This window comes from Bubalus kerabau, chromosome 14 (genome assembly GCF_029407905.1).
Source record: "Bubalus kerabau isolate K-KA32 ecotype Philippines breed swamp buffalo chromosome 14, PCC_UOA_SB_1v2, whole genome shotgun sequence".
NCBI classification, from domain to species: domain Eukaryota; kingdom Metazoa; phylum Chordata; class Mammalia; order Artiodactyla; family Bovidae; genus Bubalus; species Bubalus kerabau.
In genome coordinates, this window is record NC_073637.1 from 81,531,418 (window position 1) to 81,603,506 (window position 72,089).

Genomic DNA, 72,089 nt, shown 5'->3' on the forward strand with positions numbered 1-72,089 from the left:
CTGGCCCGGAGGCCTGTTAACATTTTAAGACCTTTCTTCAGAAAATTTATTTTTCTCTAAAGGTGATTAGTCAGGCGCCACCCTCCAAAAGCATTAGATAAAGTTGCATTCCTACAGGGCAAAGGTGTGGTGGGCTATAACAAGAAAAAGAATTAACTCAAGGGTCCAAGGTTATAAACATTAAAGCTACTCCTTACACCAATTATATTAATCAATACACTGCCAGGGACACAGTAGGTAAGGGATATGGAGACTTAGCAGCAAACATTGGCCCAACAAGTGAAAAACCCTTCACCAATACAATTTCTAATCAATCTTTTAACTGCTCAAAGGAATCTGTATTCAGACAGTTTAGAACATCTCATGCCTCTCACAGTTGGGAGGCTCTGAACAATCACATGTGGCCAGAAGAACCTGTTCAGGAGAGAGATGGTGGTGGGGGACAGCCCCCCGTAAAGTCAGAGGTGTAGGTGAGAGCACAAAGCAGAAAGTAGGCAGACTCTGGTTTTGGGGGTAGATGCCTGAGAATTTCCAGTGGGACTCCTGAGGCTCAATCCCACCTTTGCATATGCCGAGCCTCCTTCCTCATGACTTTTGCCATGGGCGGAGTTCCTCAGGCTGGCTCCCAGCATCTCCCCCTATTTTATTTTTTAAAACAGCCAGATGCAGCTCAGTCGCGAGCTTCTGAATGTTCTGCCAAAGAATCCTGACAATACAAGGAAGAATGCTTATGAGAAGCAGAATTAAAGCACCAGCAGTGACATAACCAAGGATATTAGACAGAATGTTCTTTCCTGAAATGAAGTAGAGAAAGTGTGAAAAAAGTCATTAGCTGCTCCAGCGGCAGTAAAATCCAGTCGAGTGTTGCAGGGTCTGTATTTGATTATGAAGTTTCCCTAAGTCCAGGCCAATGTCAGAGCTGTTAATTTTTTCCCATTCATAATCTGTCTCATTTACCTTTAAAGATGTCACGCATATCCACTGGTAATCAGCGTGGCAAGACAGAGCCATCTTCACTTTTAAAGCCTGTAACTCAGTCCCAATATGCATTATTGCCTCTTCCAAGGCATCTACCCTCATCTCCAACTTTCTATCTATAGCTTCCTGTGTTGCTAGAGTTAAAGAAACATTTTTAGACATGGTATCAACATATTGGGCAGTATGCACTTGTTGAGTCAATGATATTGCTGCCGCAGTAACAGAAGCAATTGCTTCTATTAAAGCTGCTATTCCCAGGATAAGCAAGCCCACAAACCATCGTGATCACATTAAATCCTGTAGTTATTGTAATACAGCAAGACCAAAATTATCATATCAATAAGTTGTTACATCATAAGATAAGGTGGACGTTGTAACACTACAAAGGAGCAAACATTATATTGAGGGTTTAAACAAGATGAGAGCATGCATTGTTCACAAGTCACTACATTGGGTCCACCAGTGAAAGTCATATGTACATTAAGTTTTCCAGAATCGTTGGTAAAGAGAAAAACATAAGGAGAGGGTAGACAAGCCAAAACAGAGTAAGTAGAATTATTTTCTGGTTGGAGTTCGCGCTGCAGCAGCCCCATCAGTCTCGCCGGGATCTCAATGTTTATCTTGCCTCCCCTTCCGGCGGGATCCGCTTTTGTGATCGAAGCAATGGGGGAACCAGATGTCTTGGGGACTGCAACATGGCGAATCAGCCTGTCCCGGATCTAAACTGGAAAATCTGCATCCTGTGGAAAAATACAAGCACATCCTCGACCGCTAGTTAATAATGGGTCAGGACCCTTCCATTGTCCTGAGAGGAGGTCCTTCCATTTGACTAATGGTTTTGCGTTCAATTGCTCCGGGCACCAATGGCGAAGCATTGCAGTAGTTCCGGCTGAATCAGTATTTAAAATATTTATTACGAAAAGAGCATGTTGCAAGATTTGATGGGGAGAACTAAACTTAAACTCCCTTTCTTTTAATTTTTGAATTTGGATTTTTAATGTTTGATGTGCTCTTTCCACAATGGCGTGTCCCTGTGAATTATAAGGGATGCCTGTATTATGTTTAATTTGAAACTTTATACAAAATTCCTGAAAAGACTTAGAAGTGTAAGCAGGAGCATTGTCAGTTTTCAAAGCTTTTGGCAGGCCCAAATATGAAAAACAAGTAAAGAGATGTTGTATTACATCTTTAACTGCCTCTCCGGTACGAGCAGTTGCAATAATAACGTGATAAAAGGTATCTACAGTTACATGAACAAAGGACAGATTTCCAAATGAAGAGGCATGAGTTACATCCATTTGCCAGAGTACATTAGGTTTGAGACCGCGAGGGTTAACTCCCATAGGTAGACTGTTATAAACAGTGGGGCAGTGTAAGCAAGAACGCACAATCTCTGGAGCAGTCTCTCTGGGAATTTGGAACTGATACCTTAAGGCAGTAGCATATTGATGATGAAGTGAGTGAGAGGCTCTGGCCTCCTCAATCACAGCAGCCACTGTATTTCTGGTTAACAAGTCAGCCAAGTCATTAAAGGCATTTAAAGGGCCGGGCAATCCAGAATGAGCCCGAATGTGTCCAATGAAAAATATCTTATTTCTTTTCCAAATTTGTTGCTGTAACTTAGTTAACAAATGAAATATGGTAGTTTTATTTTCAGGCAAAACCGCAGTTTCAATGTGTGGAAACCGCTTGACTACATATTGAGAATAAGAATAAAGGTTAAATTCCTCATCTGCAAACATAGCAAAAGCCTCTATGACTGCTGTTATTTCAGCTATTTGAGCTGAAGTTTCCTGTGTTTCTAAAACCTTTTGGTGATTTTTAGTAACTATGGAGGCTTTACCGTTTGCTGACCCGTCAGTAAAGGCTATCTGAGCATTTGGAATAGGAGACTGTTTACATCTGACAGGAAAAATAACTGGATGTCTGCATATAAAATTCAGCAAAACATGTGAAGGTAAATGATGCAAAAATTTGACCAAAATAGTTTCCTACAGCAATCTGCCAATTTTCAAACATTAGAAGAGCATCAAGTTGTTCCTTATTATATGGAATTACAATTTCTGATGCTCTTTACCAAATAATTCAATGCTCTGCTTTTTTCCTTTAATATCAAAATAGCTATCAATCCTGGATAAGAAGCCACTACTTTTTTAGTTTGGGCGGGAAGATGGACCTACTCTAGGGGGCCATTTTGCCATAAAACCAATTTTTTGTCTGGCTACCCTAGTTAAACCTATTGGGGTTTTATGGCAAAGGAATTGTCAAGCAGTTGTCAATTTAATTTTTTAAATTTTTAAAATTTACATTTTAACAACATAAATTTAGGAATATGTTAATTTAGGTCTAATGTTTAGTTTAGGTCTCTGTATAAATTTAAATAATAAATGTATAACCTCCTTATCTCATTTTGGTATACAGATATACCTAAATGCAAAATGTATTTATATATGTATTTATATATGGCAACAAGTATAAACTTATTGGCATATAATATATATAAATCAATATACTTGAATTAATCTTTATAATTAATATATTAATTAATATATATTACAGCAATACAACACCTACACAGCTAATACCAACCAACACAAACCAATGTACTGCAATAATACATGTCACACACATATAATTATACAGTATATAGAACATATATCATCACAGCACATCAATCCATACCAATTAATATCAGCCACACACACATTATATTACTGCAATACATGTTTAATTATACGGTATATATGTAATATGCATATATAGTATACATATTAATGTATATACAAATTAATTAAGTATAGATCTATAAATAGAATTAGGTATACCTTTATCATATTTTATTTATACCCATACCTAATTAGGCAAACTGTAATTAGCCAAATATATTTATATTATGTATTTATAACAATATATAAAGTATTGTTAATTGTACTGCCTGTTGATAACTAAGAAATTGAGAAAACCCTTCTCTGAGTATCTCCTATTTGAGACAGCACGTCCCTCCCCCATAGGGTAAAGGGGAGCGTAGGAACTACATAGGGTTGGAAAGTTTCACAGGTATCCTCAAACTGCCAATCTAACATTTTTGAACTTTTAACTACTGTGGGGGCTTGAGGGCAAATGAAACAAAATTTGACTCCTGAAATCTATCAGGGCAACTTGCCAATCATCACTATTTTGTAAAAGACTTGTAGTTGATCCTTATTGAATGGAATTATTATATTTGCTACTTCTTTTCTAAAAAGTTCCACACTTCTTTTTTCCTCCTTTTATAATTAATTGTGCCACCAAGCTGGGATAAGATAAAACTATTTTTCTTGGGGTCACTGGTAGATGGAACCAATGGGCCTTTTTGTCACAAGCATCCTGTAGGTGTATGTTTTGTGGCAAGAATAATTTAATCTCATCTTTTGGTAATATTAATCCTAATTAACTGATCATTTAAAGTCTCATCTACTTTAACAAGAGCCGACTCTGTCTCATTAGTCAACTTTCTCTTAGAACTGGAATTAGGATCGCTTTTTAAACAATCAAACAAAGGCTTTAAATCTGTAGTAGTCTGTTTTAAATGTAGGCGTATACAATTAATGTCCCCTAATAATTTTTGGAAATCATTTAAAGTTAGTAAACAATCTCTCTGCAGCTTCAAAGGGGCATTATCAGTTTTCAAAACTTTTGGCAGACCTAAATATGCTGCTGCTGTTGCTGCTAAGTCACTTCAGTCGTGTCCGACTCTGTGTGACCCCAGAGATGGCAGCCCACCAGGCTCCCTCAACCCTGGGATTCTCCAGGCAAGAACACTGGAGTGGGTTGCCATTTCCTTCTCCAATGCATGAAAGTGAATAGTGAAAGTGAAGTCACTCAGTCGTGTGCGATTCCTAGCAACCCCATGGACTGCAGCCTACCAGGCTCCTCCGTCCATGGGATTTTCCACGCAAGAGTACTGGAGTGGGGTGCCATTGCCTTCTCCGAGACCTAAATATGAGAAGCAAGTAAAGAGGTGTTGCACAACATCTTTATAAGCTTTTCCAGTTATCGTTTTGTAACCTAAATCTGGTCTATAGCTTTTTAGATGACAAGCAACCATCTAATCTTTGCTTGAATATTTCCAGCAATGGGGAACTCACTACTCTTCAAGGTTTTAAACTCTCCCTCACCTTTTTCTCTACAGCATTCCCACCCCACATACCACTTTCTCTAATCCCACCAACTCATTTTCAGTAGTATGTGTTGGCCAGGAAGAGAAGGCGATGGCACCCCACTCCAATGCTCTTGCCTGGAAAATCCCATGGACGGAGGAGCCTGGTGGGCTGCAGTCCGTGGGGTCGCTGAGTTGGACATGACTGAGAGACTTCACTTTCCCTTTTCCCTTTCATGCATTGGAGAAGGCAATGGCAACCCACTCCAGTGTTCTTGCCTGGAGAATCCCAGGGATGGGGGAGCCTGGTGGGCTGCCATCTATGGGGTCACACAGAGTCGGACATGACTGAAGTGACTCAGCAGCAGCAGCAGTTGGCCAGGAGCTAGGTCAGTCTTTCCCAGCAATGTTAAGAGACGTCTGTTCCTGTGTCTAATAGCCCTGACATTTTATCTTCTTGAATTAAAAGATCTTTTAAAGGCCTTGGAGCCATAATTTCCTGCACCCAAAAGGCTAGACAACTAGATCTAAATGCTCTGTGGCTCTTAGCTTGAGAAGTCAAGTTTTTTCCTGTCTGATAAGGTAAAAGCAAAAACTGTGCTATTCTTTGACCTTTATTAACTTGCACAGTTTTGGTAGGCGGCAAGATCAAAACTTTAATTTCTCCAATATAATCAGAATCTACTACACCATGCACCACCGAAATTCCTTGAAAAGAAAGCCAGCTACGCCCTAGCACAAGTCCTACAATGCCTCAGGCAGGGGGCCAGCCACTCCCGTAGGAATTGGAGTAACCAGCATGTCAGGGGTTAATATTGTTGCTAAATCCCCTTCAGATCAGATCAGATCAGATCAGTCCCTCAGTCGTGTCCGACTTTTTGCGACCCCATGAATCGCAGCATGCCAGGCCTCTATGTCCATCACCAACTCCCGGAGTTCACTCAGACTCACGTCCATCGAGTCAGTGATGCCATCCAGCCATCTCATCCTCTGTCGTCCCCTTCTCCTCTTGCCCCCAATCCCTCCCAGCATCAGAGTCTTTTCCAATGAGTCAACTCTTCTCATGAGGTGGCCAGAGTACTGGAGTTTCAGCTTTAGCATCATTACTTCCAAAGAACACCCAGGGCTGATCTCCTTCAGAATGGACTGGTTGGATCTCCTTGTAGTCCAAGGGACTCTCAAGAGTCTTCTCCAACACCACACTTCAAAAGCATCAATTCTTCTGCACTCAGCCTTCTTCACAGTCCAACTCTCACATCCATACATGACCACAGGAAAAACCATAGCCTTGACTAGACAAATCTTTGTTGGCAATGTAATGTCTCTGCTTTTGAATATGCTATCTAGGTTGGTCATAACTTTCCTTCCAAGGAGTAAGCTTCTTTTAATTTCATGGCTGCAGTCACCATCTGTAGTGATTTTGGAGCTCAGAAAAATAAAGTCTGACACTGTTTCCACTTTTTGCCATCTATTTCCCATGAAGTGATGGGACCAGATGCCATGATCTTCGTTTTCTGAATGTTGAGCTTTAAGCCAACTTTTTCACTCTCCACTTTCACTTTCATCAAGAGGCTTTTGAGTTCCTCTTCACTTTCTGCCATAAGGGTGGTGTCATGTGCATATCTGAGCTTATTGATATTTCTCCTGGCAATCTTGATTCCAGCTTGTGCTTCTTCTAACCCAGTGTTTCTCATGATGTACTCTGCATAGAAGTTAAATAAACAGGGTGACAATATACAGCCTTGACGTACTCCTTTTCCTATTTGGAAGCAGTCTGTTGTTCCATGTCCAGTTCTAACTGTTGCTTCCTGACCTGCATACAAATTTCTCAAGAGGCAGATCAGGTGGTCTGGTATTGCCATCTCTTTCAGAATTTTTCACAGTTTGTTGTGATCCACACAGTCAAAGGCTTTGGCATAGTCAATAAAGCAGAAACAGATGTTTTTCTGGAACTCTCTTGCTTTTTGCATGCTCCAGCGGATGTTGGCAATGTGATCTCTGGTTCCTCTGTCTTTTATAAAACCAGCTTGAACATCAGGAAGTTCACAGTTCACATATTGCTGAAGCCTGGCTTGGAGAATTTTGAGCATGACTTTCCTAGCATGTGAGATGAGTGCAATGGTGCGGTAGTTTGAGCATTCTTTGGCATTGCCTTTCTTTGGGATTGGAATGAAAACTGACCTTTTCCAGTCCTGTGGCCACTGCTGAGTTTTCCAAATTTGCTGGCATATTGAGTGCAGCACTTTCACAGCATCATCTTTCAGGATTTGGAATAGCTCCACTGGAATTCCATCACCTCCACTAGCTTTGTTCGTAGTGATGCTTTCTAAGGCCCACTTGACTTCACATTCCAGGATGTCTGGCTCTAGGTCAGTGATCACACCATCGTGATTATCTGGGTCTTGAAGATCTTTTTGTACAGTTCTTCTGTGTATTCTTGCCATCTCTTCTTAATATTTTCTGCTTCTGTTAGGTCCATACCATTTCTGTCCTTTATCGAGCTCATCTTTGCATGAAATGTTCTTTTGGTATCTCTGATTTTCTTGAAGAGATCTCTAGTCTTTCCCATTCTGTTATTTTCCTCTATTTCTTTGCATTGATCACTGAAGAAGGCTTTCTTATCTCTTTTTGCTATTCTTTGGAACTCTGCATTCAGATGTTTATATCTTTCCTTTTCTCCTTTGCTTTTCGCTTCTCTTCTTTTCACAGCTATTTGCAAGGCCTCCCCAGACAGCCATTTTGCTTTTTTGCATTTCTTTTCCATGGGGATGGTCTTGATCCCTGTCTCCTGTACAATGTCACGAACCTCATTCCATAGTTCATCAGGCACTCTATCTATCAGATCTAGGCCCTTAAATCTATTTCTCACTTCCACTGTATAATCATAAGGGATTTGATTTAGGTCATACCTGAATGGTCTAGTGGTTTTCCCTACTTTCTTCAATTTAAGTCTGAATTTGGCAATAAGGAGCTCATGATCTGAGCCACAGTCAGCTCCTGGTTTTGTTTTTGTTGACTGTATAGAGCTTCTCCATCTTTGGCTGCAAAGAATATAATCAATCTGATTTCAGTGTTGACCATCTGGTGATGTCCATGTATAGAGTCTTCTCTTGTGTTGTTGGAAGAGGGTGTTTGTTATGACCAGTGCCTTTTCTTGGTAAAACTCTATTAGTCTTTGCCCTGCTTCATTCCGTATTCCAAGGCTAAATTTGCCTGTTACTCCAGGTGTTTCTTGACTTCCTACTTTTGCATTCCAGTCCCCTATAATGAAAAGGACATCTTTTTTTGGGTGTTAGTTCTAAAAGGTCTTGTAGGTCTTCATAGAACCATTCAACTTCAGCTTCTTCAGAGTTACTGGTTGGGGCATAGACTTGGATTACTGTGATATTGAATGGTTTCCTTGGAAACAAATAGAGATCATTCTGTCGTTTTTGAGATTGCATCCAAGTACTGCATTTCAGACTCTTGTTGACCATGATGGCTACTCATTTCTTCTGAGGGATTCCTGCCCGCAATAGTAGATATAATGGTCATCTGAGTTAAATTCACCCATTCCAGTCCATTTCAGTTCGCTGATTCCTAGAATGTCGACATTCACTCTTGCCATCTCTTGTTTGACCACTTCCAATTTGCCTTGATTCATGGACCTGACATTCCAGGTTCCTATGCAATATTGCTCTTTATAGGATCAGACCTTGCTTCTATCACCAGTCACATCCACAACTGGGTATTCTTTTTGCTTTGGCTCCATCCTTTCATTCTCTCTGGAGTTATTTCTCCACTGATCTCCAGTAGTATGTTGGGCACCTACTGACCTGGGGAGTTTCTCTTTAAGTATCCTATCATTTTGCCTTTTCATACTGTTCATGGGGTTCTCAAGGCAAGAATACTGAAGTGGTTTGCCATTCCCTTCTCCAGTGGACCACATTCTGTCAGATCTCTCCACCATGACCCCCCCCTCTTGGGTTGCCCCAAGGGCATGGCTTAGTTTCAATGAGTTAGACAAGGCTGTGGTCCTAGTGTGATTAGGCCGGGAGGACCAACCCCATGTCCAAGGAGCCGTGGCTGCATGGGCGCAGGAGGGCCTAGAGGAACTATCCCATGTTGAAGATCAGGAAGGGCAGCAGTGAGGAGATACCCCTCGTCAAAGGTAAGGAGCAATGGCTACACTTTGCTGCAGCAGCCGTGAAGAGATACCCCACGCCCAAAGTAAGAGAAACCCAAGTAAGATGGTAGGTGTTGCAAGAGGGCATCAGAGGGCAAACACACTGAAACCATACTCACAGAAAACTAGTCAATCTAAATCCCCTTACCGTTCCTCTTTTCTCTTAGCCTGGGTGAGACCCCCCTGAGGGGGTTTTCTCCAAGAAGCACGCTCTGCATATTGTGCACGCAGTCTGTTTTAAAAGCTCCACTGTTCGAAAAACTTTTTATCTTCCTCAGGCTTAGGCAATACTTTGAGAGGCTTTGGGGGCAAAGTGGGGAACTCTTGGGCCCTGGAAGGTGCAAACGGAGGCGGCAGTGATCGCCTTAAATCAGAAAGTGGTGGATACATTTTTTTAAAGGTTTGTGCAGAGGGGGAAGGAGCTCGTCAGGGCGCCTGGTCACAGTGTCCTGTAAGTCCTCTCCTCTCTCTGCTGATTTTTTCTTCCTTCTTCTCTTTAAATCTTTCTCAAGTTTTCTTTCTCTCACTCTATCTTCTTTACTTCCTCTACTCTTCTCTTTCACTTTCTATCATTTCCTTTCTGTTTCCCTCTTTCATTCTCCCTTCTTCCTTCTTTTTTCCATCTCTCGATTTTCTGTCACTCTCTTTCCTTTGTTGATTTCCACCCTTCTTTCTCTAACTCGCTTTTTGTTTGTCTCTCTCTAGTTTGTTCCCTCCCTGTCTCTCTTCCTCTCTGATTCTCTTTCTCTTTCCTTCTTACCGTCTCTCTCTCTCTCTCCCTCTCTCTGCCTTTCTCACTTTTCTTTCCCCCTTCCTTTCTCGCTATCCTTCTCTTTCTTTCGTTTCTTTCCCTTTACCCTCTTTTTTTCCCTAACCTTTTTTTTTTCCTCCTCCCTATATTTTTCTCTGTATCTCCTTTTCTAACTTCCTTTCTTCCTTTCTCTATCTTGCTGCGTTCCCTGATTCCTGCCTTCTCCGTTCCTTTCTCCTTTTCACTCTTTAGCTCTTTCTCTATCTTAGATCTTTCTCTATTTTCTTTCCTTTTTTCTTTTTCAATTTTTTTTCTTTTTTCTTTTTATTTTTCTCTCTCTCTCTTTTTTTTTTTGCTTGGGTGAGGCCTCCCTGAGGGGGTTTTCTGCAAGGAGCAGGCTCTGTATATTGTGTATTCTTTAAAAGCGTCTTTGTTTAAAAGAAAACTTTTTTATCTTTTTCAGCCTTAGGCAATGCTCTGGGAGGCTTTGGATGTAAACTGGGGAATTCCTAGGCCCTGGGAGGTGCAAGCAGAGGTGGGATAGTCGCCTTAAATCATAAATTGTTGGATAAATTTTTAAAGGTTTGTGTAGAGGGGGAGGGGGCTCCCCAGGGTGCCTGGCCGCAACGTCCTGTACACCCTCTCCTTCCTCAGGAGGTAGAGCACAGTCTCCCTCCTCTTCTTTGTCAATGGCAGAAAATATGATCTGCACAGAAGGTGGAGACCCACTACCGTCCACCGCTATAGCCTCTCCCATAGGCTATCCAACAGCCTCATGACGGGGGTCCAGAACATTTTTAATCATATTTGTAGGATAAGTTTTTAGTTGTTGTTGTTTTTTTTTTTGTTTTTTTTTTTTACCTTCACCCAAGTATCTAAATTAACAGTAACTTCTTCTGGAAACAAAGGACACTGTTCTTGTACAAATGAAAAAAAAAAAAATTACTCCTATAAAGAGCTGTCTTCCGCTTGATTTAGTGTTACCCATGTCAGAAAATTAAGTATAGTAGAAGATTAAGTTTAGTTTTCAAAGATCAGTTTTTTTTCAACCTTTTAACTCCAGAAACCGGGTTTTCTCTCAAACCCCTTTAACACTTCCCACTCCTTCTTACCCTGTCTGTCTCTGTCCTACAGTGGGGTCCACGGCACCCTGATGGGGTCCTATCCATCCTGTAAATTCAACACACACTTTCTCTAAGGTACCTACCTTCGAATTAGCCTGTTCCAGGTGCCACTTGCTGGGGTCCAGCCCCAGTGGATCCAGAGAATTCGAAGTGGGGACGGCGTCGGCGAGGATCAGGAAACAATTGCTTAATTAAATGTTAATTAAGGATATAGAGAGTGGTTAAATAAGGATAGCTCAGTGAGGAAATTCAGTGGAGAAAAGAGGCTGAATAATTCAGCCAGAAGGTGAGAGAAAGAACGACATGGGGAGACCAAGTTTTGGTGAACAAGGCCCGCACTTTATTTTCCAAAGTAGTTTTTATACCTTAAGTTATGCATAGAGGATAATGGGGGAAGGGGTAGAGTCATGCAGTAAGCCAGGCTTTCTTCCTGCAAACTTATCGTATGCAAAAGTTTAGGTGATTTGCATCATCTTCTGGCCCAGAGGCCTGTTAACATTTTAAGACCCTTTCTTCAGAAAACTTAATTTTCTCTAAAGGTGATTAGTCAGGCGCCACCCTCCAAAAGCATTAGAAAAAGTTGCATTCCTACAGGGCAAAGGTGTGGTGGGCTATAACAAGAAAAAGAATTAGCTCAAGGGTCCAAGGTTACAAACATTAAAGCTACTCCTTACACCAATTATATTCATCAATACACTGCCAGGGACACAGTAGGTAAGGGATATGGAGACTTAGCAGCAAACATTGGCCCAAGAAGTGAAAAACCCTTCACCAGTACAATTTCTAATCAATCTTTTAACTGCTCAAAGGAATCTGTATTCAGACAGTTTAGAACATCTCATGCCTCTCACAGTTGGGAGGCTCTGAACAATCACATGTGGCCAGAAGAACCTGTTCAGGAGAGAGATGGTGGTGGGGGACAGCCCCCCGTAAAGTCAGAGGTGTAGGTGAGAGCACAAAGCAGAAAGTAGGCAGACTCTGGTTTTGGGGTAGATGCTCGAGAATTTCCAGTGGGACTCCAGAGCCTCCTTCTTCATGACCTTTGCCATGGACGGAGTTCCTCATGCTGGCTCCCAGCAATACCTATCATCTGCTGTCTCCAGGTCACCCTGGATACTACCCCCAAGGGAGTCCTTCCAAAATGCCAATGCCATCATTTTATATATTTCATTAATATTCTTTAAATATTCACCATAATAGAGCTGCCAATTAGGTGTTTTCTCATGTGGCTGCTCAAAAAGGTAGTATTAGTGGCTATTTTGAATGTGATAAGAGGGGTTCTCAGGCCATAGATAGGATAAGCAGGAGAACATGCTCCTTTCTTGCTTAATGAAGTCATGATGGGACAGGGGGTCTGGATGCCTTTTCAAAGCGTGTAAGTGTGTGGCTGCACCTGCTGGTCCACTCTCCCTCCAGGCTGCACCCTTCCCCTCGTCTAATCATCCCTCAGCCACGCAGGGATGCTCACACGTCTGGAATGAGCTCTTCCAAGCCCAACCCCCGAGCGTTTGCTCAGGTTCTTCACTGCTCAGAATCCCATGCCCCACATCAGTCGGACGGGACAGCTCCTATGTCTTGGAAGACTGAACTTAATCATCTCTTCTGCTTTTAAATCTTCCCTGATTCACTCAACACAGCTAGTTACTACTTCCTTGGTGCCTCTATTTAACTTAGTGCAAAGCCTTCTTCATTCATGCGCTCATTCATTTAGCCTTTTTCTCAACAAATATTACATCAATAAACATGTCACGTATGTATAGTCTCTGCAAGGGACGGTATGCATGATTGTGAATAAAATATTGAGAGAAATGCTTATGTGAATATGCTTATCCAGGTTTATATAACTTAGGGCCTCTCATAAATATTCATAACTAAAATGCAGTCATTTATTTCTGTCTCTCATATTAAAACATAAGCTTTTTGGAAGACTGATTAAAGTATATATTTATTTGTATTCCTCACATTTAGTACAGTGCCTGATAAACTGTGGGTGTGCAAAGTTTTTTTAATGAGACCAAACTGATTTAATAAACCATTGGCAGAGTAGCTTCTAATTGTATTTATTTTCTTCAACCCAATTATCATGCCTGTATTTACAAACACATGACTTAAAATACAATAGGGTATCTAGAATGGGATTACCTTGAGGAAAAAGAGAGGAAAATATGTATAAGTGCACAATATCATAGCTCATTATACAAAGAAACATGAGTTCTTTGTTAGAGGTTAGAATGTTCCCTCTTATTCAAAACAAATGATTTTAAAATATTTTAAAGCAATTATTTAAATCACTTAGGTAAAAAAAATTAAATGATAAATATGTAGAGTATAGAGTATCCAGAGAAATATAGTAATAATAACCTATCAATAAGAGTCAGTAGAGAAAATTCAACTCACAGCTTCATAATATTATATAATATGCAAATTATTATTGTATTATATGCAATTATTATATAATTATATATAAATATATAATTTATATATAAATTTATAAATAAATATATATAATTATATAATATTATATAATATGCAATTATTGAATATTATATAATATTCAAAACAGAAAAACTCTCAGATACATTTTATTTATCTATTCATTTATCATCCTTCTCTCTATCTCTCTATCATCAACTTATCTAGAATCCAAATAGAAAAAAAATAAAAAAGGATAAGCATAGGCAATTTGTTATTTTACATCTCTTTGTAATTAAGTATATACTCACAGATTAAAGGGGTTTCCCTCGTAGCTCAGATGGTAAAGAATCCGCCTGCAATGTAGGAGACCCCGGTTTGATTTCTGGGTTGGGAAGATCCCCTGGAGAAGGAATAGGCTATTCAAAAGAGTCTGACATGACTGAGCGACTTTCACTTTCACTTTTCACTTTCATAGATTAATTTACAGCTGAACTTATAAAGCTCTTCAGTTCTTCCCTTACTTTCTAGTGTCAAAATACAAAGTAAAATAAAAAAGAGAGGGGCTTTGATTTACATATGTGTCAGAGCGCCTTTCCTCAAAATGCAAATTGCCTTGAACAGGTAACAGCTCCATCCCTCAGAGTCATTGTCCACAGAGAAGATGAACACGGTTCAAAACTCTGACTCTCTCTGACACACAAGCACTTGCACGCAAACGCACATGCACACACACATTAAACTTAAAACTTTAACATTTAAAAGAAATATCTGCCACTTACAATACTATTTTTACAACAAAGAGGCTTATTTTCACTGAAATGTGTTTTATTATTTTATTTCATTAAAACTATCTTAAATTAATGTGTTGGGAAAAGTGTGCTGATATAAGATGTATGAGGACCACAGCCAGGGAACCTAAGAAACTGTGTAGAAGTGAAAATTAATATTAAATCTTAAAGCATTTGAAGATTTCTCTGTCAAGTAAAACACTTTGGAAAGCAAAATATATCATTGATTATAAAGAGTTATTTTATAAATGTTAATGAACTTGGTTTATACTATTGAGAATATGAGATATCAGACATAATTATAATGCCAGGTAGACAGGTATGTAGATATTGGTGTAGTTATAAGCATGGTGGTAATGGAGCCCAACTTGCAACTCCATGGACTGTAGCCCAGCAGGCTCCTCTGCCCATGGGATTCTCCAGGCGATAATGCTGGGGTGGGTTGGCATTTCCTTCTCTAAGGAGTCTTCCCAACCCAGGGATTGAGCCCTTAAGCCTCCGGCATTGGCAGGCGGGTTCTTTACTACTGGTGCCACCTAGTATGTCTATTTTTTACTGCATATTTAAAATGAAAAGTATTTTTAAAATGCAATTCCGGATGGGGAACACATGTATACCTGTGGCGGATTCATTTTGATATTTGGCAAATCTAATACAGTTATGTAAAGTTTAAAAATAAAATAAAATTAAAAAAAAATGCAATTCCATAATTTACTATTTTACCATGAGCTATATATCTGATTATTACGTTTCTATAAAACCTGGTGAAACAAGTTTTAGAAGGTCATGTCCTCCTTGCCCAGCTGTTTTTGGATATTCCCCACGTGTGCTAATCTGTTTGTCTTGCTCCCTCGTATCGGGAATGACGTGTGAGCAGGATAATCTCCAGTATCCTAGCTAATAACATACAATCGCACTTTTGTGCTAATGCAATTGGCTGCATTCATGCATGGCCTTCTATATTTGTGAGGTAAAAAAGCTTTTTAAAAATTCCCCTGAAGCCCTGCTCCCTAGTTCTCAATCTCCTTCTCGTTCTCTGATACGACTCACTAGTTTCTTGCTCTTCTTTCAAATCCCAGGCAACTTCCTATTTCTTCCTCTTATGCTTATCTTTTACCATTAACATCTCTCTAAAACATGCATCCTTTATATCTAAAGTAACTCTACATCCCAAGTAGAGATGAATTGTGGAGATGAACCCAAGTAGAGATGAACAGCAGGTCTATTGCTGCTACATAATTACTGGCATCTTACGCTTGAAAGAGCACCCAGGTTTGAATGGTCAAATCATTCACTCAGTGGTTAATCTCTCAATCTATAAGCCTTTTTTCCATATTAAATACGTTTACCCCAATTCTCCAAAACTTGACAGGATGCTCTGATCACTTCCTTTGTTTCACTGAAACCCAATCTGAACTTGAGAAGAGAGCTTCATTTCTTGCAATCTCCTGAGAAGGAAGTGCTCCTCTTTCACATGCCCAGACAGAGGGGAGGAATGTTGATATTCTTTAGCTCTGAATTGCTACCCCCAGGCTGCTCTACTCTTCCATAAATTTCTGTCCTTTGAGGCTCAAGTATACATCTGAATTTATACCATTACTTTATGTCTCAACAGACTTATTTAATAACTCTCTGGATTCTCTTGTTTTTTCAAAGATCTTTCCAAGGTTGGCCCCATCCTTGCTGACGAGTTGGGCTTCCCTGATAGCTCAGTTGGTAAAGAATCCGCCTGCAATTCATGAGACCCAGTTCAATTCCTGGGTTGGAAAGATCCACTGGAGAAGGGATAGGTTACCCACTCCAGTATTCTTGGGCTTCCCTGGTGGCTCAGCTGGTAAAGAATCGCCTGTAATGAGGGAGACCTGGGTTTGATCCCTGTGTTGGAAAGATCCCCTGGAGGCGGGAAAGGCTGCCCACTCCAGTATTCTGGCCTGGAGAATTCCACAGACTGTGTAGTCCATGGGGCGGCAAAGAGTCGGACATTACTGAGCAACTTTCACTTTCACTTTGTTTAGTAGTTGACTTTGTTCTGAATAGTCCAACTTAGAAACTTAGCCCCAAGTGTTTGTCATCCTCAAAGCAGTGACTTTTTTTTTTTTTTTTTTAACCATGCTTTGAGGTATGCAGTTTCTTATTTCCACATCTAGGGATCAAACTCGAACCCCTGTATTGGGAGCATGGAGTCTTAACCACTGAACCACCAGAGAATTCCAACAGTGACTTTTCTTTAATTCCACTCTTGCAAAATCATTTCTAAACCTGCATCTATAAAGTCATCTAACTCAGAAATATCCTACGTCTAAAAATCTTCAGTTATAATGCCTTTCATTCTGTCTCCAAATGATCATTTGCCTTTTTCACTTACTTGTGTTTATTTTCATGAGAACACCAAGCACAGTGCCCTTTCTTTTTGTCCTATTTCATATATTTTTGGCTTCCCTTTTCTTTATTTCCACACTGATTCCATTTTTTTCCAACTACTGTAGAGTTTGGTCAAAAGCAAATTTGGATACCATCCTCTTTCAACCATTCAGCTATTATTCTCTCTTCTCGTTTTCAGCTTCCCACTCTTTAACTGCTTCTTCTCATCAGAATAGAAACATACACCAGCCTCTTCCAAAAGGCCAAAAAAAAATAAAGACTAGAATTTCACAACCTTAGCCATCTTTCTTCACTTAATGCTCAAATTTCTTGAGAAAAATATCTACTAAGGGATCCTTTTTCACCTTTCATTTCTTTAACATATATATTTATATTCCCTTTCCTGCAAACTCTCGCTGTATTTAAATCACCTAAGCCACTATGGGCTTCCTTAGTGGCTTAGACAGTAAAGAATCTGTCTGCAGTGTGGGAGATCTGGGTTCAACCCCTGGGTTGGAAAGGTCCCCTTGAGGAAAGCATGGCAACCCACCCCAGTATTCCTTCCTGGAGAATCTCATGGACAGAGGAGCCTGGAGGGCTACAGACGTGGGGTCTCAAAAAGTTGGACACAACTGAGCAACTGTGCACAGCACAAGCCACTACTTATCCCTTACCTATTGAGTCCACCTTGCCAATGTATTGGGCCCTGCTGATCTTTCCATCCAGTTGGAATAGTTTACACTAATTATCAGGATAAGGTTTGTCTGATGTAGCATAGTGAGGAGGCATGAATGGATATGACTCAAATTTAGGTGATCCACTTAGATGCCTTTGGTATCCACTTGCCCAGTTTGGTTGTAAATAGGTCAAAGAGTCATGTTTCAGGAAGAGTGAGAGAATCAGTATCTTAGGCCTTACCGGGGGATAGGACTCTAGGTTATTCTACCTTGTATTCCACCTGGTCCGGCAGGGGTGCTGGTAGACATTTAGGGTCATCTAAGATGGGTCACAGAGAACAGAGATGATGCTCATCTGCTGGGGTCTCAAGTCCGGGAGAACAGGTATGGGCTGAAGTTCACTTACAGAGTTCCTTAAGAAAAGTTTTCCACTAGAGTATTAAAAAGATGATCTTAGAAAGTAAACAAAAGTAGGGAATAACTGAGCACATCAAAATCCATTGAAGAGTGTGATCTGCTCTACGCAACATAGATTTATCTTTCAGGACAAAAGGCACTATCCATTCAGCTGCTAGTACGCTTTCCTGTCTAAGGATGTTTGTGAGTCAGACTGCTACAGGACATGCCTGAGCTGAAGAGAACTGCTTCATTCACAGGCACACTCCTTTCGAGAGCTATCATGCATCCACTGGCTGGCTACAGAGGGAACATAAAGCAGGTCTTCTGCAGTGGGGGACCACTCTGGCCTTCTGTCTATTTCCAGCTCCATCCAAGGTGGGCTAAACCCCTCTGGTGACTGCTCCATGGCCCAACTTCTGCACAATTCCCATTTTGTCACTTAATACAGATCATTATATTGAGAACATTACCTTATTAACACCTGCCTCCATTTCTGTTTTATTTCCAGGGAGCTCAGCCTGTGGCAAAGTCACTCTGTACCCACTTGACTATTTTTCCGCTCCCTCCCACCTGTGTGCTTTGCCCCAACTCACTGTCCTTCTCCCTCACCCTTCTGGAAACAAGCTAGTTCCCTTCAGGCTTCGTCAGTGCCTTTATGAAGGTCTGAGGGAATACTGCTCTTCCGGTATCACTGGGCTTCTAACTGCCTTCTTATCTTTGATCAAATGGTAAAATTCTCTAATAGGTCTGTTCTGACTATGCTGCACACACAGACACAATCACACACACACATCCCCCAAAAACACACACCCCAAGCAAGCACTCCTAACTCCTTTTTAATGATCTCTCTGTCTCTGTCTCTCTCTTATTTCCATAGCATTTACTATCTTTTAAATATATAGTATATACATTATAGATTTCTTGTATGTACTGTTCACAGTTTGTCTTCATTCAAAAAAAAAAAAAGTATATATATATATATATAAGCCCAGATAGGGAATGATCTTCAGTTGCTATTTTTTTCCTCATTACTGTATTTAAGCACACAAAAATGAGTCCAGGCACACACTGGCACCCGGTACATATTTGTAAAATAAATGGAATCCACTTAGAAATTTCACAAACATTTCCTAATTTACTGGTTCAGATTATCACCCATGATCAAGTTCTCGTATGTGCCATGCCTTTCTTCCTTCTTATATATTAATAATGTGCTAATATATCTAGAAAGCCGGCAGCTATTCTAGGGACATATTTGTTTACCTCAATCGCCTTTCCAAATTGTTCTCAAATTGTTGTCTATTCCACAGTTATTTCTTTAACCTTGGTTCTCATATCTTTCAGAATTAAACATATTCTAGTTGCTTCCTTTGAAATTGACTTCAAATCTTTACTAATTCTTCTTCTACAAATAGAACAAAGTTTTCAATGTGTGAGTTTTTATTTTTACTCTTAATACTCACATCAACATGAATTTCTTATCTTTCTAAATCATTTTCCCCCCTGAAAATAGCATGTACTCTCACGGTCTTTCAGTTAAGATGCTTTTGGCTGCTGGAAATCGAATGACAGCCAAATGTAGCTTAAAAGCTAGACAGTTGATTGCCTCTCATAATGAAAACTTGGAGACGGACAATTCCAAGTTTAGTGCAGCAGCTCCAAAATATCAACAATGACCCAGGTGCTTCACAGCTTTCTGCTTTAACATTCTTAGTATGCTGGCTTTTGTTCTTGTTCTTCCATCCCCAGGCAAAGATGAGTCACATCTTATGGAAATATCCCATGTGAGAAGGAGTGAATAAAATATAAATATAGAGCTCCTCCATTTTACCAGGAAAATTAATCTTTCTTAGTAGGCACATGTAGTCTCCCTTATATTTTATACAAGTCTGCTGCTAACTCGCTTCAGTCGTGTCCGACTCTGTGCGACCCCATAGACGGCAGCCCACCAGGCTCCCCCATCCATGGGATTCTCCAGGCAAGAACACTGGAGTGGGTTGCCATTGCCTTCTCCAATGCAGGAAAGTGAAAAGTGAAAGTGAAGTCGCTCAGTCGTGTCCGGCTCCTAGCGACCCCATGGACTGCAGCCCACCAGGCCCCTCCGTCCATGGGATTTTCCAGGCAAGAGTACTGGAGTGGGTTGCCATTGCCTTCTCCTTATACAAGTCTACATCTAAACAAATCATATATGAAAAAGTTCAAGACCTGCTTAATTAGAAACTTTCAAAATAATTTTTATCATAAATTTTAGAAGAAGATTTATCTCCATATTTACCTTAATAAAGAAATGTTTTAATGTTATTGATGTATTTGAAAGGTTCTATGGTATATATATTACTTTGTGTGTGTGTGTGTATATATATATATATATATATAATATTGACATATATAGAATATGAAGATATAGAATATCAATATAATATATATTGCTGATGCAATATTACTATAGATTAAAATATTGTTGTGATATGATTATAACACACATACATATGTAATTCTAAATTATAATTTTAATTTATACATTGTATCCTATCTGATTTTTTTCATTGTTGATGAAAGTCAAATCTATTGTTTTAACAATTTACTGAATAAAACTTGTCCTTTTTTTTACTTACAGTGAGCAAGAACCAACTGAATTATTTCTAGGGTGGTTTGAGTGGAAGAATAATTTCTCTCTGCTTGCCCTCATGCATTTTGTTGCTTGAGTGGTATCTGAAAGAAATTTGCAATTCTTTGAGCAATAAAATGGACTGTTGACTGATAAGCAAATAATGTTGTATACAAAACAAGGTATTTTTTACATGTACATAATCCATTTTTAAATCATTTCTTGGTCTAATTGCTAAAATTGTTTCAAAGTCTAGAAGCACTCCATTTAAATTGCTAGCAAATAATTTGTTGGCATTTTAGGCCTTTTATTTTTAGGGGAAGGGACATGCCTTCAAAGTACCTCCTTCATTTGGAACTTTTGTGAAACAATGACAGCAAGTTTCATCTCCAAAACAAGAAACACAAAAGCAGACATTTAAGAGAGCATTTATGATTTTAGACTTTTTGGTGATGGTCATTCTGACTGGTATGAGGTGATACCTCATTACAGATTTGATTTACATTTCTCTAGTAATTAGTGATGTTCAGCGTCTTTTCATGTGCCTGTTGGCCATCTATGTCTGCTCTGGAGAAATGTCTATTTATATCATACTGCTCAGCTGTAAAAAAGAATGAAATAATGCCATTTAAAACAACATAGATAGACCTAGAGATTATCACACCAAGTGAAGTAAGACAGATAAAGTCATTTCATATGATATCACTTATATGTGGGATCTAAAAAGATGGTAGAAATGAACTTATTTATGAAACAGAAATAGATTCACAGACATGAAACACAAAATTACGGTTATCAAAGGGAGAAGGTGGGATAAATTAGGAGTTTGGGATTAAAATATACATACTGACATATATAAAACAAATAACCCACAAGGACTTCCCTGTGTTGCACAGAGAACCATGCTCAATATCTTGTAATAACCTATAATGGAAAAGAATCTTTCAGGGAATATATATGTTAAAAAAAAAAAAAAAAGAACAGCATCTGGAGAAGTAAACATTTGGGGAAAAAAAAATATAAAAATCATGTAAATGGTACATGGGGAGGTTAAGTATCAAGAACTCTTTGTGTCTCCAGATCACCAAGTGTGAAGTGTCTCTAATGAAGGTTTCTAAAGAAACTGTTCCTTTTCTGCTTTATGCCCGTAAATAGCATTGCCACTTCAGGCTATCATAACAATACTGAAGATTATCTAATTATTTCTTTTGTTGTGATGTGTTGCCAAGTAATAAACTTTCTGATTATAGCTTATCTTCTGGTATATTCTACAGGATAAAAATGCACGAAGTAATTAAAACTATCTTGTAATCATTCAAACATTTGGAGCTCTCACTGGAAAAAAAAAAAGTAAACTTACTTAATTTGTATCTTGATAGTTGAACGTGATCTTCTCTGCCTAGTAAGAAAAAACATTTTTTTTTTCTTTCTGGTTGGCATAAATAACATTTGGAACACATCTGTCTGATAGATACTTATAGGTACTTTATTGCAGTCTATCTCTTAACTGAAATTTAATTAGCACCATTATTTTATGTTTGGGAAATGCAAGCTTAGATGTGTTAAGGTACTGTTTAACAGACAAAAAAATAGGTGGAAGAGCTATAAATTGAAACTTATTCTTTTCTTGTTAAACTTGCACAGGTTGTCTTCCTATCATATTTGTGGCACTATTTATTGGCATCTTCTATAAATTAAGGTGAGCAGTATGTTATTTAACCATTTTATTACTTTTATGTTTCATTATTTTTGCAAGTAAATAGTTTTCAAGAGGGCAAGAAGCATATTAAATATAGTTTCCTCATGTGGACTTAAGCAAGTGGTCATGACCTAATCTGTATCAATTAACTATGATTTTCCATGATTTGAGGAAGACCAAATTAATATTAAGTAATGCAATTGAGCTTAATCACAAGCTTATCCATTTTGTTTTGGTAGGCTGTAATGCCAAGTAATCTTTTGCCTAAAACTTTTCACTTATAAACTAGCTATTTTTAGCAACTTTAATTGCAATTTATAGAGTGAAAGAAAAAAATCACAGATGGTAATTTACAATGAAAGCCATTTATCATTATGGGGTAATTAAAAAATTGCAGCTTTTTCTCATTAGCCTTCTCCCTCAACTTAGTTTCTATTGATTTTTTGTCTTGAATAGTTGAGAGAAAATTATTACAAATTGTATGTACTCTTGAATGCTTATCTTAAACCAAAGCCTAATTGCTAAATTTTAGCTCCTATATACATCAAATTCCACCTGTGCTTGCCACTGTTTTTTGTCTCTCTTGTAATTAGACACTGTCCAATATCATCAACTCTTCTAAAAGACTTGAGGAATGTTCTTAGGGTACTTTCTTTTTTAGTTCTCCATTAGGTAAGTGAAGATAGCCTTTAAAAACAAATAAAAAATCATTATCTTAAAAAACCTGACAGTAGTCTAATATTCTGCACAAATAAAGGAAATGTATCAGTATGATTCATATAGAATTGTGAGTAATATAGAACACTAATGCTGCAAGTGACGGTGACTGCAGCGATGAAATAAAAAGACACTTGCTCCTTGGAAGAAAAGCTATGACAACCGAGACAACATATTAAAAGGCAGAGACAGCACTATCACTACGCTGACAAAGTCTGTCCATTCAGAGCTGTGGTTTTCCCAGCGTCATGTTCAAATGTGAGAGGTGGACCATAAAGAAGGCTGAGTGCCAAAGAATTGACGCTTTCAAACTGTGGTGCCAAAGAGGATGCTTGAGAGTCCCTTGGACTGCAAGATTGAATGCAGTAGGAGAGGGGAACAACAGAGGATGAGATACTTCAGTTCAGTTCAGTCACTCACTCGTGTCCGACTCTTTGCAACCCCATGAATTTCAGCACGCCAGGCCTCCGTGTCCATCACCAACTCCTGGAGTCCATTGAATCAGTGATGCCATCCAACCATCTCATCCTCTGTCACCTCCTTCTCCTCCTGCCTTCAATCTTTCTCAGCATCAGAGTGTTTTCAAATGAGTCATTTCTTCGCATCAGGTGGCCAAAGTATTGGAGTTTCAGCTTCAATATCAGTCCTTCCAATGAACACCCAGGACTGATCTCCTTTAGGACGGACTGGTTGGATCTCCTTACAGTCCAAGGGACTCTCAAGAGTTCTCCAACACCACAGTTCAAAAGCATCAATTCTTCGGTGCTCAGCTTTCTTTATAGTCCAACTTTCACATCCATACATGACCACTGGAAAAACCATAACCTTGACTAGACAGACCTTTGTTGACAAAGTATTGTCTTTGCTTTTCAATATGCTGTCTAGGTTGGTCATAACTTTCCTTCCAAGGAGTAAGTGTCTTTTAATTTTATGGCTACAATCACCATTTGCAGTGATTTTGGAGCCCCAAAAAATAAAGTCAGCCACTGTTTCCACTGTTTCCCCATCTATTTGCTGTGAAGTGATGGGACCGGATGCCATGATCTTAGTCTTACAAATGTTGAGCTTTAAGCCAATTTTTTCACTCTCCTCTTTCACCTTCATCAAGAAGCTTTTTAGTTCCTCTTCACTTTCTGCCATAAGAGTGGTGTCATCTGCATATCAGAGGTTATTGATATTTCTCCTGGCAATCTTGATTCCAGCTTGTGCTTTTTCTCATGATGTACTCTGCATATAAGTTAAATAAGCAGGGTGACAATATACAGCCTTGACGTACTCCTTTTCCTATTTTGAACCAGTCTGTTGTTCTATGTCCAGTTCTAAGTGTTGCTTCCTGACCTGCATACAGATTTCTCAAGAGGCAGGTCAGGTGGTCTGGTATTTCCATCTCTTTCAGAATTTTTCACAGTTTGTTGTGATCCACAGTCAAAGGCTTTGGCATAGTCAATAAAGCAGAAATAGACGTTTTTCTGGAACTCTCTTGCTTTTTCAATGCTCCAGCAGATGTTGGCAATTTGATCTCTGGTTCCTCTGCCTTTTCTAAAACCAGCTTGAATATCTGGAATTTCATGGTTCACGTATTGTTGAAGCCTGGCTTGGAAAATTTTAAGCATCACTTTACTAGCTTGTGAGATGAGTGCAATTGTGCGGTAGTTTGAGCATTCTTTGGCATGAGATGGTTGGATGGTATCAATAACTCAATGAACATGAGTTTGAGCAGACTCTGGGAAATGGTGAAGGACAGGGAAGCCTGTCCATGCTGCAGTCTGTAGGGTCACAAAGAGTCGGACACCACTGAGAGACTGAAAACAGTGTTTCCAGGACATTTAAGTATCATCTAGTACAATTGGCCCTCTAGCATTGAATGCCCTTCTTCATGGCTGCTCAGCCTCCCTTCCATTCCTAGTCCACTTCTAGTGGCCAGGAAGAAAGGACTTCCAGAGAAGATTATTATAACAGTTTAGCATTACCACCTATTGTGTGCATGTTAATTTGCTTCAGTTGTGTCTGACTCTTTATGGCCCTATGGACTGTAGCCCCCAAGTTTCCTCAGTCCATGAGATTCTCCACGCAAGAATACTGGAGTGGGTTGCCATGCCCTTGTCCAGGAGATCTTCCCAACCCAGGGATTGAACCCGCTTCTCTTGGGTCTCCTGCATTGGCAAGTGGGTTCGTTACTGCTTGTGCCACCTTACTACTTGTTAGGCTACGACAAATAAATATAATAAATCATTGTTTTCTATTTTATGGTTTCTAGTCCAATAATAAGAAACTTCAAAATAATTGTTGAACAGGTTAGCAGCCTTCCTCTTAATATTACAATTGGTAAGTCCAAATTTGAGTTACAATTATCTTCCTTTGGATAAAATGACATATACTATTGTATCCATCAAATATTTATTGATGCTTCCAAAAGAAAAAAAAAAGTATGGATGGTTGAATGACATTTCTGTGTCTTTCAACAGTCTTCTAAAATGGCTTAGAAGAAATTGTACCTCTCCCCTTGCTTGTTGAAACATCAAGAAAAAAATCCGGTTTTCATCAATAATACAGAAAACACAACTGGACTCCCACAAGCTTGGCATAAAAGTTCTGTGTGTGGTGTGCATGTGTGTGCATGCATGCACTGTCAGGAGAATCTAAAGGGCGAGTTTTCATTTCCCTTTTTGACCACACCTCCCCCCCACTTAGTATTTCTTTTTATGGTGGTCAGAAGATAAGACAGATATACAATCTGTTTGTCTATGAGATCTCCAGTGGAGTTTCTGATGAGGGAAGGAAACGTACTTAATCAAGGTTTAAATTATTCATGTGTGTGTGTGTGTGTGTGTGTGTGTGAATATGTGTGTGCCTTTGTTTTGACAAAGTATGTCTCAGTTTGTTGTTCAGAAATGGCTTGCAAACTTTAGGAGTAAAGAATAAAGGAGCATTCATCTAGTTTGCCAAAGTACAAAACTGGCAGGAATTTGGATAAAATGCTCCTAGGGGATCAAATGGGCTTCCCTAATAGCTCAGTTGGTAAAGAATCCACCTGCAATGCAGGAGACCGTGGTTTGATTCCTGGATTGGGAAGATCTGCTGGAGAAAGGATAGGCTACCCACTCCAGTATTCTTGTGGCTCCTCTGGTAAAGAATCTGCCTGTAATGAGGGATACCTGGGTTTGATCCCTGGGTTGGGAAGACCCCCTGGAGAAGGGAAAGGCTACCCACTCCAGTATTCTGGCCTTGAGAATTGGGCAGCAAAGAGTCGGACACGACTGAACGACTTTCACTTCAGGGCAACACAAATGTATGCATTTACCATGTCCTATAATTTATGTTTTCAAAAATTTTAAGTGCAAAAAAAATATACTGAAAAAGTATGAAATTTAGGTTTCCAATATTATGATTCAAAAAGTATCACATAATGGTTCACACAGAGTTTTACAGAAATTTCCACATTCAGTTTTATTGATAATAAAAAAAATCCTCCATTATTAGCTCTCAAAATTCTCCTTTGTCCTATTACTATGTGCTCTCCTTAGCCTAAAGTCATTGATTAGAATAGATCTAAAGACTATGGCAGCCCACTCCAGTGTTCTTGCCTGGAGAACCCCAGGGACGGCGGAGCCTGGTGGGCTGCCGTCTGTGGGGTCACACAGAGTCGGACGCGACTGAAGCGACTTAGCAGCAGCAGCAAAGAGTCTATACAGCCAGTACACCTGAGTGACCATAAACGTAAATTTACTTTCAAAATCAGTCAATTATTTGCCCTATTTTGAAAATAAAATATTTGGAATATATAAATATGGCATGTTCACATATAATGACAACTCTTTAAAAATGTAAGTTTGCACACGTTCATATGGGGGACATTTGTGTACTTACAGCTGATTCACGATGTTAACAGTGGTGTGGCAGAGGCTGACACAGTATGGTGAAGCAATTATCCTCCAATTAAAAGTAAATTAGAAAAGAAGCAATATTAGAGTACTAGAGCATCAAAAACAATCTTGAATTGGCTTAATGTTTTAGTTACATTTTTGATTAGGTATTGTTAATGTGCTTCAAAGGAAAATATTTGAAATCATCATTTCTCTCGAAAATAATGTATTTAGCAGAAGAGGTAAAAGAAAGAATGTTTTTTATAATTATTTACACAAATGAATAGAGACTCTAATATTGCACAGCAAGACAGTGACGACAGCTTGTAAAACACTTGATTTCCCCGTGAGACCCTTTATAAATGGCAGCTGTGGAAAGTTGAAACCCGACTGAACGTCGTGTGCCAGGCTGCGGCTGACACATGGGTCGCTAGGATTTGGGGGAAAATATCAGGTTGGATGAGAACGAGAGGAAAGTTACGTGCATCCTCTCATGTTTCGCATGCTAATATTCAGCTGAAGATAGGAAACAAGGTACCCTGCCATCAGCTGCAACTCAAGGAGACGCAGTTTTCCCCTTAAGCGAGAGTGGCATTAGCATTCACAAAGCCTTCTATATTTTCACTGCTATTACACCCATTTTAAAAATTAATTTTTTTTCAGAACACCTTCAGAGAATATAAAATTAAAGCTCTTACAATTGCAAGGATTTAAGACATTACTACATTTTTTTAGTATTGACTAAAATGATGTTTCATTTTGCATCACTGGTGAATGACAAGCATTTTTGGATGTTACATGTCTAGAATGATCTTGAATATTTAACATTTTAACATGAAAACATATATTTTAGAGGATGTTATGTGTTTGGGCTTATATGATTTATTATAAATTCTTTTTTTTTAATTTTATTTTATTTTTAAACTTTACATAACTGTATTAGTTTTGCCAAATATCAAAATGAATCCACCACAGGTATACATGTGTTCCCCATCCTGAACCCTCCTCCCTCCCCATTCCATCCCTCTGGGTCATCCCAGTGCACCAGCCCCAAGCATCCAGTATCGTGCATCGAACCTGGACTGGCAACTCATTTCATACATGATATTTTACATGTTTCAATGCCATTCTCCCAAATCTTCCCACCCTCTCCCTCTCTCACAGAGTCCATAAGAGATTTATTATAAATTCTTTACAAAATATTTATAAATGAAGTACTTATTTGGACTTATACTTATTTGTACTTATTTGGAATTATAGCACACAATAAAGTTTTAGATCAACTGTAAGAAAGCTGAGTGCTGAAGAATTGATGCTTCTGAACTGTGGTGTTGGAGAAGACTCTTGAGAGTCCCTTGGACTTCAAAGAGATCCAACCAGTCCATCCTAAATAAAATCAGTCCTGGGCGTTCATTGGAAGGATTGATGGTGAAGCTGAAACTCCGATACTTTGGCCACCTGATGCGAAGAGCTGACTCATTTGAAAAGACCCTGCTGCTGGGAAAAATTGAGGGCAGGAGGAGAAGGGGACAACAGAGGGTGAGATGGTTGGATGGTATCACCGACTCAGTGGACATGGATTTGGGTGGACTCTGGGAGTTGGTGATGGACAGGGAGGCCTGGTGTGCTGCGGTTCATGGGATCGCAAAGAGTCGGACAGGACTGAGCGACTGAATTGAATTGAACTGAATATGGCTTTATAAATGGATTATATTTTTTAATAATATATAGCCTAAAATCCACTTGTAAATAATTTATGCATATGTCTATTTTCTTTTTGCTAATATAAGCCTTGGCAACCCTATATTTAAGTGATTAGATACAACAGAAATTAGAAAAATAAAACATCAAAATGTTGTAGCTTTCCCATGTCATATAATTGATCCTTTTTGTTGAAATAAAAAATGTCATGCTAAAGGCAACTCAATATCAGAAAAGCAAACAGCTAATCAAAAATAGACAGATGAACTTAACAGACACTTATTTAAAGAAGAGAGAGAGATGGACAATAAACACATGAAAAAGAATGCTCAATATCACCAATTATTATAGAAATGCAAATCAAAACTACAATGAGGTATCACTTCATATAAGTCAGAATGGCAATCTTCAAAAAATCTACAAGCAATAAATGCTGGAGAGGATGTGGAGAAAGGGAACCCTCTTGTACTATTGGTAGAAATGTAAGTTGATACAGCTACTGTGGAGAACAATACAGAGATTCCTTAAAAACTAGGAATAAAACAGCCATATGACCCAACAATACCACTATTGGGCATAAAACCCTGAAAGAAAAAAAGTGAAGTTGCTCAGTCATGTTTGACTCTTTGTGAACTCATGGACTGTAGTCCGCCAGGCTCCTCTGTCCATGGGATTTTCCAAGCAAGAATACTGGAGGGGGTTGTCATTTCCTTTTCCAGGGGATCCTCCTGACCCAGGGATCGACCCCAAGTCTTCTGCACTGCAGGCAGACTCTTTACCATCTAAACCACCAGGGAAGCCCACGTAATACCCTAAGGAAACCATAATTGAAAAAAGTGCATGTATCCCAGTATTTATAGCAGCACTATTTACAATAGCTCGGATGCAGAAGCAAACTAGTTGTCTATCAACAGATGAATAAACAAAGAAAATGTGTTGTACAATATATGCAGTACATAAATGTCCATATTAGCCATAAAAAGTACAAATTTCAGTCAATTCTAGTGAGGTGTTTGATATATAGGGTAAAGTAAGTCAGAAAGAAAAACAAATATGATATATTAATACATATATATGGAATACACCAAATCCTTTGACTGTATGGATCACAACAAACTGTGGAAAATTCTGAAAGAGATGGGAATACCAGACCACCTGACCTGCCTCCTGAGAAACCTGTTTGCACATCAAGAAGCAACACTTAGAAGTGGACACAGAACAATCGACTGGTTTCAAATGGGGAAAGGAGTATGTCAAGGTTGTATATTGTCACCCTGTTTATTTAACTTATAAGCAGAATGCCGGGCTGGATGAAGCACAAGCTGGAATTGAGATTTCCAGGAGAAATATCAATAGCCTCAGATATGCAGATGACACGACCCTTATGGCAGAAAGTGAAGAGGGACTAGAGAGCCTCTTGCTGAAAGTGAAAGAGGAGAACGAAAAAGTTGGCTTAAATCTCAACATTCAGAAAACTAAGATCATGGCATCCGGTCCCATTACTTCATGGCAAATACATGGGGAAACAGTGGAAAGAGTGAGAGACTTTATTTTGGGGGCTCCAAAATCACTGCAGATGTTGACTGCAGACATGAAATTAAAAGATACTTGCTCCTTGGAAGAAAAGCTATAACCAACCTAGACAGCATATTAAAAAGCAGAAATATTACTTTACCAACAAAGGCCTGTCTAGTCAAAGCTATGGTTTTTCCAGTAGTCATGTATGGATGTGAGAGTTGGACTATAAAGAAAGCTGAGTGCAGAAGAATTGATGCTTTTGAACTGTGGTGTTGCAGAAGACTCTTGAGAGTCCCTTGGACTTCAAGGAGATCCAATCAGTCCTACCTTAAAAGCTTCTACACATCAAAGGAAACTATTAGCAAGGTGAAAAGACAGCCTTCAGAATGGGAGAAGATAATAGCAAATGAAGCAACTGACAAACAACTAATCTCAAAAATATACAAGCAACTCCTACAGCTCAACTCCAGAAAAATAAATGACCCAATCAAAAAATGGGCCAAAGAACTAAATAGACATTTCTCCAAAGAAGACATACAGATGGCTAACAAACACATGAAAAGATGCTCAGCATCACTCATTATCAGAGAAATGCAAATCAAAACCACTATGAGGTACCATTTCACACCAGTCAGAATGGCTGCGATCCAAAAGTCTATAAGCAATAAATGCTGGAGAGGGTGCGGAGAAAAGGGAACCCTCTTCCACTGTTGATGGGAATGCAAACTAGTACAGCCACTATGGAGAACAGTGTGGAGATTCCTTAAAAAACTGGAAATAGAACTGCCTTATGATCCAGCAATCCCACTGCTGGGCATACACACTGAGGAAACCAGAAGGGAAAGAGACACGTGTACCCCAATGTTCATCGCAGCACTGTTTATAATAGCCAGGACATGGAAGCAACCTAGATGTCCATCAGCAGATGAATGGCTAAGAAAGCTGTGGTACATATACACAATGGAGTACTACTCGGCCATTAAAAAGAATACATTTGAATCAGTTCTAATGAGGTGGATGAAACTGGAGCCTATTATACAGAGTGAATTAAGCCAGAAAGAAAAACACCAATACAGTATACTAACGCATATATATGGAATTTAGAAAGATGGTAACAATAACCCTGTGTACGAGACAGCAAAAGAGACACTGATGTATAGAACAGTCTTATGGACTCTGTGGGAGAGGGAGAGGGTGGGAAGATTTGGGAGAATGGCATTGAAACATGTAAAATATCATGTATGAAATGAGTTGCCAGTCCAGGTTCGATGCACGATACTGGATGCTTGAGGCTGGTGCACTGGGACAACCCAGAGGGATGGTATAGGGAGGGAGGAGGGAGGAGGGTTCAGGATGGGGAACACATGTATACCTGTGGTGGATTCATTTTGATATTTGGCAAAACTAATACAATTATGTAAAGTTTAAAAATAAAATAAAATTAAAAAAAAAAGAAAAAAAAAAAAGAAATATTGTCTCCCCCCCAAAAAAGAAATCAGTCCTGAATATTCATTGAAAGGACTGATGCTGAAGCTGAACTGCAATACTTTTGGCCACCTGATGCGAAGAAACAACTCATTGGAAAAGTCCCTGATGCTGGGAAAGATTGAAGGCAGAAGGAGAAGGGAACGGCGGAGGATGAGATGGTTGAATGGCATCCCCAACTGGAGGGACATGAGTTTGAGCAATTTCTGGGAGTTTGTGATGGACAGGGAGCCTGGCATGTTGCTGTCCATGGGGTCTCAAAGAGTCAGACATGGCTGAATGAATGAACTGAACTGATATATGGAATCTGCAAAGCTGGTATTGATGAACCCAATTGCAGAGAAGGAATGGAGATACAGATATTAAGAATGGGTGCGTGAACATAGTGGCAGAAGGAAAGAGTGGGGTGAATGGAGAAAGAAGCATGGACATATAATCACTACCATGTATGAAATGCAGAGCTGATAAGTTGCTGTATAACACAGGGAGTCCAGCCTGGTGCTTTGCAATGACCTAGAGGGACTGGGGTAATGGAGGGAGGCTCGAGGTGGAGGTGATGTGTGTGTAATGAGGGCTGACTTGCACGGTTGTACAGCAGAAACCATCACAACATTGTAAAGTAATTTTCTTCCAGTTAAAAAATAAACAAATAAAAAAAATTTTTAAAAGATATATGTAGGTCAAACACAATTCATGGGAGTGTTCTTCACGGGTATTCCTCAGCACATAAATGGCTATGTGAGTTGTGAGTTGTCCAGGTTATCTGCTGCTGTCCTTCTTTCCAACGGGCCTGTGAAGCTGAACCCAGCCATGAGTTACAATGTATCTGACGATACTTCCCATCACTTAATTTCACAAACACTCCTCTAAGCTGCTTTATCCTTGTGACTATCAGGTGTTTCGCGAATAAGGGACTAGTTTCTCTACAGTTTTCATAAACATTTATTTTCTAAGTATTTAGCAAGGCTGTTTAGCAATGGCTGCATGGAGTAATTCTCCAATAAGAGGTGAAAAGCATACTTCCCTGAGGAAAATATCAAACTGCTCAGCTGTTCGACACTCTCAGTTATCATTTCATGTTTAGAAAGCCTCTGTGCATTAAGACTTCTAAAATAAATTAAATGAGTGTCCCCATTAATCACGTCTATGCTCCATTTAAAGACATTATTTATGGCTGAGGTTTGGCTGTTTTCTTAGCATTACACTAAATATTTATTGTGAAGCATCTGAAAACAGCTTTCCTTTAGGGATTATCAACACTTCTTCCTGTTCCCTGCCACTGAGAGATTTAGTCTTCAAAGTATATTTTCATGCAACCACCTCCTCAGGGTCAAGATTTACAGTTTATCTAAGAATGCTGCAGATTTAATAGGATGTTTTCCTGGGAAATTCTACCCTTTTTCGACTGGAGACAATGTAACTTTGTTCATAAATGACACTAAGCAGTTTACACATGAAAGGTAAGAAGACATTTGAGAACAAACTCTCATTATAGATTATGAAAAATGTTTAACTCAAGTAATGATACATTCTTTATTAGCAAAAATATAGAGAACATCTAGCACATTTTAGCATTGTCTAAAATGCATTCAAATATAACTATTAAATGTAGGAGGTGAGCTCTGCTTCCTTAGATTTATTCTTCATAATGTTCAGGGCTGGATCCAATTCAGAGCTTCTAAGTTTTCACCTCCCTCTCCACCAAACCCCTCGCCTGATCACTCTGATTTTCTGTTTGTTGGTTTTGTTATTCTTGTTTTTCTGTTTTTAGTCTCAGAAATGTCTTAATTTATGGAAAGTTGCTTTATTTGTTCAGTATTCTTTTTACAGACATTCATAAATTTGCTTATTTTTTCTCTATTAACTAAATCCATTTCATTTCCCAGGATCATAAGAAATAGCCTAAGTAATTGGAAACTTTGCTGTATCTTCTCATAAAACATATATTTGTTTTTTATTTATTTACTTTTATGGAAAATAGCAAACATGCAGAAAGGTGCACATAATCAACATATCCGTTTAATCTGCCCCCAGATGAAGAAATATAGTATTAGCTGACACTCAGAATCTCCCATATTTCCCATTTCAGCCAATATCCCCAAGAGTAACGTCAATAAAATGTTTACTGGCACAAATTAGTTTTGCAACTTATGTAAATAAAATCATACAACATATACATTTTCTGGCTAGTGTCTTTCTCTTAATATGGGCATATGTACAATGATGTTTATCACAGCACTATATGTACCAGCCGATAAAAGTGAATAATAAAAAAGTTCATCATGTGTCCAACGTAGGGACTATTATATAGTTATAAATAGAATGCTAAATCTGTATTTTTTCCTGTAATAAATCCATTATATACAGTTTTAAATTGTTGTTCAGTCACTAAGTCGTGTCTGACTCTGTTAATCCATGGACTTCAGCGCGCCAGGCTTCCCTGTCCTTCACTATCTCCCCAAGTTTGCTCAAATTCATGTTCTTTGAGTTGGTGATGCCATCCAACCATCTGATCTTCTGCAGCTCCCTTCTCCTTTTGCCTTCAATATTTCCCAGCAACAGGGTCTTTTCCAATGAGTTGGCTCTTTTCCAAATAGTTTTAATATATACTTGCAAATGACTAATTATACTGTGATTCTATTTTTAAGATAACTACATATCTGTATGAATTTTTTACATTTCTATTTGAATAAATACATACAACGTATGACAGAATGTTAAAATGTCTCAACTCAGAGCAATAGGTTTGGGGAAGTTGTTGGAAGATTATTATCTTTTTAATAAAATTCTGCAATATTGGCTTGTTAACGTAAACAAGTAGTCATCGTGTGATTTTAAAAACAGCAAATTAAACAAACATACTATTTGTTAAGAATGAAAGAATAAATAAACCTGACATATTAAGCATGGAAAAATTGAAATATGAATGAATGACAAATTGTGGAAAGAGCACACCAAACATTAAAAATCCAAATTCAAAAATTAAAAGAAGGGGAGTTTAAGTATAGCTCTCCCCATCAAATCTTGAAACATGCTCTTTTCATAATAAATATTGTAAATACTGATTTCAGCCGGAACTACTGCAATGCTTCACCATTGGTGCCCAGAGCAATTGAATGCAAAACCATTAGTCAAATGGAAGGACCTCCTCTCAGGACAATGGAAGGGTCCTGACCCATTATTAACTAGCGGTCGAGGATGTGCTTGTATTTTTCCACAGGATGCAGATTCTCCAATTTACATCCGGGACAAGCTGATTCGCCATGTTGCAGTCCCCAAGACATCCAGTTCCCCCATTGCTTCGATCATAAAAGAGGATCCCGCCGGAAGGGGAGGCAAGATAAACATTGAGATCCCGGCGAGACTGATGGGGCTGCTGCAGCGCGAACTCCAACCAGAAAATAATTCTACTTATTCTGTTTTGGCTTGTCTACCCTCTCCTTATGTTTTTCTCTTTACCAACGATTCTGGAAAACTTAATGTACATATGACTTTCACTGGTGGACCCAATGTAGTGACTTGTGAACAATGCATGCTCTCATCTTGTTTAAACCCTCAATATAATGTTTGCTCCTTTGTAGTGTTACAACGTCCACCTTATCTTATGATGTAACCACTTATTGATATATTAATTATGGTCTCGCTGTGTTACAACAACTACAAGATTTAATGTGATCGTGATGGTTTGTGGGCCTACTTATTTTAGGAATATCAGCTTTAATAGCAGCAATTGCTTCTGTTACTGTGGCAGCAATATCATTGACTCAACAAGTGCGTACTGCCCAATATGTTGATACCATGTCTAAAAATGTTTCTTTAACTCTAGCAACACAGGAAGCTATAGATAGGAAATTAGAGATGAGAGTAGATGCCTTAAAAGAGGCAATAATGCATATTGGGACTGAGTTACAGGCTTTAAAAGTGAAAATGGCTTTGTCTTGCCACGCTGATTACCGGTGGATATGTGTGACATCTTTAAAGGTAAATGAGACAGATTATGAATGGGAGAAAATAAAAAATCATATCTCAGGTGTTTGGAACAGCTCTGACATTGGCCTGGACTTAGGGAAACTTCATAATCAAATACAGACCCTGCAACACTCTTGACTGGATTTTACTGCCGCTGGAGCAGCTGATGACTTTTTTCACACCTCCTCTAACTTTATTTCTGGAAAAACATTCTGTCTAATCTTCTCATAATCATTCTTCCTTGTATTGTCAGGATTCTTTGGCAGAACATTCAGAAGCTCGTGACTGAGCTGCATCTGGCTGTTTTAAGAAATAAAAAAGGGGGAGATGCCGGGAGCTGGCATATTACATATTAAGTGCAGCACTTTCCACAGCATCATCTTTTCAGGATCTGAAATAGCTCAACAGGAATTCTATCACTGCCGGGAGCCAGCGTGAGGAATTCCGCCCGTGGCAAAGGTCATGAGGAAGGAGGCTCGGCATACGCAAAGGCGGGATCAAGCCTCAGGAGTCCCCCTGGAAATTCTCGAGCATCTACCCCCAAAACCAGAGTCTGCCTACTTTCTGCTTTGTGCTTTCACCTACACCTCTGACTTTACAGGGGGCTGTCCCCCACTACCTCTCTCTGAAAAAAGAGTTAGCTTACAGCTCCAGTTAATAGTTCCTGGGTGTGACAGTGTTTAACCTACAAACTCCTTTGGAAGTCCTCTAGCCTGCCTGAATAGGTTTTTCTGGCCACATGTGATTGTTCAGAGCCTCCCAACTGTGAGAGGCAGGAGATGTTCTAAACTGTCTAAACACAGATTCTTTTGAGTAGTTAAAAGATTGATTAGAAATTGTATTGGTGAAGGGTTTTTCACTTATTGAGCCAATGTTTGCTGCTAAGTCTCCATACTCCTTACCTACTGTGTCCTTGGCAGTGTATTGATTGATATAATGGGTGTATAGAAATGTAAAATGCAGCTTTGTTCAATGCTTTTTTGGAGGCTGGTGCCTGACTTTGGAATAATCACCTTTAGAGAAAAATAAGTTTCTTAAAATGTTAACAGGCCTCCTGGCCAGAAGATGATGTCAATCACCTGAACTTTTGCATATGATAAGTTTGAAAGCCTGGCTTCGATTAGGACCAGGAACTGCTGTCCTTGCATGACTCCACCCCTTCCCCCATTATCCTCTATACACAACTTAAGGTATAAAAACTACTTTGGAAAATAAAGTGCGGGCCTTGTTCACCAAAACTTGGTCTCCCCATGTCGCTCTCTCTTTCAACTTCTGGCTGAGTCTCCATCTGGAGAGCAGAACCACCATGCTTGCTAATTATGCCTGGGCTTCTAAGATCCGACTGGGGAGGCCTCAGTGTCTCCTCTCCTTCGGGAGAACGGAAGGACGCCTGCGGCCTACGTAAGTGGTGCAAACTTCTTGTCTTGAAGTTTTATTGGTCTCCCGCGTAAACCAAGCTACTCAGCCTCTTTTCTCCACTGAATTTTCCTACTGAGCTATCCTCATTCTATTACTCTTTGTACCCTTAATTAAAGTGTAATGAAGCAGTTGTTTCCTGACCCTCGCCTATGCCATCTCTCCTTCGAATACCCTGGATCAGCCGGGGCTGGACCTCAGCAAAAAATGAAATGATAATCTGGCTTGCTTTGTTTATACTACAGAGACAACCTTAATCAAATTAAAACTAAAACATGAAATAATTAAAAGTGAAATAATGTAGCATGTTTCTATTTTAAATTTATAATATTTTCTATGATCAGAAAATTGCATTCCAGTAACCTGAAATATTTTAGTTACGTTAGTATCAAATTTGACAGTCAGAATGTAAAATATAAACAAGTATTTAAAAATGAAAAGAAAATTGACTTAAGGCTATTCTAATTTCCCAAGGATAAAAATTAATTACTAAAATTTTAGAACAAAGAAATCAGTCTCCCATGAAATCACAGCCCAGAGTTGAAAAGGTGTTTCATGAGCATTAGAAAGGGGAGTGGTCATCAAGAGTCAATGTAGATTCAAGAGCAAATTCGCCATATTAGAGTCTCCTTTCATCCTAAAGGACTTCCCTGATGGCTCAGGTGGTAAAGAATCTGCCTGCAATGCAGGTTCACACCCAGGTTCGATCCCTGGGTCAGGAAGATTCCCCTGGAGAACAGAATGGCAACCCACTCCAGTATTCCTGCCTGGGGAATTCCATGGGCAGAGGAGCCTGGAGAGCTATAGGCCAGGGAATTGCAAGAGTTGGACAAAATTGAGCAACTAACACTTTCACTTTCATCCTAAATAACTTCTCTAAGAGTCAGACACACCGAGCGACTTCACTTTCACTTTTCACTTTCATGCATTGGAGAAGGAAATGGCAACCCACTCCAGTGTTCTTGCCTGGAGAATCCCAGGGACGCTGCTATCTATGGAGTCGCAGAGTTGGACACGACTGCAGCGACTTAGCAGCAGTAGCAGCAGCAGCAGTGACATTTTATAGATGCAGTGTGTCTTAATTTCACTATGTTAGTTAGAACAGTCTTTTATAATATTCAAACAGGATGAGATGAAAACTGTATGATTAAGCCAAATTGTTGAACCATTATTTACTCATTGACCAGAAGAGATATCCCAAAGTGGCATATCACAAAGACAGACATTGGATAGGCTCATTAATTTTTTTTAATGATAGCTTGAATGAGAACGTGTGTCTGCATCATCTTATTTTAAATTGAATTTTCTCCTATTGAAAATTCATGTATCATATTTGCTGGTAAGATCACAGAGCATGTATGGTTAAATATAACCCAGATTTAAAGTCTCTTATGTAAACGATTGCTCTGCAAGTATTTCTTTCTCAATTATTTAACATAAATTCATTTGCTCAAAACTTTCTATATTTTTGTGTCAAATCCAACAAAGGACAGGTTTTGCATTTTTATGGTGTGAGCATTTGACTAAATTTTTCAAGCCTATAAAGTAGAATTTTGAGTGATTTTTAATAAAGATGAAACAGGTTTTTAAATATATATATATATATATATACCATTATTCTATGCTCTAGAATAAACTAATAATAATAATTTTTTAAAGTTTGAAACTGAACCAAAAACTTCAGATTTTATTAAATAAAATTTAAATGGCTATAGAGTATAAAAGAGATTTATAACAGGAAAACAGTTTATTAAAATCAGGAGGATAATTACCTTGGTAATATAAACTATCCAGAAGATAGAATTTAATTCATCACAGATTCCAGTAAGTAAAGTATGGTCCTGGAAATATAATTTGTGATATACAAGTATAACAACTTATCTAACCAATATGCCCATAAATAGTGAATTGTGCACATAAATTGTGGTACCAAAACTCAGTAAAATTTATACCACTATTGAGGCTAAGGAATAGCTCTGTGTGTGCTCTTGCTATTAAAAAGAAAAGTATGTTTCCACATATATAGATGTTCAGTTGTATATTCCTGGAATATGTTATATAACAAATTATTGATGGTTTTAATTTCTGGAGACCATACGGTAAGCATTTTGAATGGACAATTTTTTTTTTTTTTTTTTTTTTTACTATTTGGTCTACTGTCTAACCTATAGTGGTTATAGGGTAGACGGGATATTCAGTTTCCATTGCATATCATCCTGTAATGCTTGACTATTTGAAAATGACTTATCTTATTATTAAATAAGTATAAAACAAAATAAAAATATATACAAAGTACTTTAAGCTCATCCCTCAGGTCTAATGCAGTTCCAAAGTTCTGTGATCATCACCTAATAATGAAGTGCTAACATACTCACATTATGCAGATTAAAGATGCCTTATCCTCTCTAGTGAGGTATTGTCTTTTCTATATCCATCTTAGAAATCCACTTATTTCTAATCCATTTTGAGTATTTTATATAAACTGCTGTCTATATATTCCTAGATCTTAATGAATGGAGATTGATTCTGAAATTATTTACTTTTACTGATTGATAAATGGCTTTTATCAATTTTGAAGACAGTTATTTAAAACAAGATTCCATTGACTTGTGTTTGTCTGTCAGATGATGAAAAATGCCTGTGAACTCAGGATACTCATAAATGTGACTATCTTGCTTTCTATGCTATCCACAGCAATTTTTTTTATTTTGAACAATAGGTGTAAAAACTGATCTTCATAAAATGCATATGGTAATTTATGAATTTTTTTTTACACCAAGTACTCTCTAGTAAACTCTGCTGTTCGTTGTATGTTTATCCTAAATTATAGTTCTCATATCATTTATCTTGCTTAAGGAAACTCAGGCCATATTCTATGGGAATAAGTGAAAGATGTCAACTTTTGGGTAGCTTTTTAAAAAAGATACAGATCATCATACTATTTACTATATACACCATACAGTAAGCATTTTGAATGTGTATCAATTCAATTCAGTTCAGTTCAGTTCAGCAGGCAAAGGAGGGCCTCAAGGAGCTACTCCACATTCAAGGTCAGTAGGGGCGGCGGTGAGGAGATACCCCTTGTCCAAGGTAAGGAGCAGCGGCTGCGCTTTGCTGGAGCAGCTGTGAAGAGATACCCCACGTCCAAGATAAGAGAAACCCAATTAAGACGGCAGGTGTTGCGAGAGGGCATCAGAGGGCAGACACACTGAAACCATAATCACAGAAAACTAGCCAATCTGATCACACAGACCACAGCCTTGTCTAACTCAAAGAAACAAAAGAATGTGTATAGTTTTTTAAATATTCAATTTACTATACATATAATATATTAAACATTGTTAATAATATTATAAAATGTCACATTTCAAAAGGCAAGCAATATATTGCCCCTTGGTGTGAGTAGCACATTTTTTTAAGCCCAAACCCATATTTAAGGTAAAATATTATTATTTACTTCTCAATCATTTTCTAAATAACCATTTGTGCAACTTTGTCATCTGAGATAAAGGAAACAAGGACAAACTTATTAAAAAGCAATCATATAAAGATACACAAAAAAATAAGATACGTACTTTTGGTAGAAAGTAATGAAAACTTAAAACTTAATGAAGTTAATTCTACAGGATAAGAATATGCCCAAATTCCTATTGGAGGGAAAATGGACAAAACACAGAGTGGGTAGACTCCACATTACTTGGTGCAGTTTTAAATAGACTGACCATCAGAAGCGTCACTTTTAAAAAGGATTTTTAAAGTTTTACCAAAGGATTGAAACGGCTGAAGGAACTGATGAAATGTCTCACACGTGCATCTAGAGAAAGACGTTCTATGCCTGGGGGAGGAAACTGGAAATGTAGAAGTTTTGGACTGAAAGTGTGTCTAGACTGGAATGTTTAAGAAAGAGCCAAAGGCTGGTTTGGCTACAGTCTGGCAAGCCAGAAAGGCAGGCATAGCAGTAGCTACTGGAAAGACTTCAGCTGTACTCAAACAGTAATAGGAAGCCATTTGCAGAGCTTTGGATAGGTGTAGACGGAGCCCTATGGATGCTGTATTGAGGGGGTTGGGGAAGTAGGGAAGCGGCTAGGGAATCAGTCAAGAGGCTATTGCAACCTAATAAGCCCAGAGGTGATGGGGGTTTCAAACAGTGTGGTCGAGAAGAAGCAATGGGAAGTGGGGAGATTCATTATATATTTTGAGGGTAGACCAGGCAGCATTCACTGACAGATTAGATATGGAATATGAAGGAAAGAGAGCAGTTAGAAGGACTCCAACATTTCTGGTCTAAATGACTGGGGGGATAGAGCTGCCTTCTACTGAGACAGGGAAGACTAACATGCGGAAGGTGAGAGTCTGATTGGTGTTTGTGGTATGACTGTGCTGAGATACCCAAATGGAGATATTGAATAAGCAGTCTGATGGGAGGTATTAACTCAGGAGTCGTCTACAGTTAGATAGTATTTAAAACCGATGACACTGGATGGGATGATCGAAGAAGTGGGTATAGACAGCAAAATGAAGGAGAGACAAAAACAGACTCTAGGGGATTTCAGTGCTGAAAAGTCAGCAAGAGGAAAGGGTAAAGGAAGGAGGCTGACAAGACCAATCTTGGGTAGGAGAGATTTCCAATCAGATTCATTGGTTCCTTGCGAGCTAAGTGAAGAAAATAGTTCAAAAGTAGAGCAGTTAACTGTGCTCAATTTGTTTTTAGTTCAAAAAAATGATGAAGAAGTATATGAAGCATGGATGTATAAATGTAAAGGCAGAATATTTGTCAACTCTTTTGTACTTAGAAACATTACAAGTTTGAAAATCTGAAAGACATAAATTATTAAGCATTATCCACATGTGTGCTGAATAATGGTATTAACTTCACTTTGGGTGTACTAAGGTTTATGTACTGATGCATACATAAATGTAGTAAACCACGAATCTAGGTATTTTATCCCAGGGAGCAATAATTTAGCAATGCACAATTGGAGTGTTGAGATTAGAAGGGTGAGTGGACAATTCAAAGGATATTTTCTAAAATGTCCTAAGCTTTTTCGCAAGTCTGCTTTAAATAAAATATTCTTAAATGTTTTAGGTAGAATGTTTATAGTTCTTCCAAGGATGAAGAGAGTCAAGCATGACCTTAAACCTTTTATACTAGAGTTGAAAAGCTGTTTTTATATCCTTCTAAGAAAAAATCATAGACATGGTAAGTATATTAAATTAATGTTCAGAAGCAAGAATAAATTTTCAATCTTATCTGAAATGAGTTGAGACATATTTTTTAAAGCATCAGTAATGCAATTTCTGTCAGACAGATTGTGTTGTATTGAGTGTATCAGGAAAATAGAACAATAAATTTGATCATTGCTCCATAATAACACCTCAAGTCATGATGCTGAATATTAGTCATGTGTGACTTATGGACACTAAAGCAAATGGGGCTAATAATTGAGACCTGGGACAGGATTCAAGGGGTATTATTATTGATAGTGGAAGACTAATTTGAAAAATTCACAAAATCACATTTTTTAACAAAGTCAATGTGTGAAATAATTTCCCCACCTGTTTTATTTCAGCAAAAGCAACACAGCAAAGTTTAAGTCCTATGAAATAGCAATAATAGATGCTTGAGAATAAGAAGCTAGGTATCTCAATTTTAACCACACATTTTAAAAAATTAAATGTATGTTTGCAAAATGAACTTAGCAGAAATAACTTTCTGAAAGATATTAGTCAAAATTCAGCAACAACTCATGAGGAAGATGGCATTTAATGCAATTCCTCCCAGACATGACCTAATTTGCAAGGATCTCTACTACTTGTTTGATTATATATGACTAGAATCCCAGGGATGGGGGAGCCTGGTGGGCTCCCGTCTCTGGGGTCTCACAGAGTCAGACACGACTAAAGTGACTTAGCAGCAGCAGCAGCAGCAGCAGAATATATGTCTGGCTGGATTGGTCTTTTAAAGAAATTTCAAAATATTATATTTAATTGGAATGGTTTGATATATCTATGCCATAGGGTACATTTGGTCCAAATATCCCAGTGTTTTTTTGTTTGTTTATTTTCTCAGGGAACCAATTGGTTTTAGAATTAATCACTACCAATGAATCTAATTAAAGGGAATGAAGGAAAGGTTTAACCTTTATTTCATAGTCCCACATACAACTCAAAACAATTTATATGAGAGGAACTTTTTGTCTTTTTGTCCCGGGGGGGGTGGGGGAGGGGCAGATTACAAAATAATAAAATCTCGAATTAGAGCTGTAAAAATGGAAATGACACGTTGTGTAGTAAAGAAATAAAACGAAAAACAGATAAAAATATAGACTCAAAGGAAACAGATACAAGTTCCAAATCCTTCAATGGCCCCTTCTATGACTCCGTCTACTTAAATCCTCAAAATCTTAATTTCCATATCTGTACAATGAAAACATACTCTTTTGAAATATTAGGAATCTTAAAGTTTAGACTCCAATGGGACTTCTGAAGACTTAAGATGGTTTTGTTATTGTCTCCCCATAAATGGATTTGATAATGAAGAATAGAAGAAAAAAAATATATTTGTGAATTCTCTCCCCATAGTAAGAGTTTCTTTCTCTAATTCTAAGTCAGAATTTGAGTTTTATTTCAGCTTTCTGTTCCTGCTTATGCCTGTTCTGCTTCTGACACTGTATTGCATTCAGGTAGAAAGATTCTAAAAGAGAAATACAAGCAGTGTTAGTGGCAGGAGTAAACTAATTGCTAGTTAAGTTGTGTCTATTTACTGAAGGACTATACAGCTTTGTGAAAGTGAAAGTGAAGCCGCTCAGTCGTGTCCGACTCTGCGACCACATGGGCTGCAGCCACCAGGCTCCTCCATCCATGGGACTTTCCAGGCAAGAGTACTGGAGTGGGCTGCCATTTCCTTCTCCAAGTATAGCTTTGTAGATATTAACAATAACATTTTATAGTATTTTACCCTTGTCCTATGGGGAATCAAATCAAAAATGTTTATTATACATATGTAAATCAATCAATTTTAATTTAATTGAAACTATTATTCTATACCAAATTGGAAGAGATAGCCAACATTTTCTGTGATGTGTCAAAAGACTTTCAAGACTTGAAACCTATGAATTGTAAGAGAGAAAAATTTATTTACCCTCTACCCTTCCAGGGTCTTGGTTGATACACTCATGAAATAAAATACAGATTAAAAAACATAAGTTTAAAAACATGTATACCTCCTGTATACATTGTAGATACTCAGGGAAATAGAGCAACTCCCTGAAGTGGTCCAAGCCACTACTTTAAATGTTATTTCCAGAGAAAGATGAAAGAAGGTGTTGGGGAAGGGTAAGAAGCCAAGAAAATTATTTTGGGGTGGCAAATACTGCTTCCCTTTAGATTATAACTACCTGCAATTCCAAAAAATTTTTTTCTTTTAAAAGAATTAAGACAATTCCAACCAAGCACAACCCCTCATTTTAAGTCATTTTTTGGCATAAGATTTTATTTTAATTAGAATAGCTCTCAGAATAATTTCTGGAAGTTAGAAATAATGTATTAAAAAATAAAGTCCACATTGTTGCTGAACAAATCACATGGAGCTATTCTATTACATAAAAGTTCACCTGCTGTGATCCTTCTTTCCTGTGACCTCAGGTGCATATGTGCTCAGTCACGCAGTTGTGTCTGATTCTTTGCATCCCCATGGGTTCTTCCCCAATAGAAATATACATTATATTAATTAAATTTCATCTCATAACTCATGAAAACACATGTAAAAGTTAGTGAAATTATTCAGGCATCTATGAACAAAATGGAGAAGGCAATGGCACCCCACTCCAGTACTCTTGCCTGGAAAATCCCATGGACGGAGGAGCCTGGTAGGCTGCAGTCCAGGGGGTTGCAAAGAGTCGGACACGACTGAGAGACTTCACTTTCACTCTTCACTTTCCTGCATTGGAGAAGGAAATGGCAACCCACTCCAGTGTTCTTGCCTGGAGAATCCCAGGGACAGAGGAGCCTGGTGGGCTGCCGTCTATGGGGTTGCACAGAGTTGGACACAACTGAAGCAACTTAGCAGCTTAGCATGTACAAAATACTGATATATTTTTATAGTAAGAATGCACATTAAACATAACACTGAAAAGTATGCAAGAAAACTGACATAAATATTCATGTGGTTAGTAAAATAATAAGTAAATATATGAAGACATAAAAAATAATATCACCTGAATATTGAAGAAGTATGCAATTCTTAATTAAATGGTATGCTACCTAACAATTATTTTGAACTAAATGTTGTACATATGGAAATTTATACAAAGAAAGCTACAACAATAAATTTGCTTTTCTCCAATGTCAGTTCAGTCAGTTCAGTTGCTCAGTCCTGTCCGACTCTTTGCGATCCCATGAACCGCAGCACACCAGGCCTCCCTGTCCATCACCAACTCCCAGAGTTCACCAAACCCATGTCCATCGAGTCACTGATGCCATCCAACCATCTCATCCTCTGTCGTCCCCTTCTCCTCCTGCCCTCAATCTGTCCCAGGAGTAGGGTCTTTTCCAATGAGTCAGCTCTTCGCATCAGGTGGCCAAATTATTGGAGTTTCAGCTTCAACATCAGTCCTTCCAATGAACACCCAGGACTGATCTCCTTTAGGATGGACTGGATGGATCTCCTTGCAGTCAAGAATCTTCTCCAACACCACAATTCAAAAGCCTCAACTCTTCAGTGCTCAGCTTTCTTTATACTCCAAATATCACATCCATACATGACCACTGGAAAAACATACCCTTGACTAGATGGACATTCGTTGGCAAAACAATGTCTCTGCTTTTTGATATGCTGTCTAGATTGGTCATAACTTACCTTCCAAGGAGTAAGCGTCTTTTAATTTCATGGCTGCAGTCACCATCTGCAGTGATTTTGGAGCCCAGAAAAATAAAGTCAGCCACAGTTTCCACTGTTTCCCCATCTATTTGCCATGAAGTGATGGGACCAGATGCCATGATGTTAGTTTTCTGAATGTTGAGCTTTAAGCCAACTTTTTCACTCTCCTCTTTCACTTTCACCAAGAGGCTCTTTAGTTCCTCTTCACTTTCTGCCATAAGGGTGGTGTCATCTGCATATCTGAGGTTATTGATATTTCTCGCGGCAATCTTGATTCTAGCTTGTGCTTCTTCCAGCCCAGCGTTTCTCATGATGTACTCTGCATATAAGTTAAATAAGCAGGGTGACAATATACAGCCTTGACGTACTCCTTTTCCTATTCAGAACCAGTCTGTTGTTCCATGTCCAGTTCTAACTGTTGCTTCCTGACCTGCATATAGGTTTCTCAAGAGGCAGGTCAGGTGGTATTATAGCATTATTCATAAGTAGAAACAAGTGTTAAAGGAAGACAAAGTGACTAACCAAATTTGATACATTATGATAGCATATTATTAGTAGTATTGTAAAATACAATGCTTTGGCCACCAGATGCAAAGAGCCAACTCAATAGAAAAAACCCTGATTCTGGGAAAGATTGAGGGCTGGAGGAGAAGGGGTTGATAGAAGCTGGTGTTATCTATTCAATGGGCATGGAGTTTGAGCAAACTCTTTGAGATAGTGAAGGAGAGGGAAGCCTGGCATGATGCAGTCCATGGAGTCACAAACAGCTGGACATAACCTAGCAACTGAACTTTCTGATGGTGATTCAGGTGGTGAAGAATCTCTCTGCAATGCAGCAGACCCGTATTTGATCCCTGGGTCAGGAAGATCCCCTGGAGGGCATGGCAACCCACTCCAGTGTTCTTGCCTGGAGAATTCCATAGATGAGGAGTCTGGTGGGCTACAGTCCATGGGGTTACAAAGAATTGGACGTGACTGAGTGACTAACAACACTAGCAACTGAACAGCAACAGCAAAAATATTTAACAAAATAATTATTTGTATTGCACTATTAAATACAAATGGATTTAAGGGCCTAGATCTAATAGATAGAGTGCCTGATGAGCTATGGAATGAGGTTCATGACCTTGTACAGGAGACAGGGATCAAGACCATCCCCATGGAAAAGAAATGCAAAAAAGCAAAATGGCTGTCTGGGGAGGCCTTACAAATAGCTGTGAAAAGAAGAGAAGCAAAAAGCAAAGGAGAAAAGGAAAGATATAAACATCTGAATGCAGAGTTCCAAAGAATAGCAAGAAGAGATAAGAAAGCCTTCTTCAGCAATCAATGCAAAGAAATAGAGGAAAACAACAGAATGGGAAAGACTAGAGATCTCTTCAAGAAAATCAGACATACCAAAGGAACATTTCATGCCAAGAGGGGCTTGATAAAAGACAGAAATGGTATGGACCTAACAGAAGCAGAATATTAAGAAGAGATGGCAAGAATACACAGAAGAACTGTACAAAAAAGATCTTCACGACCCAGATAATCACGATGGTGTGATCACTGACCTAGAGCCAGACATCCTGGAATGTGAAGTCAAGTGGGCCTTAGAAAGCATCATTATGAACAAGGCTAGTGGAAGTGATGGAATTCCAGTTGAGCTATTCCAAATCCTGAAAGATGATGCTGTGAAAGTGCTGCACTCAATATGCCAGCAAACTTGGTAAAGTCAGCAGTGGCCACAGGACTGGAAAAGGTCAGTTTTCATTCCAATCCCAAAGAAAGGCAATGCCAAAGAATGCTCAAACTACCGCACAATTGCACTCATCTCACATGCTGGTAAATTAATGTTTAAAATTCCCCAAGCCAGGCTTCAGCAATATGTGAACCGTGAACTTCCTGATGTTCAAGCTTGTTTTAGAAAAGGCAGAGGAACCAGAGATCACATTGCCAACATCCACTGGATCATGCAAAAAGCAAGAGAGTTCCAGAAAAGCATCTGTTTCTGCTTTATTGACTATGCCAAAGCCTTTGACTGTGTGGATCACAATAAACTGTGGGAAATTCTGAAAGAGATGGGAATACCAGACCACCTGATCTGCCTCTTGAGAAATCTGTATGCAGCTCAGGAAGCAACAGTTAGAACTGGACATGGAACAACAGACTGGTTCCAAATAGGAACAGGAGTACATCAAGGCTGTATATTGTCACCCTGTTTATTTAACTTCTATGCAGAGTACATCATGAGAAATGCTGGACTGGAAGAAACACAAGCTTCAATCAAGATTGCTGGGAGAAATATCAATAACCTCAGATATGCAGATGACACCCCCCTTACGGCAGAAAGTGAAGAGGAACTAAAGAGCCTCTTGATGAAGGTGAAAGTGGAGAGTGAAAAAGTTGGCTTAAAGCTGAACATTCAGAAAACAAAGATCATGGCATCTGGTCCCATCACTTTATGGGAAATAGATGGGGAAACAGTGGAAACAGTGTCAGACTTTATTTTTCTGGGCTCCAAAATCACTGCAGATGGTGACTGCAGCCATGAAATTTAAAGACACTTACTCCTTGGAAGGAAAGTTATGACCAGCCTAGATAGCATATTCAAAAGCAGAGACATTACTTTGCCAACAAAGGTTCGTCTAGTCAAGGCTATGGTTTTTCCTGTGGTCATGTATAGATGTGAGAGTTGGACTGTGAAGAAGGCCGAGCACCAAAGAATTGATGCTTTTGAACTGTGGTGTTGGAGAAGACTCTTGAGAGTCCCTTGGACTGCAAGGAGATCCAACCAGTCCATTCTGAAGGAGATCAGCCCTGGGTGTTCTTTGGAAGGAATGATGCTAAAGTTGAAACTCCAGTATTTTGGCCACCTGATGCGAAGAGTTGACTCATTGGAAAAGACTCTGATGCTGGGAGGGATTGGGGGCAAGAGGAGAAGGGACGACAGAGGATGAGATGGCTGGATGGATCACTGACTCGATGGACATGAGTCTAAATGAACTTTGGGAGTTGGTGATGGACAGGGAGGCCTGGTGTGCTGCGATTCATGGGGTCGCAAAGAGTCAGACACGACTGAGGACTGATCTGATTAAATATTAAATAATGTCATAAATTTTTCATATAATTTAAATTTAAAATTTCAAAAATACATTTCCATCTGCACTATATACATGTGTAAATGTGTATGTGCATGCTTCCAAATGACTCTAACCAAATGGTGAGAGATTTCCTTTAGGGAATAGAATTAAAAGTAATTTATATTTGCCATTTCTTCCTTTGTAGTAATAATATTGGTTTATGCAATGTTTTAAATTATTAAACTAATGAATTTTGAGGGTATCAGTTCACTGATGATCAAAGTTCCATGGAATTACTCCCATAATATGAATATTGAGCACAATTTTAGTTATAATCCTATGAATCTTTAAATCATAGATCATAACTTGAGTGTATTTTAAACAATATGTATTTTTAAAAAAGGCTTTGGTTAAATATAAAGACCTAAAGGCTCACAGAAAAGTAGTACAGAAAATGACCCCTCCATGTGCTATTATTACACATTAAAGCTACCTTGTTAAGGTGTGAAAATGAAAATACATCTCAATGAAAACTTCTTTTTAAAGGACATGTGAAGAGCAAAGTTTGAATATTTAGAATGTTACCTTTAGTTTCTGAAGTACAGATGTATTTTTCAATATAAATGATCTGAGGGACATACATAGTGTTAGAGGCTTGGTCCAGAATGATAATTTTTATAATTCATATTATCATATTTCTTGCATAGTGAACACATGTTGAGTAAATCAGTAATACTTGGTTTCTCCTTTCTGCTATTTCAATAGGTTAGCTAAAAACATCTATTTATTTGTGAAGAGGGCATCAACTAAATTTTTTATTTTATCCTTTCAACCTCCCTCCAATGAATTTGGATACCTTAAAAACAGTATGATGTACTTGGGTAAGAATAGAATTGTGGAGTCAGGATGTCTGGGTTCCTGGTTCTAGTCTCTACATCTTAGCACCTGGACTAACTTGAGAAAGTCATTTAAGTATCCCTGAAGTTCAGTGTATTAATTTAAATATAAGCATATTAAAATATATCATATCAGAAATATTGTAAAATAAAATAATATGTGTAAGCCTGAGTTTTACATTCTGTAAAAATCATGTTATTGCCTCTGCTGACCCTCTAGATATAACTATTATTTTAATTGATGATTTAGGCTTTATGGTATCTATGCTTATTTGCCACAGTCTATTTAGAATTAGTAACGTAGCACTTCATGTACTCTCCTTCACACATCAAGATATAAAAATCTTAGGCCAGTATAACTCCATCTTCTTCACACAGCCTCATGTGCCTTTATTGTCATATGTATTATTTCTACTTATAAACCCCACCAAACAATGATGCATTTCCTATAAAGGATCTTACATTTGTTATGAAAATTAGATAAATGTGTAAAAATATTATTTCCATGTACCTAAATGCTTGTGATTTCTGCAGCTTTTCTCTCCATCCTGTTGATTCACAGTTTCATTTGGCTTAATCTCTCTTTGGTCTGAAGAACTTCCTCTAGCATTTCTTATAGAGAAGTTCCGCTGATGCCAGATTCTCTCATCTTAAGTTTTATAGCCAACAAGTAGCTCATATGTGAAGAGTACTTTCACTGTGTACAGAAACATAGGTACAACGGATTTGGGAGAGTTAATACGGCGTGCAGTTTATGAAGAGACTCCCAGACTGATTTTTGTTCTGCTCACTCTTGAACAGAAACGTCCACGTTTTTTTGTTGATAAACTGTTTAATGAAGTTACCACTAAGGCAGCAAGCTCTTTCTCCAAAGTCAAAGGGCAAATTACAGTCTCTCCATCATTGTATTTTTCAAATGTAAGAAAAAGTTGCCCCTCTAGTTCTGAATTACTTACATTGAGTTTTCTGAATGGTTCCACTCCTTAGGGCTTCAGCTCCTGAAGCTGACAGCATCCCACCTGAGTTACCCTAAAAGTCCTTCCTTTTTTAAATCTCATTTACAGGTTGGAGGCAGTTTGTTAGTTAATGGATCTCTAACTAGTCCTACAGCATATATCCTGTATGCATTATGAGATAGTGAAGATAGAAACTCACTTTGAAACATGGGTAGTATTTGTTACAAATTTTCATGGGTATTCATTCAAAACTGGGCTAGAAGGTAGAATATTAATCTCTTGTCATGCAGTTTTTAATAATTTTACTAGAGAGTGAAGATGTGGACATAATGCAAGAGTACTGAGCAGCAGGGAAATCTCTTGCCATTAAGGAAAAGAGGTAATAAGGACTTGATGCTCAGTAAAAGTTTAAGCCACCAGAGGCCTATTAGTGGGCCTCAAGTAGAAAATAGAACTTGAGATGTATTTTGTCAGATTGTCCATAGTTGCCATGATGTTACCCATCTTTTAGGCTAACATAGGAAACCTGACTTAGTCTCATGGATGCTGGGAGAATCTGTGAGACTCCCAGGCCACAGACGAAGATGAGCTTTTGACTCATGGAAATCACAGTAGTCAGATATTGGCATTTTTGGTGCTGATCTCCTGAGCCTCAATTCTCAGAGGGTGAAGAAAGAATGCCAGCAACATACACATACACACCCACACTGGGCTTTGTTGTAAAAGAGCAATTCAAAAATTAGAGCACTTGAGTCCTTATAATGACAGAGCTGCCGCTGCTCCCGCTGAGTCACATCATTCGTGTCCGACTCTGTGACCCCAGAGACGGCAGCCACCAGGCTCCCCCGTCCCTGCGGTTCTCCAGGCAAGAACACTGGAGTGGGGTGCCATTGCCTTCTCCAATGCATGGAAGTGAAAAGTGAAAGTGAAGCTGCTCAGTCCTGCCCGACTCTCAGCGACCCCATGGACTGCAGCCCACCAGGCTCCTCCGTCCATGGGATTCTCCAGGCAAGAGCACTGGAGTGGGGTGCCATAATGACAGTAAGCATGCTTAAACTTTGTTCCAGAAGGAGACAGCATTTCTATTCTCAAAGAATGTTTGCTATCCTAATGTCTTTGAAAAGATAATTCAGAATAAAGAGCAGTTAGTATCTTGCTAATTAACAAGACATCCACAAACATAAGAATTATGTCACACATGTGGCAAGGTGTCAAAGCATCATTAGTAGCTTGAATTAGTTGCTGAGGTGAGAAGCTAAGTTATATTCAAAATATTAAACAGAGCATCTGTATACACAGACATTTGCCCAGAGGGCTAGGCAAGCATTCAAAGTATGTGTCTACATGTTTGGTAGTTGCACAGTCCTGTCTGACTCTGAGGTATCAGGGACTGTAGCCCACCAGGCTCCTCTGTTCATGGGCTTCTCCAGGCCAGGATACTGGAATAGGTTGCCATGCCCTCCTTCAGGGGAATTTCCCAACCCAAGGATCGAACCTGGGTCTCTCACATTGCAGGCAGATTCTTGACCATCTCAGCCACCAGGGGAGCAGAATGCACTGTGCCAACTGCCCTGCTTGGTTTGAGCACACTCTTGCCTGGGGGAACAATCTGATGATCAGAGTTGTCATATTGGGATAACAGGGGGATGGCTAGCAAATGCAAAATAGTCCCCCAGTAGTACCTACCTCAAATGACCCTAGTTTGGATTATAGCAAACACACTGCCTACTTTCCAGAGTGAAATACGGTGGACGTACCCAGTCATCAACCCTGGAATGGCATATCTATCAACTTATTAAAACAGACCTGTCTTTTGTCTCTGAAACCCCATTCTTGAATCTTCCTATGATGTAAGATATTACCTCTCAGTTGCTCCATCCTAAGAAGCTGTGGTTTCCAGGGAAATGGGCTAGATTCACAGATATTTCAATATTTTAAGATTTTGGGTGTCCATTCTAGTATGTATTGGCAAATAAGTCTATTTGGGGAATGAGAAAGATATTAAGGGAAAGGAGTCAGACAGCATCAGCAAAAATTTTTTAATACAGGAATAAAATAACACGTAGGTGAGAAAACACTGTTTATCTGTTGATTGTAGAAGAGAACTTCAGAAATCAGAATTAAAATATATAGAATGAAATAGTCAAAAAGGAAGGAGAAGGGAATGGCAACCCACTCCAGGATTCTTGCCTGGGAAATCCCATGGACAGAGGAGCCTGGCAAGATACAGTCCATGGAGTCACAAAGAGTCAGATACAACTGAGTAACTTTCATTTTTAAAAGAAACTTAGCCATCTGTAAATAAAAGCTCTGATGAAATGCAATGATCTACAGGAAAACCCTGAAGTGAAGTTACAGTTATACTGTTCTGGAAAGAACTTTGGTAATGAATATGCATGGGGAAGCAAGAAAGAGAATAGACAACAAAAAGCTGAGAAGCTGCAATAGGAATGCAATGAACAAAGCCTATTGAAGAATCCCCCTTAGCAGGAAGCAGACAGGCAATCAAGATGCAGTCAAGACTACTTTATTTATTTGTCTATGTGCTGCGATTCATGGGGTCGCAAAGAGTCGGACACGACTGAGTGACTGATCTGATCTGATCTGACCTGATCTCATTCATTCATTCCAATTCAGTAGTGTAAACATCTAATAAGTATCTGATATCCATAGGCACAAATTGGAATATAAAGCAACATTTTCAGCATCCAGTATGAGATAAAAAGAAAGAAAAAAGAGCAAGTGTAGAGTGAGCTGATTCATAAGTGGAACTTATTTAGCAAAACAAGAACTCAAAGCCAAGAGAAACATCAGCCTCAAGGCAAGATTCTCTCAGAAAGATCAGATGTGTCATGGCACATGGAATGACGTCAAATGAAAAATAAATCTGAAAGTGTAAGATGGTTTGTGTTGACATCAGGGCTTATATATGGTTAGTTCACTGATTTATAAACCAAATTTCTCTCTTAAATAATCTCATTAAATTCTCCTTGTGAAAGTCGCTCGGTTGTGTCTGACTCTTTGCGACCTCATGGACTATACAGTCCATGGAATTCTCCAGGCCAGAATACTGGAGTGAGTAGACTTTTCCTTCTCCAGGGGATCTTCTAAACCCAGGAATTGAACCCGGGTCTCCCACAGTGTAGGAAGATTCTTTACCAGCTAAGCCACATGGGAAGCTCACTTTTTGTCATTAGATTCTCTGATATATTAATTATTTCATATTTCTGTTCTGATACTTGCAAAATCTCTGCTGTATCTGAGTAGTGTGCTGGTGCTTGACTTACCACTTCCAACTATGTTTTTAAAGTCTAACATGATTTAGCCGTAGGAATTCTGTTGATATGGTAATATTTTTGTATGGAAAGGGAGCAAATATTCTATAATCCTTTGATAAAATTTTAGGATTTAGTGACCGGTGTCCCTTAGCTATGACCTTCACCATTGTGTGTCGTCTTTTATTTCCCTCTTCTGTTGATCTAAAAGTGGCGTTAGTGGGTAAATTTCCTTCTTCTGCATATGATAAGGATGCATTACATCTTTTTACTTACTGATTAGGTCTTTCTCATAAAGAATCCTGGGTAGATTAAAAATAATTACTTTCACTTATCTTTTCCAGAAACATGAGATGTTCTTGGCTATTTATCATAAGGGACTTCCCCGGTGGCTCAGTATGAAGAATCCACCTTCCAATGCAGGAGACTTGGACTCCATCCCTGGGTCAGGAAGACCCCCTGGAGTAGGAAACGGCAACCCATTCAAGTATTGCCTGTAAAGTCCCATGGATAGAGGGGCCTGTGGGGCTACAGTTCATGAGTTGCAAAGAGCTTGTCACAGCTGAGTGAGTTAGCAAGCACACATTCACCATAAGAACCTGCTGGGAATGCTGGAGGAAAGTCTATTTACAATTTAGGAGCTTCCAAGACTGCACTCTCCAGGAGTTTCTCTTTCACTATTCTACTCTCTAGCCTTCGTAAGAGCGTCCAGAAACCAGTCAACTTAAGATGTAATTGTATCCACCAGCCTGTGGTTCCCCGTAAGCTGATGTGGCCTGTGATTTTCTGTATTTGCGCATCTTTCTAGATTTTAGACCAGTGATTTTTTTCATGTGACCTTAATTCTCTGAACAAGAAATGTTCTTGATTTCCAGCTTTTTCAGTATTTTTCTTATTATAAAAAGAGTGGTGGTTTAGTTGCTAAGTCGTGTCTGACTCTTGTGACCCCATGGGCTGTAGCCGCCAGGCTCCTCTGTCCATGGGATTCTCCAGGTAAGAATACTGGAGTGGGTTGCCATTTCCTTCTCCAGGGGCTCTTCCTGACCCAGGAATTGAACCTGCGTCTCCTGCATTGCAGGCAGGTTCTTTACCAACTGAGCTAAGAAGGAAGCCGCATCTTTCTTATTTAAAAAAAAAAGGGAGTGATTCCCTTTAAGTTGTTTATTTCTGAAACTGAACCTGGAAATATTCAGACTATGTCCTAATGGTCAGTCATTTGATTTAATCTTTGAACAAGGCAGTGTCTCAATGTGACAATATTTCTCCAGTAAATGTGAATTCTACGTTCTCTATATTTCATGTGTATACTAGTCACAGGCTAGCCAGATTTTTTATTTTTGAGCTCACCTATTTAATGTAGACCCCAAATGTAGCAAAGTCAAGTTTTCTGAATTGTGCATAAACATCATCTTGCCTAAGTTCACACACAGTTTGACATAAATATTTTAATTAACATTTCCTTCAGATGACAGTTGTCCTAGTGTTTCAACACCACACACCAGTCCCCTGCAGACATTTATCTCCCAATCCCAAATACAATCCTAAAATACAACCCAAAATTCCAAATTACACTGCTGCAACACTTAGACATTTTCTAATGGTAATGTGCCACTTGTGTGTATTAATTTATGCATTTTTGAGCTCTTGCTACAAAGAGAACTCCTGAGAAATTTCAGTAGTATAACAATAAAAAAATTATATATTCATTATTACGATTTGTGATTAGATCAAATCGCCAACATTCCCTGGATCATGGAGAAAGCAGAGGAATTCCAGAAAAACTTCTAAATCTGCCTCATTGAATGTGCTAAAGATTTTGACTGTGTGGATCACAACAGACTGTGGAAAATTCTTCAGGAGATGGAAGTATGAGTCTACCTTACCTGTCTCATGAAGAACCTATATGCAGATCAAGAAGCAACAGTTAGGACTGGACATGGAACAATTGACTGGTTCAAAATTGGCAAAAAAAGTACAACAAGGCTGTATATTGTCACTCTGCTTATTTAACTTGTATGCAGAGTACATCATGTGAAATACTGGGCTGGATAAATCACAAACTGGAATCAATATTGCCAGGAGAAATGTAAATAATCTCAGATATGCAGATGTTACCACCCTAATGGCAGAAACTGAAGAGTAACCAAAGAGACTCTCAATGAAGGTGAAAGAGCAGAGTGAAAAAGCTGGCTTGAATCTCAACATTCAAAAAACTAAGATCATAGCATCTAGTCCCATCACTTCATGGCAAATAGATAGGGAAAAGGTAGAAGAAGTGACAGAATTTATTTTATTGGCCTCCAAAATCACTGCAGATGGTGACTGCAGCTATGAAATTAAGATGCTTGCTCCTTGGAAGAAAAGTTATGACAAACCTAAATAGTATATTAGAAAGCAGAGACATCACTTGGCCAAGATCAAAGATCCATCTAGTCAAAGCTATTATTTTTCCAGTAGTTATGTACAGATGTGAAAGTTGGACCATAAAGAAGGCTGGGCACTGAAGAATTAATATTTTTAAATTGTGGTGGTGGAAAAGACTCCTGAAAGTCCTTTAAACTGTAACAAGATCAAACCAGTAAATTCTAAAGGAAATCAACTCTGGAAGGAGTGATGCTGAAGATGAAGCTCCAATACTTTGGCCACCTAAAGTGAAGAGTCGACTCATTGGAAATTACCCTGATGCTGGGAAAGGTTGAAGGCAAAAGGAGGAGTGGGTGACAGAGGATAAGATGGTTAGATACCATCACCAACTCAGTGGACATGGACTTGATCAAATTCCAGGAGATAGGCTTCCCTCCTAGCTCAGTCAGTAAAGAACCTGCCTGTAGGTTCAATTCCTGGGTCAGGAAGATCCTCTGGAGAAAATAATGGCAACCCATTCCAGTATTCTTGTCTGGAGAATCCCGTGGACAGAGGAGCCTGGTGGGCTACAGTCCATGGGGTCGTAAGAGTTGGCCACGACTTAGAGACTAGTACCACCACCACCGGGAGATAGGGGAGGGAAGAGGAGCCTGGCATACTGCAGTTCTGGGGTCACAAAGAGTTGAACATGACTTAGCAGCCGGACAACAATGGCAACAAGTCTGATTAGAGCAGTTCACTTGGGGAAGATTTGTTTCAATTAAGTTTGGGTAATGGGGAGCTTAACTGAATAACTCTATTCAGTTAAGAATGGAGTTGTTGTACCTGGGTTGTACCAGGAGGGGAGAGAGGTTATACTGTTCCATTAATAGTTACAACATGGGGGATGCAAGGATGATAAGGGTCTGGTTTTTCCATTCCGCAAATGGGATGATTTGATGGCCCAGTTTTGATGCACAAACTTACCAAGGAAAGCATTTTCATACAGTGGTATTTTGGTAAAGATACAGAGAAAACACTGAATGTTCTGTGGTGAATCTGAAAAGTTATATCACAAATTGTATGTATATAGGAGGGTTGAAAAATGGCGAGCAAAATTTTTATCCTAAAGAAGTGAGATAGTCATTGTATCAATCTGTTAAGCCTACCCTGATACAATACATGTAAACTGCCTTGTACAATTAGTGGCATTTGGTAAATGAAAATGCATGTCAACTATTATTATTTTAAGAAGTCATTTAAAAAAGATTGAATAAAGTAGTCATGGAAACTAAAGTGACTGTGTTTCAGTTCATTTATTGTGTGCTGAGCTAATGAGTTTCAAGTAGCTAGTTTTCATTTACAGGGTTTTTTTGAACCTTTATTTTGGCTTCTAGTAAATGAGTATATTTATAGTCCCTTGGACAGCCAGGAGGTCAAGCCAGTCAATCCTAAAGGAAATCAACCTTGAATATTCACTAGAAGAACTGATGCTGAAACTAAAGCTCCAATACTCTGGCCACCTGATGCTAAGAACTGACTCACTGGAAAAGACCCTGATGCTGGGAAAGATTGATGGCAAGAGGAGAAGAGAGTAGCAGAGGATATATGACTGGATGTCATCACTGACTCAATGGACATGAGTTTGAGCAAACTCTGGGAGACAGATAAGGACAGGGAATCCTGATGTGCTGCAGTTTATGGGATCACAAAGAGTTGGACATAACTTAGTGACTGAATAATAGCAACATGATAAGGAACATGCCATGCCTACATACAAGTCTCATGAATATTTTAATTTAAGGCTGCGTAAAGAATGAGAGGGCTTCCCAGGTGGAGCAAGTGGTAAATAACCTGATGGCCAATGCAGAAGACTCAAGAGATGCGGGTTTGATCCTATGTTAGAAAATGTGTGGCAAATTAAAATGAAAATAAAATTAGAGAGACTGTAAGACCAGAAATATATTTTTAAAAAACTACATATAGAAAATAAACAAAACTGAGATAGATTTAAAGAAAAGAATAGTGAAGTTGAAAAGAAGGTGACAAAACACAGATTACCAAAATCAGAAGTAAATGAAATTCATTACTAAATCTTGCTAAAATTCAAATGATTAGAAAACCATCTAATGTAATTTATGCTACAGATTTGAAGATTCAAATAAAATGGATAAATACTTAGAACCTCAACTTAAGTGACACAAGAATAATTAAAAATATATTATCTGAAATCAAAATTCAAATTGCACATCTTCTTATAAAGAAAAATCTAGGTCCAGGTGAATTATAATATATATTGACCAAAACATGGACATATTTTCACAACAGCAAAAGGACTAAGAAGCTTGAAAAAAATAATTTGATGAAGCCCAAATAATAATCATCATAAAACACAATAAATACAATATGAGAAAAGAAGTATAGATCTGAGTTTTCCATGAATGAAGCTGTAAAGACATTCTAAACCAAATATAAACAAGCCAACTCTAACTACATGTTAGGGGTAATAGCACATTATGAGCAAGTGGGATTTTTTAGGAAATACAATTTTCATATAAAATCAATCTATCACTTTAGCATAATAAACAAGAAAGAGTATATGGCTCTCTAAAATACGACAAATAGCCATGGTATTAGTTCACCATAACAGACCATGGTAAAAACTTGACATATAAATCAGTGGCATTCTGTTTAGCAAAGTTGTCTTTTTACACATTCTTGTTTTTCTTTCTAAATTCTTGTTATGATATTCAGTGTCCTATATTTTCATCAATGCATTTTGTTCTCAAATCTATTTTTTCCTGATATTAATATCATTTTTTTTTTTTTTTTTGCTTTTTAGGTCAAATTTACACAGTGTAGCCCCTTTAATTTCAAACTTTCTAAGGAATCTGTTTTACTTAAATAACTTAAAAAGAGCAGAAACCTGGATTTTAAATTTCTAAACTAATCTAATAATCTTTTCATTGATTGTTAATCTCAGTTATTTTCCAATTAAGTTTTAACTTCTGTATATTCTATTTCTATATTTTCTTTCTACATTTCTATACTTTCTATATTTTGCATTTTCTATTTATCTCAGCATTTCACTCTTTTTCCTTCTTTCATCCTTTTTTCTTTATTGACTTCTGTTAAACCGATTTCCCCCCCACCCCCCCAAGGAATACCTTATGGTTGTCATTGCTAGCTTGGAAACCACATAACATTTTGACTATTCTTTTACCAAGTTTTCTTAAATTAGTAATTTATGGAAACAAGTGTGATTTAGTTTCACACAATACTCAAGATATTCCTTACTTTCATTCTCCTTCCAGTTATAAGTATGTGGCATATTTTAATTACATTTGAACCAGGCTCCAATCTTCTCCCTTACTACCACTTTGAACTTAACTTTGCACTGAGTTCACATTCATAAGTTTTGATAATACATGTATACATATAAATATGTGTATATATAATATACTTTTACAATGTCTTTAACTGTGGTATTTCTAAATTGTATTTATCCTAGATATATTTGAGTTCTATTTTGATGCTTCTAAATATGTAATTATCATATGCAATACTTCTCAAGTCTACTTTTTCTAGTCTTAAATTAGAAAAATGTCAGATATTATTACTATTTTAAATTGCTTCTCTGCCATCTACTATATCTAGATTGATAACTCACAGAATACTGCATGACTACTAGAAACTAAACATTTCACTTTTTAATGAATGTGAAATGGAAAGGTGAAGTGGTTTGTATCATTTTTCTGTAATAATATGCAGTGTTATCTTTATTTAGTCACTAAGTTATGTCTGACTCTTTGTGATTCCATGGACTGTATAGCCTACCAGGGTCCTCTGTCCACGGGATTTCCAGGCAAGAATACTGAAGTGGGTTGTCATTTCCTTCTTCAGGGGATCTTACTGACCCAGGAATCCAACCTACATCTCCTGATTGTCAGGAAGATTCTTTACCACTGAGTCACCTGGGAAGCCCCAATAAATAATAGTATGTAGTATCTGTACAGAAAATCCATAGTATGGAAATCAAAATGATTTTTACCTGCTTCCAGACAGATAAGATTTTTTCCCTATCAGAGTTTAAAACAGATTTGTATGTTTAAATCTAATGTCACCAGTCCCAGGAGTTAACAGAATATACTCTCATAATTTAAAAATAAGTTGTGTCTTAAATTTCCTTATTGTTGTATATATATATATATATATATATATATGTGTGTGTGTGTGTGTATGTGTGTGTGTGTGTATACAAACATATATGTATATATATACAAATTTATTTATTTATTCGCATAAGGATTTTATTGAGAATGTTAACAAGGCCTCTGTCAGGGATTGGTAGCTGTATGTTTAAATCAGTTCTATTTTAAGGTAAAAGGATAGAATTTAAAGAAACCACTCACTAGCAAGGCAGTTTAACTAATTAGACATATCTAATTAATTTTACATACTAGAGAGGATGTGTATATAGGTAGAAGTAAAATTGAAGATAATGTTTTCAAAATAATATACTGAATTTGATATTAAAACTGATGAGTCAATGCTACTTTTATTGTAGCATTTCACACGTGGAAAAATAAAGAAGGAAAAATCATAGAAACTGTAGAGACTTACAATATTTTATTCAACACAACTGGTGATAAGATAAAAATAGATAAATTATTACTATTCAATACAAAATGTTCTACGATTTGTTACAAGCTATCAAAATTTTCTACCTGATAAATAACAACATACATATTAACCTTCACAAAGAAAGATTATGTAATTTCAAAGTTGAATAAATGGTATCTTATATTTAACACTGTAGAAATAAATTTAGTTAAAAAAAGCCAAAGTAAACATTATTACAATTAAAGAAGGTGTCACTAACATGAATAAACTCAATTTCAGCACACTAGATTGAAAATGTCTAGTGAACAAAAATGGTGCTTTCGGTTTCTATAAAGGTAAATTTCTTAAAGAAAAAGGAAAATAATCTCTTGAGAGATATGCTTGTTCATCATCGTGGTTGGCTTTCCTTTGCCAACAAACAAACCTGATTACAGTTAGTGATTGATAATAGTTATTACCCCTGGCATCTCTAAACCAAAAATAAGAAAAGACTTTATCAAAAAATAAAAACAAAACCAAAACTCAAACCACTCTATCATCTACATAATTTCAACATTATACTTCTGCTTCTGGTTGCTTTTAAAAAGGTTTAAGATACTTCAATGAGCATCTCATTACAGACAGAAAGCCCTATTTAGCAGAAAATTATTCTTACCCATAGAAATAACATTTTATTCAGACTGCCAAAGTGAGTTTATTATTGTGTCATTAATCATTGCCTTGGGGGTGACACCTGGGGAAAATGATTTAGTGGAGATTAGAGCAATCAAATATGACACTGAAAAATACAATTTATATCCAAAATGCTCAGTGAAATGTATTTCAGTAAATAATGATACTGATAAACATTTAAATCAGCTAGAGATTTAATTCTTAATACTATTAGCTTAATTTTGTTCATTAAATTAAAAAATATTCAATCAATACATTATTAAATATAGTCTATTCAATAATTATAAATTTTAAAATGCAACATTATTGATTGTTATGTAATACTAAATAGAGAAATTCTCAGTTTACTTTTAATTATTTTTTTATTCTCAAACTTTCCTATTCCTCTTCTCTTACTAGAGAAATTTCCTATATCTCATAAAACTCAATTCTTTTTCAAACTGAATGAAAGCCACTCAGTCGTGTCTGACTCTTTGCAACTCCATGGACTACACAGTGCATGGAATTCTCCAGACCAGAATACTGGAGTGGATAGCCGTTTCCTTCTCCAGGGGATCTTCCAAATCCAGGGATTAAACCCAGGTCTCCTGTATTGCGGGTAGATTCTTTACCAGCTGAGCCACAAGGGAAGCCCAATTCTTTTTCAAAGAGAACTTAAAATGTAATTTTAAAATTGTGCCTCATTTTCAAGTTATTATAGTCTTTTACATTTAGTTGTTTATTAATAATTTTATTATCAACAATTTATTTGTCAATGATTACTTATTGATTTTCCAATATATACCAAGTTATTTGTCACAGTAATAAAATATGGAATAAAACAAACAAAAAAAAATCCTTACCAATATAAAGTTTACAGACTTCTGGGAAAGTTATCCATTAGTCATGCACTCACACAAAGAAATTTAAATTTGCAAATGTGAGAGCTATTTTGTACTGGCATATATAAATCAATGCTGGAACTTGGAGTATAAAAAGTTCTATCCACTTAATTTCTATATAAGATAGCTATACGACATTGACTCTTTTTCATATCCATACAACATGACATTTAAGTTCTGAGGACTCATGATCAGGAAGATAGAGGTTAGGAAAACCTCTATCAGTCATTATCTTCTTTCTCAATATCATCATCACCATCATCAAAATAACACCTACTGAGTAGTCACTGTCCATCTCCCAGTTCTCAAATGCCTCACACACATTATATGTCAACCCATAGAACAGAAGATTAGTATGTACCTACATCATCATATGAGGAAACAAACGTTTGGAAATATTAAATTTATTGATCTATATTATATAGTTAAGTAGCTGAGCCTAGGTTTTCTCCTTTACTACATATAATGTTTATGATTTATTTTAATTGTTATCATTTAACATTATAATTACAGTTCTTAATACTTGCATTAAATGTCACACTACAACTTGGAATAATGTTAGGAAAAGAAGAATTCCTCATACTAACGATCTCTCTATCTATTTACTATCATTCATCCAGATCTATACTTAAAAAAAACTCTCATTATCTCATACTAATGTAATTGTAGTTCTTAAAGAATATAGCCATGCAGAAGTAATTTTAGGCTGATATGATGTGCACAAACTAGGGGATACATTAGGGATCATTTAATTAATGAAAAACATATTTCCTGTCTGAATGGTTGCAGCTATGTCTTCAAAGATTTTGATGACTAACAGGTGTCTGCCTCACAGCTGTTCTTTGTTCACAATCTGTCACTTTTGCCATTTTTTCTTAATAGCAGTCAAATGTCAGGAGCAGTGGGAAGGAGAAGCGGAGAAAACAGTGGTGATGCTACAAAATTCTCCCTAAAATACAAATTCGCTTTCCTAAAACATCAACATTTCATTGACCATCCTCATACATGTTCTCTGTCTTAGTCTGTGAGGAAGGAAAATACCCTAAAGAGTCACAAAGTGTAGATTGGATGCTTCACATAGGAAATGGTTATACTAACAATCATATCATTTGAATAATACAATTATATCAGCTGTTAAAGCTTAGACAATTTAAAGTAAAATATATATTTGTCAAAATTCTCAAAAGATTAAGAGAGTGAAGATTTTACTATCAGTTCAGTTCAGTTCAGTCCCTCAGTCGTGTCCAACTCTTTGCAACCCCATGAATCTCAGCACGCCAGGCCTCCCTGTCCATCACCAACTCCCGGAGTTCATCCAAACTCACGTCCTTCGAGTCAGTGATGCCATCCAGCCATCTCATCCTCTGTCGTCTCCTTCTCCTCCTGCCCCCAATCCCTCCCAGCATCAGAGTCTTTTCCAGTGAGTCAACTCTTTCCATGAGGTGGCCAAAGTATCGGAGTTTCAGCTTCAGCTTCAGTCCTTCCAATGAACACCCAGGACTGATCTCCTTTAGAATGGACTGGTTGGATGTCCTTGCAGTCCAAGGGACTCTCAAGAGTCTTCTCCAACACCACAGTGTATAAACCTGTATAAAATAAAATGGATGTAGTTGTGATTTTAAGGTTTGCTTTCATTGACTCATCAATTAAAGCTGTGTTATGGACCACATGCATCAGTAAACTAAGTTAGTCATATTTTGAAGAAAAATGTCTAAAATATATCTATAGTGAGGGATAAGTTGAATTAAAAATTTAGACTAAATAAGTCTCAAAATCACAACTGTTACTATTTCATGCTTAATTTTTTTATGAGAGAAACCACAAATATATGTATTTTTAAAAACATGTATATATGTGTTTATTTATACAAATAATATATATGTACATATACATATATATTCTGGTTTAAAACTAATTTATATGTATATATATTTAACATATATATCATACATATTATATATAGCACATGCATTTCTTTTGTCTGATATATATCTAACTATTGATTGTCTTCGCTCAGTCATGTCCGACTCTTTGCTACCCCATGGACTGTAGCCTATCAGGCTCCTGTGTCCATGGGATTTTCCAGGCAATCGTACTGGAGTGGGCTGCCATTTCCTTCTCCAATATCTATCTATATGTATCACTTATAAATTTGTAACTAAAGTGTGTGCATAACAAGGAGTATTAATAATATCATCAAGAAATTCCTTAGAAATTGTGCAAGATATATTTTCATAAAATGCCTGATTTACATTTACACATATATTCTCAAAGCTTGCTCATTACATCTCAAACACACAGTAATAAAAATAATATTGCAGTTGGATGTCAGAAAAACAAAATTTTAATTGTCATGGTAGATTTTTACATCTTATTTTTAAGTCCAATAAAATATAATTGAGTCTCCATGTAACACTGGTAAGAAATTTGGTATACTAACATATTCAAGTAAAGAGAAAATGAAAGTTAGTCACTCAGTGGTGTCTGACTCTTTGCGACCCCCATGGACTTTACCCTGCCAGACCCTTCTGTCCGTGGGATTTCCCAAGGAAGAATACTGGAGTGGGCAGCCATTCTCTTCTCCAGAGGATCTTTCCCCCTCAGGGATCAAACATGGGTCTCCTGCATTGCAGTCAGACTCTTTACCATCTGAAGAAAACATATAAATACTTATATTGTGTGAAAAACATTCAAATGAAAATCCAGAATTGAATAACCCCAACTCAATTAATTTAGATAATTTTAATTACTAGCATACTAATATTTAATTGAATTCATTTTGCTTGCCATCATGGTCAGAAATTCATTAGTCGTATTATCTCTCAAATAGTGAAATTTATCTGGATAGACTCTGTTCTGAGACAGCTGCTGCCTGTTGCTACCGCAACCAGAAAAGTTGAAAGAAAAGACCATTATAGTCAAAAGTAGGACGGCTAAAGTTAAAACTATGTTTTCCAATTAGGTTTGCTATACCTGGTGGCTCAGATGGTAAAGAATCTGCCTGCAATGTGGGAGACCCGGATTCGATCCCTTTGTCAGGAAGATGACCTGGAGATGGGAATGGCTACTCACGCCAGTATTCTTGCCTGGAGAGTTCCATAGACAGAGGAATCTGATGTGCTACAGTCCAGGGGGTTACAAAAAGTTGCCACCCTTATCGCCAAACATAAAAATTGGCCTATTAATATTTTCAAAAATTATGCACTCTTTTTTTTCACATAAAAACAACTTTCCAGGACCTCCTTAAAGGCCCAGTAGTTAAGACCTGTATTTTCAATACAAGAAGTGTAGGTTTGATACCTGGTTGAGAAACTAGGATTCCATACACTGTATACGTGGGTAAATAAATAAATAAAACAAAAACAATGCTACAGTTCACTAGGTATTTCCTTATGTTTAATTTTGATATATTTTATAATGGCTATTTTCCACATGAAATCAAAGTAATTTGTTTGCATGTGAATGATTCCATCTTACAAAACTAAATCTCCAAAAGGTGTGATCAGTGATCTGGTGGTGGTTTTAGTCGCTCAATCGTGTCTGATTCTTGTGACCCCATGAAGTATAGCCTGCCAGGCTCCTCTGTCCATGGGATTCTTTTTTTTTTTTTTTTTTCCATAGGATTCTTCGGGGAAGAATACTGGAGTGGGTTGCCATTTCCTCCTCCAGGGGATCTTCTTGACCCAGGAAACGAACCCAGATCTCTCGCACTGCAGGCAGATTCTTTACCAACTGAGCCACGAGGGAAACCCCAAAGTGACAGTTGATCAGTCATGTCGACTCTTTGCAACCCCAAGGACTATACAGTCCATGGAATTCTCCAGGCCAGAATACTGGAGTGGGTAGCTGCTCCCTTCTCCAGGGAATCCCCCAACCCAGGGATTGAACCCAGTCTCCTACATTGCAGGCAGATTATTTACCAGCTGAGCAACCAGGGAAGCCCATCTGGTGGGTATATTGAATAAAAGTCAATACTTTGGTCATGGTCAAATACTGAAAGATAAATTAGCTGTTAAATATATTCTTAACTAAGTGTATGTCCGTTAGGTGTAGCGCGTTGATGATCCTGTTCCAGATGCCAATTGTCTTGCTGTTCACCGAACCCAGGGTAAGCAAGGTGTGCGCTAAGAGGCTTCCAGCCTGCTGGAGGAGCAGTAGGAGCTGCGGAAATGTTTCTTCTCTCCTGGTTGGCATGGAAGCCATGACACAGCCTCCCTCCTGGCTGATGCAGCAGCCTTAGCGGCAGCCATAACATAACAATACCATAACCTCATGTAGCATAACCATAATGCCACCGCAATGCAGCCCCAGCAGAGCAGCAGCCAGGGCTTTCATGGTGAAGCTCATACAGAGGAACAGCACAGACTAGCCCCCAACCAAGCGAGTACCTTGTGATACGCATGCGCAGTGCTATAGGTGATCTCAGCTGTTGCATAATCATTATTTACAAAACATGGGGCAAGAGAGAGAAGCCATGGGGCTAGAAAGTCTGAGCAAGCCATCTTGGTTGTTCTTTCCCTACATGTTATAACAATAATATGGTGCTTAATATTCTAAGATTTTGATGCAAATTGAATCATTGTGTAAGCACTTGTGGTTTGGATTTTTAAGGTTACAATTATTTTGGGAGTCAGCCGTTTGTTAGTTATTAGTCCTTCATTTTAGGGCTGTATTGCAGTTTACCCATTCATCTGTTGGTGGACATTTAGATCCCTGGGTCAGGACGATCCCCTGGAGGAGTAAATGGCAACCCACGTCACTATTCTTGCCTGGAGAATCCCATGGGCAGAGGAGCCTGGTGGGCTACAGTCCAAAGGGTTGCAAAGAGTTGAACGCGACTGAGCAAGGGAGCACACAGGCACAGACATTTAGGTGGTGTCCAGATTTCTGGATATTGAAAATTGATATGACACTCACATGCTGGTTTTGTATACACTTATGCTTTTGTTTCTCTTAAGTAAACATATAAAAGTAGAATGATTGAGTTTAAATTAGATAAATATAAATAAAAATAGGGCACAGAAATAATCCCACACACATGATCAAATATTTTTCAGCAAACGAGCTAAGAACATACAATGGGGAAAGTATAGTCTCTTCAACAAACGATGCAGGGAAAATTGGATGGCCACATGACAAAAATGAAACCAGACTTCTGTCATACACCACAGACAAAAGTAAATTCAAGATTGTTAAAAGATTCAAACATAAAAGCTGAAAACATAAAACTCCTAGATGAAAACGTAGGGCATAAGCTCCTTGACATTGGTCTCAGCACTATTTTGTGGGTTTTGATACCTTAGCAAAGCCAATAAAATAAAAAACAAGTCATCACACTACACAGCAAAGGAAATCTTTAGCAAAAAGAAAACATGATAAGGACTGGGAGGAAATATTTGCAAAAAACATATTTGATAAGTCGTTTATATCCAAAATACACAAGAAACTCATAAAACAAATAAACAACAATTACCAAAAGAAAAAAAAAAGCAATTAAAAATAAGTGAAGGGCCCTAATAGACATTTATCCACAGACATCTAATTGGTCAAGGGTATGCAAAAATATGTTGAACATCACTAAGCATCTGGGAAACACATATCAAAATGACAATGAAATATCTTTTGGCACCTATTAGGGTGGCTTTTATCAAAAAGCAAGAGATAACAGGTACTACAAGGATGGAGGGAAAAGAAGACACTTGTATATCGTTGGTCAGAATTTAAGCTGATCCAGTCTTTATGGAAAACATTATAGAGGTTCTGCAAGAAATTAAAAATATGATTCAGTGGTTCCAATTCTGAGCATATATATCCAAGTGGAACAAGATCATTACATTGAATATGTATCTGTGCTCCCCTATTCATTGAAGGATTACTCATACCAGCCAAGATATGGAAACAAGCTGTGTATATCCACAGATAAACAGGGAAGATATGGTATATAAGCACAATGAAATATTATCCATCCCTAAGAAAGAATAAAAGCCTATTACTTGAAACAATACATATGAAACTGAAGATTATCATGCTAAGTGAACTAAGCCCAAGAACAAAAAACATGACATGGCATCACTTGTATGTAAAATCTAAAAATAAAAAGCAGGAAGCTCATAGAAACACATAGAAAGTGGAAGCAGCTAGAGAAATGATTGCCAGAGGATGGCAGATGGGGCAAATAGAAGCTGGTAAAAGTGCACACAATTTCAGTTATAAGATAAATAAGGGCTGAGAATCTAATGTCTGACATGGTTACTATAGTGTATAACACTGAATTGTCTGATTGAAATTCGCTAAAAGAGTAAAACTCAAACATTCTCTCTCACACACACATCCATAAATATATATATGTGAGGCAAATGGTACAACTCAGTACAGGAAATCCTTTCACATTATATACATACAAGTTTCCTTGTGTCTCCTTTCATTATTTTTTTTAACGGTAAGAACAGTTTGATGCTTTTGAACAGTGGTGTTGGAGAAGACACTTGAGAGTCCCTTGGACTACAAGGAGATCCAACCAGTCCATCCTAAAGGAGATCAGTCCTGGGTGTTCATGGGAAGGAATGATGTTGAAGCTGAAACTCCAGTACTTTGGCCACCTGATGTGAAAAGCTGATTCATTTGAAAAGACCCTGATGCTGGGAAAGATTGAGGGCAGGAGGAGAAGGGGACGACAGAGGATGAGATGGCTGGATGGCATCACTGAGTCAATGGACATGGGTTTGAGTAAACTCCAGGAGTTGGTGATGGACAGAGAAGCCTGGGGTGCTGTGGTTCATGGGATCACAAAGAGTCGGACACAACTGAGTGACTGAACTGAAAGAACATTTTACAAATTTTACACATTTTAAGTATACAATACAGCACTGCTAGCTTTAGAAATTCTGCTGTACAGCAGACTTCTGAAACTTACCCATTTTGCATAAATTGGCACATTGTACACTTCATTATCACAATTTTGTCAATTATGCATAGATAAAATTGAAAAACAAAAAAATAACTACCACACTATATTCCAAAGTGATTTTTCCATTATACATTCCAACCAAGAGTGCATAAGGAAACATAAAAATTTATATATTTGTATTTTTATTGTCTCAAAATTTATTTTATTCTGATTTTTAATAAGAATATTACTATCAAACTATTTGTTGAAATTTCCCCAAGCACTGACCGATGAAACTTATCCTCTATTGGACTGCTCAGGAAAGATGCGTAAATGCAGAATTACCTGAAGTATAGATATTTTTCATGCGATTTTCTATAGCCTGGGTATATGAAGAGGAGCTTAGTTAGACACAAAACCTTACATTATTATTTCCTGTGTTTTCTTAAAATGCGTTCATATTATCGTGTTTTGCTGCTTTTGAAATGTATCTTGCTTGCTTGATTTTTCTTTCTATTGAAAATGATTTGGTCTTTTCAACAGAAGCTCTATGGATTATTCCCCTTAAAGATAATAATTTATTTATATATCTCTCAGATATGGGCCTTTTAAATAAGTAAATTAGGTTTTCTGTTAGTTCTAGGTACATTTTAAAGTTATAAAGTCAGTTATGTAGCTTCTGGGACTCTAGTATTAAGGGGTTGAGTTTATTCCCCAACTTCTACTTTATTCCCTTTCTCTCTGATGTTTCTTTATTGTATTTTTATTTTCTTATCTATTTCATGCTTTTGCTCAAAAATTTTAATTATGCTTTTCATTTGAGTCTTTTCCATCTCAGTTTCTCTGGGTCCGACCATTTTGGATACCCGGTGTAGGTGGAATCATTCAGTATTTGCCATTCTATGACTGGGTTATTTCACTTACCTAACGTCCTCCAGATTCAGCCACACTGTCATAAAATGCAGGATTCCCTTCTTTGTAAAAACTTTGTAAGTAATATTTCATTGCATATATATTCTGTATTTCATCTATTCAATTCAGTTCAGTTCAGTTCAGTTGATCAGTCGCCTCCAGGTCTTTGCGACCCCATGAATCGCAGCACGCCAGGCCTCCCTATCCATCACCAACTCCCGGAGTTCACTCAGACTCATATCCATCGAGTCAGTGGATGCCATCGAGCCATCTCATCCTCTGTCGTCCCCTTCTCCTCCTGCCCCCAATCCCTCCCAGCATCAGAGTCTTTTCCAATGAGTCAGCTCTTCGCATGAGGTGGCCAAAGTACAGGAGTTTCAGCATTAGCATCATTCCTTCCAAAGAACACCCAGGGCTGATCTCCTTCAGAATGGACTGGTTGGATCTCCTTGCAGTCCAAGGGACTCTCAAGAGTCTTCTCCAACTCCACAGTTCAGAAGCATCAATTCTTCAGCGCTCAGCCTTCTTCACAGTCCAACTCTCACATCCATACATAACCACAGGAAAAACCATAGCCTTGACTAGACGGACCTTTGTTGGCAAAGTCATGTCTCTGCTTTTCAATATGCTATCTAGGTTGGTCATAACTTTCCTTCCAAGGAGTAAGTGTCTTTTAATTTCATGGCTGCAGTCACCATCTGCAGTGATTTTGGAGCCCAAAAAAATAAAGTCTGACACTGTTTCCACTGTTTCCCCATCTATTTCCCATGAAGGGTTGGGACCGGATGACATGATCTTTGTTTTCTGAATGTTGAGCTTTAAGCCAACGTTTTCACTCTCCACTTTCACTTTCATCAAGAGGCTTTTGAGTTCCTCTTCACTTTCTGCCATAAGGGTGGTGTCATCTGCATATCTGAGGTGATTGATATCTCTCCTGGCAATCTTGATTCCAGCTTGTGCTTCTTCCAGTCCAGTGTTTCTCATGATGTACTCTGCATATAAGTTAAACAAGCAGAGTGACAATATACATACAGCCTTGACGAACTCCTTTTCCTATTTGGAACCAGTCTGTTGTTCCCTGTCCAGTTCTAACTGTTGCTTCCTGACCTGCACACAGATTTCTCAAGAGGCAGGTCAGGTGGTCTGGTATTCCCATCTCTTGAAGAATTTTCCACAGTTTATTGTGATCCACACAGTCAAAGGCTTTGGCATAGTCAATAAAGCAGAAATAGATGTCTTTCTGGAACTCTCTTTCTTTTTCCATGATCCAGCGGATGCTGGCAATTTGATCTCTGGTTCTTCTGCCTTTTCTAAAACCAGCTTGAACATCAGGAAGTTCACAGTTCACATATTGCTGAAGCCTGGCTTGGAGAATTTTGAGCATTAATTTGCTAGTGTATGAGATGAGTGCAATTGTGCAGTAGTTTGAGCATTCTTTGGCATTGCCTTTCTTTGGGATTGGAATGAAAACTGACCTTTTCCAGTCCTGTGGCCACTGCTGAGTTTTCCAAATTTGCTGGCATATTGTGTGCAACACTTTCACAGCATCATCTCTCAGGATTTGAAATAGCTCAACTGGAATTCCATCACCTCCACTAGCTTTGTTCATAGTGATGCTTTTTAAGGCCCACTTGACTTCACATTCCAGGATGTCTGGCTCTAGGTCAGTGATCACATCATCGTGATTATCTGGGTTGTGAAGATCTTCTTTGTACAATTCTTCTGTGTATTCTTGTCACCTCTTCTTAATATCTTCTGCTTCTGTTAGGTCCATACCATTTCTGTCCTTTGTCGAGCCCATCTTTGCATGAAATGTTCCCTTGGTATCTCTAATTTTCTTTAAGTGATCTCTAGTCTTTCCCATTCTGTTATTTTCCTCTATATGTTTGCATTGATTGCTGAGGAAGGCTTTCTTATCTCTTCTTGCTATTCT

The 72,089-nt window shown here is 38.1% G+C and overlaps 1 long non-coding RNA gene across 1 annotated transcript; it reads left to right on the forward strand.

The window, feature by feature from the left end:
• Positions 1 to 9,024: 9,024 nt before the first annotated feature.
• LOC129627359 (uncharacterized) lies at positions 9,025 to 36,238 on the forward strand. Its single transcript, XR_008702580.1, has 3 exons — positions 9,025 to 9,266; positions 22,049 to 22,103; positions 34,608 to 36,238. It is a non-coding gene; the product is annotated as an uncharacterized LOC129627359 (long non-coding RNA).
• The last annotated feature ends 35,851 nt before the right edge of the window (positions 36,239 to 72,089 follow it).